This window comes from Prosopis cineraria, unplaced genomic scaffold (assembly GCF_029017545.1).
Source record: "Prosopis cineraria cultivar Desert tree isolate PC_DT_omini unplaced genomic scaffold, ASM2901754v1 PC12, whole genome shotgun sequence".
Taxonomy (NCBI): Eukaryota; Viridiplantae; Streptophyta; class Magnoliopsida; order Fabales; family Fabaceae; genus Prosopis; species Prosopis cineraria.
The window spans coordinates 41,364,554-41,436,396 of NW_026555343.1; the positions used below are offsets into that span (position 1 = coordinate 41,364,554).

General features: G+C 34.5%; 6 protein-coding genes across 7 annotated transcripts; 5 read left to right on the forward strand and 1 right to left on the reverse strand.

Moving 5' to 3' along the window:
- Positions 1–1,619: 1,619 nt before the first annotated feature.
- LOC129288450 (probable inactive purple acid phosphatase 29) lies at positions 1,620–6,026 on the forward strand. Its single transcript, XM_054925032.1, has 4 exons — positions 1,620–2,308; positions 2,913–3,307; positions 3,971–4,421; positions 5,676–6,026. The coding sequence occupies exons 1-4, from the start codon at positions 1,963–1,965 to the stop codon at positions 5,687–5,689; spliced, it is 1,206 nt and encodes a 401-aa protein (XP_054781007.1). The 5' UTR covers positions 1,620–1,962; the 3' UTR covers positions 5,690–6,026.
- Positions 6,027–6,108: 82 nt separating this feature from the next.
- On the reverse strand, positions 6,109–9,067 carry LOC129288449 (pentatricopeptide repeat-containing protein At4g01570-like). Its single transcript, XM_054925030.1, has one exon. The coding sequence runs from the start codon at positions 8,755–8,757 to the stop codon at positions 6,367–6,369; it is 2,391 nt and encodes a 796-aa protein (XP_054781005.1). The 5' UTR covers positions 8,758–9,067; the 3' UTR covers positions 6,109–6,366.
- A 9,253-nt stretch (positions 9,068–18,320) lies between these two features.
- Positions 18,321–22,061, forward strand: LOC129287580 (NAC domain-containing protein 62-like). Of its 2 annotated transcripts, none has more exons than XM_054923786.1 (6): positions 18,321–18,573; positions 18,694–18,962; positions 19,518–19,661; positions 19,802–20,125; positions 20,460–20,798; positions 21,495–22,061. In XM_054923786.1, the coding sequence occupies exons 1-6, from the start codon at positions 18,402–18,404 to the stop codon at positions 21,747–21,749; spliced, it is 1,503 nt and encodes a 500-aa protein (XP_054779761.1). In that variant the 5' UTR covers positions 18,321–18,401; the 3' UTR covers positions 21,750–22,061. The 2 variants fall into 2 exon arrangements, with proteins under 2 accessions (XP_054779761.1, XP_054779760.1); XM_054923785.1 differs by having other exon boundaries at positions 18,322–18,573; positions 19,760–20,125.
- A 4,018-nt stretch (positions 22,062–26,079) lies between these two features.
- On the forward strand, positions 26,080–27,767 carry LOC129287716 (protein NTM1-like 9). The gene is made up of 4 exons (XM_054923942.1): positions 26,080–26,345; positions 26,502–26,770; positions 27,158–27,325; positions 27,413–27,767. The coding sequence occupies exons 1-4, from the start codon at positions 26,171–26,173 to the stop codon at positions 27,554–27,556; spliced, it is 756 nt and encodes a 251-aa protein (XP_054779917.1). The 5' UTR covers positions 26,080–26,170; the 3' UTR covers positions 27,557–27,767.
- Positions 27,768–31,130: 3,363 nt separating this feature from the next.
- On the forward strand, positions 31,131–33,057 carry LOC129288806 (protein NTM1-like 9). The gene is made up of 3 exons (XM_054925557.1): positions 31,131–31,454; positions 31,544–31,827; positions 32,206–33,057. Exons 1-3 carry the CDS (start codon positions 31,280–31,282, stop codon positions 32,320–32,322), a joined length of 576 nt encoding a protein of 191 aa, XP_054781532.1. The 5' UTR covers positions 31,131–31,279; the 3' UTR covers positions 32,323–33,057.
- Positions 33,058–45,019: 11,962 nt separating this feature from the next.
- On the forward strand, positions 45,020–46,634 carry LOC129287695 (protein NTM1-like 9). Its single transcript, XM_054923920.1, has 4 exons — positions 45,020–45,297; positions 45,454–45,719; positions 46,085–46,255; positions 46,357–46,634. Exons 1-4 carry the CDS (start codon positions 45,123–45,125, stop codon positions 46,486–46,488), a joined length of 744 nt encoding a protein of 247 aa, XP_054779895.1. The 5' UTR covers positions 45,020–45,122; the 3' UTR covers positions 46,489–46,634.
- Positions 46,635–71,843: the final 25,209 nt, after the last annotated feature.

Genomic DNA, 71,843 nt, shown 5'->3' on the forward strand with positions numbered 1-71,843 from the left:
GTTTAAGATATTAGATATCCTTGAAGAAAAAGTTTAAAAATAAATTTACACCTTTATCCTTTAAAATTTAAACTGTGAAAAAAATTAAATTTAAAATTTTAATATAGAGATATTTCTAAATAAATATAAAATTTAAAAGTTCAGTTCCGTGAGTTAAATTTATGAGACTTATTGTTCTACGACCATATTTTAAATTTTGATATATTAAAGTATATTTTTAATATTTTAATTTTATATAAGGTTTTATTTTGATCTCTTAATTTTATAAAATATATTTTAAATTATTTAATCTTTATATTGTTAGTTTAATCACAAAATTTTTTTAAACTTTTAAATATTAACAAAATATTTTTAAATGATGACATGTTAATTTTAATTTTTTTTAAAATAATAGTAATTGGTACAAAAAAAATAATTACTTGAAAGTAACAGTATAAGATTAAAGCAGTGTTATCACAACCGGACCGGACCGGTTGGTCCAACCGGTTCAACCGGGAACCAGTCCCAAGTCTGGTTCGGTCATCACAAAAAATTAGAAATTTCAAGAACCGGTCAAGAACCAACATAACCGGCCACAAACCGGTAAAACCGGCCAAAACCAGACAAGAACCGGTTGAACCGATTATATTATTTTTTATTTTTCTTAATTCATATTTTAAAATTATAATTTATAGATATTTATACCTACTAAGTATTATGAAATAAAAAATGTATGAAATATGTATAAATTATGTATATGTGTATATATTTTAAAGTTATAAATTATGAATTATGAAACACTTGTATATGTTTTGGATAAAAATAATGTAATATTGATGGATGTTATATTTTTTATTGTATATTATTTTGTTTGAAATTTAAACATTCATTTTTGTTACTATATATGATTATTTCTTTCTATTTTAAATATATAATATTTAAAATATATCAATTTATTTATGATTAGTTGGACCACAGTTCAAACTGCGGTCTAACCATTGAACCATGAACCAGTATCTTGACCGGTTCAATGGCCGGTCCGGTCTTCATAACATTGGATTAAAGGACTAAAAAATATATTTCATAACATTAAAGAATTAAATTGAAAGCTTACCTAAATTTGATGTGAACGCAAGCTCATCATGGAAATGCATAAATGATCCTTAAAAAGGTTTGACCTCCTCAAGCAAGAGACGGAGACCCCAATTTGCGTCTTTTCTTTTGTTTAAAATTGTCGTATTGTTGTTCCATGGTCTGGTAATGAAGATCGGAGATTCGTGAACATTGTAGGTTATAATAAAGAAAAAGAAAAAAAAAAAGTGGCCATAATGAGAAACCATTAAGAAATGTGTCACATGCATGGATGGGCCTCACTTTCAGACAAAGCACAGCAAAGCAAGGCGAAAATGAAAATGGTTGGATTCATACAAAGTTTATATAAAAAATGAAAATTTCGGCAAATAATAATAATAATAATAATAATAAAATGAGAATGATTCAGTCGCATCGTCGCTTGTTTGGTTGTGATTAGTCTCATCCGCTTCAGCTCTGCCCTTCACTTTCAATCATCAATCAATCCATCTTGGCCAAAAATAATTCATCAATCAACCCATGATATTCAATGTAAACACATAAATAGTTACTATATGATCTTAGAAGAATTCATTACAAGAGTTTTCAGGGGGGGAAAAATCACTTTTTAAAATTTCCCTTTGTTTTTGGTTGTTTAATTGAATTTCTTGATCGTGCTTCACGAGGGTAGTAGAAGGCTGGAAGCTATCGAGGGCTGGTCTCTGATTGTGAGGCGTAAGCAACTCAATCATCTCCGGGAATGTCCTTTCTCATATCTTTTCATTGCTTTCTTTACTTACTTACTTTCCGTACGACATCAGCTAGCTGATAGCTTACCTCCTTCTACGGACTTCAATAAATCTCTCTTACGGTTTTCTGAGCATCATCATTTACTCTCACCACCTAACCAAGATGGTTTCCGATAGTAGAAACGGCTCTGATGTTAAGAGCACCAGGAGGAAGAAGTTGGGTTCTGATTCCATGGCGGTGACACTGATAGTGTACTCTTTTTGTGTGCTCCCGATTTGCGTATTGGCGGCGAAACAAGCGAACCCACGAGAGATGCAGAAGCTGAGGTTCGGTGATAATGGAGAATTCAAGATATTGCAGGTGGCAGATATGCACTATGCAGATGGCAAGAGTACCCTTTGCTTGGATGTGCTTCCTTCTCAGAATGCTTCCTGTTCCGACCTTAATACCACTGCCTTTATTCAGAGAATGATCCTTGCCGAGAAGCCCAATCTCATCGTTTTCACTGGTATTTAGCTCTCATGTTTTGATTTCCCACTTCTGTTCCTACTGAGAAAGTTCGTCATAAACTTCTGATGTCGCTTTTCTCTCTGTCCTGTGAAGCAACATGCTTGGAATTTTTCATGGAAACACTGCATATTTTGCATCTGTCATCCTCGTCTGTACCTGTGCTTCCCAGTCGCATCCTTTTTCTGGTTCTAAGAATAGCCTCCTTCCTTTCATACTTTATAGGGAGAGATGGTATCAGTAACAGTGAAATCCCAATCATTCAATAGTTTGATGGAAGAGATGAATCTTAAAACACGTTCTCGTACTGGGGCAATTTGAAACAACATCCTAGAGAAAGAACAAAATTTAATATATTATCCTTGTGAAAGAATCCACATTTACCCAGTTTAGTAGTTAGTACATGTGGAAAAGTGATATCTATTTATCCCATATGATTTGTTAAATCAGTATATTGATTGTACTTGGTATATAAAAGAAACAAAGTATTTAGGTAAACATGAAACGATTTTTTTTTTTGTTTGCTCCTGTAAAGCCAGTTTGTTATATGTTTGTTTGATGATTGAATATCTGATACAAAGTCCATGTTCATTCTGTTGTCACAGGGGATAACATCTTTGGATTTGATTCCTCGGATTCGGCTAAATCATTGGATGCTGCATTTGCTCCAGCAATTGCATCGAACATTCCTTGGGTAGCTGTTTTGGGTAACCATGATCAGGAAGGATCCCTCTCTAGGGAAGGGGTGATGAAACACATTGTGGGGATGAAGAACACTCTTTCAAAATTCAATCCTTCAGAAGTACACATCATTGATGGTTTTGGGAACTATAACTTGGAGGTTGAAGGAGTTGAGGGCACTGAATTTGCAAACAAATCAGTTCTCAATCTCTACTTTCTTGATAGCGGAGATTACTCCACTTCCCCTTCCATTCCTGGCTATGGTTGGATTAAACCCTCCCAGCAACTATGGTTCCAACGAACATCTGCAAAACTAAGGGTACTGTTTGATCATTTCCCTTGACATGCTGCTGCAGTTACTTTACATTAACACTTGGTGTCCAGAAAAATTATGACTAAACTAGCTACTTGGTCCCTAGATTGTTAAGCCAATCTAGCTTTAGTCCTCCAAAGTTAGCATGTGCATGAGTGTGTTGGTTGTTTTGGATTTGAAGGACTAATATGTATGTAATTTGTTATTTTCATAAAACTAAAGCTGAACTGGTAAAATACTCGAGACAAAATTGTTAGTTTAGTCTCTAAATGTGTTCACCCTGCTTTTCTTGATTGTTGCTTCAACAGCTGCTCATGACTGGAAGTTTCTGTGGATCACTGTATCCTAGCCTAACTGATCTGGAAACAAAGGAAACACAATGAACACTCTAAAAAGAACTCGATAAATAGATTTATTAATATCAATGAACGCTCTAAAAACAACTCAATAATTAGGTTTATTAATATCAATAACTATTAGAAATGCTAAAGTAGCCAATACTCTGAACTGCTTTATTCAAAACCTTTACTGAACTCTGGTGCCGAAGTCAAGAACCTAATTGAAAAGCTTATTATAAAAGTATTTGTATCACTAACTCTTTGCTAATTCTTCAAAACTTAACCTTGGATTGTAATCTTTTGATTAACCATTTTCCTCTTTGTTCCGCAGAGAGCCTACATGGATAAACCAGTGCCTCAGAAAGCACCTGCTCCTGGTCTCGCATACTTCCACATCCCATTACCAGAATATGCTTTTTTTGACTCATCAAACTTTACAGGTGTAAAGCAGGAAGGCATTAGCTCTGCATCTGTGAACTCCGGCTTCTTTACGACGTTAGTTGAAGCCGGAGATGTGAAGGCGGTTTTCACTGGTCATGATCACATCAATGACTTCTGCGGCAAGCTAACAGGTACTCATCTTTGTTATGGTGGGGGATTTGGATATCATGCTTATGGAAAGGCTGGGTGGTCTAGGAGAGCAAGAGTAGTGGTAGCTAGCTTGGAGAAAACAGTGAAGGGAACGTGGCGAGATGTCAAGTCGATTAAAACGTGGAAACGCCTTGATGATGAGCGTCTCACTGGCATCGATGGCCAGGTCCTATGGAGCAAGAGCTTTCATGGTATGCAATAGTGCACTTTCTTCTTGCTCTTAACTTATAGTGAAGGCTGAAAAACAAGGGATCTATCTCTAGAAATATTTATCAAGAAATGCTACTGAATATAAAAGATGTCATTTCTTTCTTCTTCGTTCTTTGCATATTCATTGAAAAATTATGCAGTAGAAAAGTAAGAACTAGAAAAGCTGGTGAATTTGTAAACCACTAAACCTTGATAAGTAGAGCTTTGTTATAAAGTAGAAACGGAAAATGAATAAACATATATGTTTTCAGGGATTGTCGTTAGAATACATGTAAATTAGGGGCAAAGTTTTGTTGAGTATACATGAACCTGATAATATTGGAGAGCAGAAGTACGAAAGAATTTTGGATCAATATGTTAGCTAAAAGCCTCGCAAGAAAACCAGGAAATTGAAATAGATTTTACAATATGGTGTGAATGTAGAGACATGTTACAATGGTATAGCAGATTAAACTTGAACTTAAAGGAATGAGGATTTTCTTAAATTTTAAAATATGAGAAGAACAGTACAGACGAAAATTATTTGTAAAGGTTGTAGAAAGGCAAAAATATAGATAGAATTGTTGTATTTAAGAGAATAATATAGCAACCACCATCGACTTGGAATTTTCTCAGGCAATCTACCTCACAAGTAACTCATAGAAGTAAACTGTGTTGGAAATTTCCAAGAAACTTTACATTAGTGCTTTTCAGAAGAAAAGCCATGTATCAACTCTAATTACAATTTTGTGAGTACTTTTCCGTATAGCTAATCTATATACAAGAGGTAATTGAGTTTAGACAAATACTTCCTCCAATCTTATATATTAGTCACTTTATAGAAACAATTTATGATTCTTTTTATAAGTCATTTTACAGAAAAAATGAATCATTAATTACTTTTTTTAATTTTACTCTTTCACCATTTTCGATGAGTAGAGAGTAATTAGTTGTAGGAGAAAGAAAGTGTTTTTAAAAATACTTTATTTAGTAAGGGTAAATTGAAAAAAATTTCTTTGTTAGACAACATTAATAATTTCACCATCTCTCCTTAGTTTTAATTAGATAGTTAAAAAATGATTTATAAATAATATCAGAGAAAGAATGTGTTAATAGCACGCATAATGAGTGTCCAGACAGTTCTGCGTGTTTGGGCAAGTCTAGTTTTGTCTTCTGTTCCTTGATTTGTTCTTGATTTCCATTATACATTATGTCTTCTGACTCGTTATTTCTTCTGCTAATTGTGATTTTAACAGCTAGGAAAAATTAAAACGTCGATTCTTCAGAGTTCAAAAGTGAAGCAGACTAAAGGGAGCTTGAGGAGGAAGGTGTCGTGAGCTGTTTTGTGATAAATTTGATCCATAGAACCTGTTCGGTATACGTCTTGTGATGCAGCAACGGAGGGTGCTAAAGAATAAACCAAAGTGTTGGTTCATTAGTTTGAAAAAAGGATTTTCACTGTAATTCCATGCAATTCACACCCCATACCTTTTTTTATAGAATATTGTCCGTTAATCCTAGTTTTGACAAAAAAAAAATGCTGTACTGGATTTTGATATATCGATGATAGAGTTGCATAACAATTAACAAATACCCTCATTTAGTCATTTTATAATCTCCCTAAGGAAGCCGAGTTTTATTATGCCACTGGTGCTCAATCTCTGACGCCACCAATCCTTAAAGCTACCATTTCACGGCAATAAAGTATCCTATCTATGATTAGAGGAAATGACACAATACAATTGCAGAGCAAAACTCCACTACAAAAAAACTTTAAAAATCTCTCTCTAAAGTTCTAGTTGAGTAACTCTCAAAAACACATTTAAACTATAGTTAGGATGCACTTTATCAAATCTAATAAATAATTAGACCTTTTAAATAAACATTTGCTAGATGTAAACTAAAAATCAAACATACACGTAGTCAGTTACCCGAGGCTTCATACCCTCAAGAAGGATCATCTTTTTCACTCAAAATTGAGGCCTTTTGGTATCTCAATTTATCAATCTCCTTCCCCAGAAAATCTAAAGTTGTGTCCGTAACGTGGTTGGGCGTGCATCCAGCATCCAGCATCATTCTTAAGAACTTATAAGCATCCTTCAATCGACCTGCCTTGCTGTGAACTTCAATTAATGTATTGTAAGTCACAACGTCAGGATTTATCCCACTATTCTTCATTTGCTCAAAGAGTTTGTTCACTTCATCAATACGGCCTGCTTTCCCCAGCGCATTAATGAGGGTGTTATACATAACAATGTCAAGATAACCACCCTGCTTCAGTAGTCTGTCAAGAACAGAGCTGGCTAGGTCTGCTCTTCCCATTTTTCCTAAACCTTGAATTATCACATTGTAGGTTGCTATGTCAGCCGGGCAAACCTTTTCCCCCATTTCACTGAGAACAGCCCAAGCCTCAGTGAAGTAGCCCTTTTTCACAAATGAGCTCATTATAGAGTTATATGTGTAACTCACAGGATTCACCCCCATGTCAGTGAAAATCTCAAACAGCCTGCAAGCCAAGTTCAATTTCCCCTTAGCCAAAAATATGGACAAGAAAGTATTTACCATATCAATATCAAAGGAATGTGAAATTTTTTCTTGAACTCGTCGTGCTGGAGTAGGGGAAAACAGTTGAGGAGAATGGCCATCAGACTTTACTTGCTTGGCCAATCTATCCATGTATGGTGATGAAGACCACTCATCAGTTTCAAAGGATAAAATCAACCCCTCATCTTTAGTTGTAGCACCGTCTGAATCAAGGTTGATATCATCAGAAGTTATAAGGTTCATCGCCTCCTCAAAATCTCCTTTGGAAGGGAACAATGGAGTATAATCCTTTTTCTTACTCTTATGGCTCTTCATGTAAGCCTCCATTCCCGCTTTCCACTTGAGAACATTGTAGACCAGGTCACCCTCTTTTACATGCTTTAGAAGCCGGTCTGTCCAATCCCAACGGCCATGTTTATGGACGCCAATCAAGAGTGAAGTTATGGTAACTAGGTCAACAATAAAACCTCTGCTTTCCATTTCCTCCACCAGTTGGAGTGCCTCCTCAAGTAGACCCTCCTTGCAAAGTTGCAGCACAATGATGCTGTATGTAATTCGATCAACAAATTGACCTTTCTTTTTCAGGTCACAAAATAAAGTATAAGCAGCCTCTGGCCTTCCATTCTTAAGTAATCCATCTATCAAAATATTATATGTCCAGCATGAGGCTTTTACTCCATCTTCAACCATTTTCTCGAAAAGCTGGCAAGCTTCTGTTACTTTTCTGGCCTTCAAAAGTCCATTTAGAAGAGAATTATAAACAACTGTATCCATTTGAAATCCATTATTCAGCATTTCGTAAAAGATCTTAGCTGCATAATCTATTCTATAAGTCTTGGAACAACCTTGGATAAGGATTCTGTAAGTGAATTCATCAGGTTCATGACCAGATCCTTTAAGGTCCTCCCATACTTTGAGTGCATCATTGACCTTTCCAACTTTGCAGAGCACGCTGATCAAACTATTATAGGTGCACAAATCAGGCCCAACTGAACTCCCAGATGCATCAGATTCTCTTCCCCTCATCTCTTTGAAGAGGCTTAAAGAAGTACTGAGATCACCCCAACATCCAAAAGCATAAATACAAATATTATAACACCAGATATCAAATTTAAACTTTTCCTTTTTCCTCAGTCTTTCAAAAACTTTTTTAAATTCTTCCTTCATGTCTGCTTTTCTAAGAGCAGCTAGCAATTCATTACATGCATTGGAGCTAGGGGCAGAACCAACATCACCACCACCATTGGATTCAGCATCCAGAAGCTTAAAAAATATAAACAGAGCCAAACGCAGCTGGTTATTTCTTACCAAAGCAATAAGAACAGAGTTCAAGATTCGGGGATTCAAGGTAGCCCCTAGTTCTTCCATGCAATCTAAAATTTCCAGCGCCGAATCGAACTTACCCAACCGAATGAAAGAATCAAGGAGAACCTTGAACGCCTGAGAATCAGCAACGACGCCGTCTTCCTTCATCGAGCGGAGAAGAATTGGTACCTCGTTAAGGTAGCCGGCGCGGCAAACGGTGCGGAAGATGTGAGAATAGGCGGCGGCGGAGTGCGCATACACGGGTCGGAGCGAACGACACCAGTGGAAGAAATCAAGTTTCTTTGAAGGGTGAAGTGATGGATTTGAGAGGATTCGGAGGAGAATAGGCTCAGTGAGTTGAGACGTGTGAGCTGGGTCGAGGGCAAGGTTCCGAGTTCCGGACTCGGACAGAGTTTTTGTGATAGAAGCCACCAGGAGCAAGTCTCCGAGTTGTTTAGATATTGTTGTCGGGGATCTTCCATGGCGCATTGCATTGCGAATGGCCGGTAGTTCGACCAGGCGATGTCGGAGACGATTATGGCAGGTATGACCCGCAGACGAAGAAAAGCGACTGAAACAACTAGAGAGAATCACGGTTTGAGATCAAAATATGAACCGGAATTGGGGTAAGGTGGAAATGAGAGATACTTTGGAGGCCCAGTGCAAATGCATTAGAATGGGGTCGCTGAGAAAAGCGACTGAAAGAATGACAGAGAATCACAATTCGAGATCGAAATATGAATTTAATTCCAGGCAGTCCCAACCAGTAAATGACCTTTGCCGTTCTCGTAAGTTCTTGATATTCGATGGAGCAAATGACCATTAAGGGGGGGGGGGGGGGATTCTTCCCTTCTCTTCCCTTATTTGATAAAGTTGAGTAAAGAAAATTTAAAAAAAAAAAATTTTTTCTCTCTCCCCTTTTCTTCTAGGGACACAGAAGGAGAAGGGAGAGAAAATCTTTTAATTTAGGAAGGTTTTGAAAGAAAAAGAGGACAAATTTTAAATCCCTCCACTTTATCAGATAAGGAGAGGGCTCTCTTCTCCTTGCTTGGTAAAGTAGATAAAATTTTTTCTCCCCTTCTCTCTAATCAAACAAGTCTTTAATGATTTACGGAATGATGGGTCGGTAGTTTATTGAGTCATTTTTTCTCTTTACTTCCTATCTATCTTACATATATGAAGCACTCCAAAGCTCTCTTCTTCAAGGGTTTTTTGTTTTTTTGGCAAAGCCTTTTTCAGGCTGAAGCAACACCAATTGCATTTTGTTTGGATAAAAGTACATTTTTGTGCTTGAAGTATTTCTTAAAGAGTCCCGACACACTAATGTTTTTATTAAAACAATTTTACCCTTACCTTCTGTTTGGATAGATAGAAAAGTTGAGAAGAAATAAAATAAAATAAAAAGAAAAAACTAAAAAGAAAATATTATCACTCATCCTGTTTGGATGGATAGGAGAAAATAAGGAAAAAATAAAATGAACATATATCGTAATAACTATAATGTTCTTGTGTCAAAATATATCATATTTTATGTAATTATATTTGTAAAAATAAATTGAAAGCTAAAATCATATTAAAATTAACATAATCAAATTAATTTAAAATCAAATTATTTGTTAAAATGTATTTTTTAAATTATACTTTAAAATCAAATAATTTAATAAAAAAAGTTACTTTCACATTTTAAAATAAAAAATGGGCACTGATAAAATAAAACATGGTACTTATAAAAATAAAATCTCCAACATATTGATAATGAGATATTATAAATACTATGGTCAATTTGTTAATACATCATAAGCATTATGACAGAATATATATGTTTACTAAACAAAAAAGACTAACATGTCTAAAAAGCATGATATAATATATATGTTTTCTAAGCAAAAAAGGCCAACATGTCACCATAAACTAAAAGTACTACTGTCTATAAATAAAAAAAGTCCAACCCCCTGTCTATACTTCTTTCATTGAACTTCAACTCTGGTCATCATATTGAACAATGTTTATAATCACCTATGTCATGAAACCCTAAAGAAAGTTTTCTTGCATTTCTCATCATCACATAAAAAGAAGTAACATTTTTCTTTGTTCTCTTCAAGTACTCCGATCTCCTCAATTACAGCCCACACTTCCTCTTCATTATAATGATGAGGCCTACTCTTTTCAAATATTGAAAGACACTTCTTAACAACTTGAGCTTGCCTCTTAGCAGCTTAAACTTGCCTCTTAGCAACACCATTTCCATCTCGTATGACATCAATTAATTTCATTATTCCTGTTGTCATTTTTTCACACCTTTCTTCAATAGCTTTAACGATTAAAGCCTTACGCTTTATCCTCTACCTAATGTAGTTCCTACCAATGCCCCATATGTTAGGCTGTACTCTAAATTAATTGGTGAATTTGGTGACTTGTGTTGATAATTACAATTAGTTGCATCTATAATAGAGTTATTTAATTAATTGCCCTCTTGCTCCCTTAAGGCAACCCTTTCCTTGACACTTTTAGTATATTTTTCTATTGCCCTATTTGTACTGAATAGCTCATACAACTTGTCATAATGTTGTACAAGTGTATTCTTCCACTTTCTTGCATTTGGCTTTTTCTACAAACACGAAAGAAGATATGGCTTCATAAATAGACTACTTACCTTAATCAAATCATCCAAATATTCATTTCATTAACATAAATAAATTATATGTAATCTAACCTCGATCAAATCATTCTAAATTTGATTATATGCTTCAAACAATTTTGTGAGAAGACTCCATGAGAATCCACTCAATCTGTTAAACAAATCATAAAGATTTGCAAATCGTTGTGATAATGTCTTTTTTCTATTTTTTAAATATTATTTTGTAATGTGAGACCCAAAGAAACTATTAAGAGTCTTCACTATGTTATTACATGTAAATGTTGTTTCTTTCATTGTCTCTTCCAATAAGGCATCAATGGATTTTTCATTCATTTCAGGAATCCAATGCACATTGTCCTTCATTGATTCTTTCCTTTTTTTTTTTGTGCCATTGTTCAATCTACATAAAAATTATGCATACATTATTTAAAAAGCAAGCAATTATTATAATCATGTAGTAAGCAATTGTTCAAATTTTTAATTTATAAAAAAAATATCATTGTACTTCAACTAATGCAAGGCCACATACACTTTAAACTAATACAGTGAAATAGATATTTTCAAATAATACAAGGCAACATCCCAAGCAAATGGTTTAAATCACAATCCATGATTCATATGGGTTAAGTAGTTATGCCACATATGAGCTACCTTGATTAGATGCAAATTGATTATTCATACCATGATTGCCTAACAGTTCATAATCAACTTGAGCTATTAGATTCTCATCAAGGTCAACACCCATCAAATAATTGTGTAATATGCAACAAGCTATCACAATGTCAACCATAGTCTCAAAAGCATAATGTGGCTTAGTGTCACTATCAATTATGGGAAATCTTTTTTAAAAAACATCAAACATTCTTTCAATAACATTTCTTAATGATGCATGTTTATGGTTGAAAATTTCTCTCATAGTTTATGTTGATCTTGTTGAATGTTCCTTCAAGTGATATTGAACTTCTTTACAAGGTGTTATCAGACCACGCTTGAGTAGGAAGCTAGCATCCCTAAGATAAAATTTTCCTAAATAATATAAATTAATCCATAAGCATTTTTAGTCAATAAGAACAAACATGAATTTATAATATATATAATAGCTACTTATTCACCTGGGACAATTATAAGTTTATCCTCTCTTGAAAAAACATTTTTAAGATTCTTAAATCTGAGTTTTCTTTCCCATCCAGCCAATATGTAAGTAACTTTCATATCAAATGACCATGCAATAAAGACATGTTGAGTAGGGTAATCTTTACGTCCTCAAAATTGACCAACTTCTTCTCTAGGTACTTTTGTCCGAACATGAGTTTCATATATAGTTCCAATGCAATCTATTGTAAGAATAATAGTGTCATTTATATATACACAGAAAATTTTTAAAGTATGCACAAATATAAAAACAGACCTTAAAATATGGGTAAAATCTGTTATTAGTTAGAATTTCAAAAGGAACTATTGACCTAGAAGGTTGCACAAGATATTCAACCTCAAGAGAAATAATAGCTTGTAATACATTATGAAAATGATGACTAATAGTCTCCCTGATCAATTAAAGAAAAAAAGCCATTGTTCTATTTTTTACATTATGTCCACTTGCTCTTCAACTGTAGAATTTTGAGAATCTTTAATTATGCTAGCGTTTCGAAGTTTCTCACACAATTGCAAGAATGCTTGTGGTCCCATGCGAAGAACATCACGAAATCATTATGTATCTTGTAATTTTTGCATGAATATTCTCCTCATGCTCTCTCTTTGAACATTACCATCACTTATAGGCTTACTAACTAGTATTGAAATCTCTCGAAACAAATAAATTACATGTACAATCATACAAACAAGTTGTACAATACATATACGCCTACCATGTTCCCGATCTTGTAACACAAGGTTCAAGTCCATAGAACCTCCATTAGTCATTTCAAAATCAATCAACCTTTTAACTTCAAAATAAAAATCTCTAATTTCTTCCTCAATATCCTTGATCGTTCGTTCACTGTTATGGTTACTCATTTATATAACAATTCAAAATCGCACAGCCATACATTGACACAAAGTTGTAATGAGTATGCAAAAAGTAACTTAGAATGTGGGAATCATAAAGTAATTGTTGCTATAATATGAGTTTCCATAACTAAGTAATTTATGATTTCTTTTTTTTCAGTCAAGAGCTTGCACTTTGAATAGGACATTGTTATATTGTTCATTTAATTCGTTTCAAAGATACAATAAATAAAGAATTAAGAATTTAGGCGATCGCTTCATCAAGAATGTACACACACACATGCACATATTGAAGAAGGAAGCATGATCTATATAAAAAAGTAGATCTACTTTCCCATTTCGAACCCTTGACAAAAGGACTACAAGCATTATGCTCTAATCTAGATGAAATATAGAACTTCATTTTACTTGTTGTCTTTAAATTCATCCCATTGAATAGTATGTATCAATGTCTCTTTGAAAAAATTTAAAACCAAGACTTCCCTCTACTTGCAACTTGTTTCAAAACCTACACACACATATATTCAAGAGGGCAAAACACAAGAAAAAAAAATGCATATCCAAATGTTTGTAGGAATGAATTGCAACATCTCAAGACTCAAGCCCTCACTTGTCTAGCATGTTATGTTTATTTATCATTTACCCCTTTACGTTATGATTGTTTGCCTTTAGTTTTTAGAATCTTTCCTAGCTTGTATCAATCAATGATGATCTAATATAAAAGAAAACCTTATATTAGATTAAAATAGTTCTAATATAGAATTTGCAAACCCATGAAAAAACTTCACACTAGTCGAGTATGAAGAAAGAAAAACACACAATCCAACATCATGAAATCAGTCCATCAAAATCATTCATTACTTTTATATTATCCTGAGAAGACAAAAGGACTATATTGAGAAGTAAAAAAATTAGCATCTCCCTATTGTAAATATTGATGAATGGTCTAAACTGGAACGGAAAAAATTACTTCATGGAACTCAAATTGAAAACTATGCAGAATTCCTATCTTGCTTTTTCTTCCATCATTTATCAAATTAAAATTTCAAAAAATGGCCATAATAGATGTGTTAAATGTTAAAGAAATAAGAATGAAAATGATGCTAGGAAATACATTAAAAATACAAGAATATATCGAATTTGACAGGGATGAAGATGATGTTAAAGAAGAGGAAGAACTAACCTTGATGAGTGTAGGAATTGTAGCGAGAGCATGTCGAAGAAGAAGAAGAAGCCATTAATGAAGACAATACTCAGGCTGGGTTGGTCGAAGACGGGAGCCTCCTGAGTTGAGACGTGCACAAATGAAAATAGAGGAGAGTCAAAAAGCGGAATAGATAAGAGGAAGCGAGAGGGCAAATGCTGTAAAAAAAATTTTACTCCTAAAATCTCTCCACTTTTGAAGAGAAAAGTTGAAAGAAAAATAGAATGGATCCCATACTCTACTTTCTTCCTACTTTTTCTTTCTTCTTATTTTTTTCTTTCCTATCCAATCAGGAAAAAAATTATTTTCTCCCCATGTTTTTTTTCCTCCCATATTTTCTTCTCAACCAAACAGAGCATTTAAGTTATTAAAATAGAATATTTTTTTCCTTTCCATCAAATTTTTAAGAGTCAACGTTTGACGTCAATATTAAAATTTTGAAAAGGGCAGAAATGCTCCGTTTTAATAATTTTAATGGCAAAATTGCTCCAACAAAAATATTAAGGTGCTGAGTGCTCATTGAAAAATATTTTTAGGGTAAAATATATCTTAACCCTTTTTCATAGCTAAGACACCAAATGCATGTTTTTCCCCCGGCCCCAAATGCATGTTTAGTATACAGGAAAAGCACCTTCTAAAAGAAATTAAAATATACTTATAAATGAGACGTGTATTTTATATTTTCATTTTGGAAAATACTTTTCTCCTTATCAACTACTCTTTTTGTTCTATTTATAGGTCAAAGAGGGAGAATTAATTTTGATCATATTTATATAACACTTTACTATTTTATTATGTTTACTTTTACTTTTATGCCCTTATTAAATGCTACAAAAATTTATTAAAAATAATTATTTTTATCCTGATTAGATGTTGAGATTAAAATTTATTAAATTTTAATATAGAATAATAAAATTTAAAATTTGTTAATTCCAATAAAATAGAGTGAAAGTAATTAATAAAATAAGACCAAATAAATTTTTTTATCTTGTTTGCTTCCCAGAATTTTTCTTAAAAAAATAATAATATAGGCTTCCGGGTTTTATTTTAGGGTCTGTTTGGTTCGAGGGGAGGGAAGGAGAGGGGAGGGGAGAGGAGGGAGGGAGGGGGAGGGGGAGGGGGAGTAGGGGGAGGGAAGGGGAGGAGAGCTTCCCCCAATTTGGAGGGGAGGCTTTGGAGGGGAGGGGAGGGAAAATTTTCCCCCTCCCCTCCCCTCCAACCAAACAGGGCTTTAGCAATAAAGTAGAAAGTACCTAACATTCGAGGATAAATCAAAATTCAATAGTCACTAATACAAAAACTTGAGACATGCTCCTTTGATATTATTTATAAAACAGAAAGAAAAAATAATTTAATTTTATTAAAAAATACTTGCTAAATGTTAATGCTCTTTTTTACATTTTTTTCTTAATAAATGTTTTGAATAAAAATATTAGTAATGAGATTTAAGAATATTTATTGAAAGTAAAGCTGAAAACTTATTAAATTTTAAGACAAAGTTAATAAGATATAAGATTTTTTTATTTTAATAAAACATACTGAAAGTTATTATTTATAAATAGGATGAAGGGAATATATAAAGGCACAAGAGGCAACGCATGGAAACCTGCTGGTCATTATTCACCTCGTTAAAAAAGTTACTATCTACTTTTTACTTTATTAATAACTCATAATCTTCAAGCCCTTTATCTATTTCACTTTCAAAATGATCCTTTTTTAATACCAAGAATTGATCCTGTTTTTTCAAACAAGTTCTTTAAATAACGTATTCCTATTATAAGTTTTTAGCTTTTTACTAGTATCATATATCACTAATTTTAAATTTTACTCGAAATGATCACAATTTATATTTAACTTCATAAGCATGTGGGTTAAAAAGTATGATAAATATGTCACTATTAATTGAATAGAAGATTTTCTATGTCTATTTTTGTCAATGATACGATATATTCCACATCCAACCGATCTTTTTATTTAACATCAAAATAAAATAAGCTTGGGTTCTATTATTTACACCTCTACCTCGCAGAACAAATATTATGGGAAACTGCTTATTCTCTTTCCCTGACTAAAAATTGACCGGACAAAAAAAATATTCGCATTTTTTATATTACAGAATAAAAAATAAGGTTAATATGCATTTCTTTAAATTAATGATGATTGTGTGATGGTGTCGTAGATTATCCAAAGCAAAATATAAAAGAGTGATGGGGAAACGTCCCATCCAGCGCGAGCATTCCCTCACGCGTCGGCCTTGTTTATTCCAAAAGAAACACGGTTTCAAGAAGGTGATATGTGTTTTCCCTTTATGACCTGAGAATGTCTACGTCACCTCGTCAATTTCCATTTAATATTAATTTAATTAATATTAAAACACAAAGCACAAATTATTTTTGGCCCTGTAACATTATAAAACATTTTCATTTGATTCCTTAATATTATAAAGTACTTTTCAATCCTTTAATTTAATATTATTAATTTTAAATAATTATTTTTTATATCAAACATAATTATTTTTTTTTAAAAAATTAAATTTAATATGTCAATATTTAGTATTATTTTATCAATATTTAAGATTTAATGCGTAATTTTTTGGTGGTGTATGTCATAGTATTAGTATTGAAGAACCCAAAAAAATACTTTATAAAATTATTAAAATTCTAAAGCAGACTTTAGGCTTTTATATATTTAAAAAATCGAATGATATAAAATTTACATCCCATTTTCACTTTTATTATTTTAACGTGTTTTTAGAAATTACAAATATATTACATATTATCAACTCTTATAAGCATAAAAATTCAAACCTATAAAATTATTTGTTGAAACTACTAGCGTGAAATTACACATAGGAGGAAGCTTCTTTGGTTACAATTATTTATCCGGTTCACAATTAAAGATTCTTTTTCAAAAAATGTAATAAATAAAATAAAATATAATTAAAAATAATTATAAAAATTATCAATGCCTTATATTTTAAATTAAGTAAGACTTTTAAAAAATATCTTATATTATAATTCAAAAGAAATATTGTTTAGTGTCAATTTAATATTCACCGCTCATTTTCCCCGTGAATCCCAAACCATCCTTTTTCTATTATAAAATATTTATAATTTATAATTTTTTATTTATTATATAATATTTAAAAAATTACTATACAAAAATAAAATAGGAGGTATGAAACCATCACGATGTTTACAATAGAAGATAGATGTACATAATATACCCAAATTTTAAATTCATTATTTTATAAAAAATGTAAAACATTATTTTTTGAGGAGTTGAATTTAAAAAATATAAGACATTTTTAGTCTTTCAAAATATAATAATTATCTTTTTTTTAAGTATCCCTATTAATGAATAACTTTATATTTATTATAGAGTATTTAATAGAGATAAATATAAAAAGATAAGGTTAGTTTGAAAGTAGGTGAGGGTGGGATTCAATTAAAAATGTTTTATATTTTTAAATAAAAAATATATTTTATGTTAAATTATTAAAATACCCGTATATTACTTTTTTTTTAGTTAACAAAATTTCTCACCACTCGTTACCCTACACGAAAACCAAAGTATTTTTATATGACCTGTCACAATTTTAGTACATGTTTGAGTAATTCTCAAAAGTATATCTAAGCCCTATCTATAATATATTTTTGCCAAATTTAATAAATAATTAGATTATTCAAATGTATTTTTGTTAAATATAAACTAAAATTCAAATAGGGGCTTAGTAAACATGTATATGTAGATGACTCCATGTCTTTCAACCATTTCCATTTACTACAATTTGTAATTTGTCAAACATATCAATGGTATGTAAAATCAGTGCAGGGTATCTATTGAATCTTTATATTTTTTGTTTTTATATAAGGACTTGAATATTGATTTTTATTATACCTCATTGTATTCTTTTCCCCGACGAATTTCTTTTTTGATGAGTTAATTGAATCATGTTAACTTCATGCAAATAACTTTTATTAAGAGACCGGCAACAAATGTCATGTTATTACTATTACATTAATTTTAGGCAATGAAAATATTTTTATTAAGATCAAAAGAAACAATAAATATGAATATATTTTTATCTCGGCAATGATAAATATAAGTTTTTATTATTTTATTATTCATCTTCTATTATTTATTATTTTTTAAAATGTAGCTTCCAGGTTAAGCCACAAATGAAGCAGAGTCAGTCAATGCCTTCTACGCTCGCAACTGCGCGTTACAAATAGCGAAGGCAGAGCTCACGAGTCACGAGCACCCCCCCCCCTCTCTCAAGTTTCAATGGCGAACGCAGTTTCTGTGCAGGAATATATGCCAGTGGGGTATAGATTCCGTCCAACAGATGAAGAACTCGTGGGTCACTACCTGAAGAACAAATTGAACGGTGATAATTCGGCTCTTCAGATTATCCGTGAGATTGACATTTGTAAGCACGAGCCCTGGGATTTACCTGGTATAACCCCTTTCTAAATTGGCATATGTGTTTTTTATTTTAATTTTTGTACTTTAATGATCTTACGCAATGGCGTTTGATTTTGCCTTTTCTTCTCTATGTCTACTTGTGCTGTTTTAGAGTTTTCGATGATCAAGTCGGATGACCCAGAGTGGTTTTTCTTCAGTCCTCGTGATTTCAAGTACTCAAACAGTACTCGGTCTAACAGGGCAACATCGCGTGGCTTCTGGAAAGCCACTGGAAAAGACAGGGACATTAAGGCTCGTGGTACCGACGAGATCATTGGGACCAAGAAGACTCTTGTTTTCCATAGAGGTCGTGTTCCTAATGGCGTCAAGACCAACTGGGTCATTCATGAATATCAGGCTGTAACATTTCCTGTTGACCAGGTAGGCTTTATAGTCTTCATGTTCTGACTGGAGTGAAACTTCTACGATTATGTGTTTAGAAATAGTAAGCACAAGAATTAGTGGGCACATGGAGTGTTTGGATTGGAATGTTTCTCGGCATTATCCATGCCTCCTTGATTTGACATTGTATATCCATTTTGCGCTTACGTTATTAAGACATGGATTTTGTGGGTTTCTTAGAAATATGATTAGTTCTGGTAGTTGTTACAACTTACGACTCTACATACTGGAATACCATGAGCATTTACTTTGTTCTCATTTTATGACTCAATTTTCTTACATCACAGTATTTGATCAGAAATGTTTATCATTGATTGCGTGAAAAAAAAAAAAAAACAGTCAATACTACCTAACGTGGTTGGATTTGATGTTTCTATATTCTATCTAACCGATATTCTTTTCCAGTTCTTGTTGTAATGGAAATTTTTAGGCAACAAGATTCCCGACTTTGAAGGATGAGCTTTGTTTGTCCTGGCTTTTACTGTGCTTTGTTTCAAACAAATGAGTGCCTGGTTATTCTTTCAAATTTTGCAGAGAACCTTTGTTCTATGCAAGTTAATGAAGAAACCTGAGAAAGCAGAAGGGAGAACCGATGCGTTAATCTGTGATGAAGGGGAGCCGAGTCGCTATATGTCTTCTGACCATGAAAATCTAGCTAGTGAGACTACAATTCCAAATGTAAGCAAAAGAATTCTTGGACACATGGAGAAATAGTTCTTAAATTATGCTTTTGTGGGCTAAATGCGCTGAGAGCAATTGCTTGATATATTTTTTAGGTGTACTCTTTGTCTTCAATCAATCTGGATCCATTTTTTCAGACAGAACACCCAGTGGATGAAGTTGACTTAAGCCCATTACATTTTTCTCCAATAGTCAATGAGCAGGAATTTTCTTTCCCATTTTCCCCGAGGCTCAATTCCTATACTGGAAATGATGACAGCAGTATAAACCTGCCTTTTGAAACTACCGAGGAGGAAGAAGAAAATGCTGATGAGTTTGTGAATTCAATCTTAGCTGATGAGGAAATATTCCAGAGTGAGGGAGTGGGACATGCTTTTGTCCATGAGTTCACCCCCTCAGAAGCATTGAGAAAGGTGTACTATGGAAGCAGTGACACAGATGCAGAAGTTGTCTATGCACAGGTAAAGATGCATTCTCCTAATGGTGTTGGAGATTGTATCTCCAATATCTCATAAACAAAACATCTTTCTATAGGTTAAAATCATTGAGGGCATTGTAGTGATGTGCATTTCCTAGCATTACTACAATGTAAAGTGATTTTCTCCTACATGTTCTGAAAAGTGAGTGAAATTTTAGCTTGGAACTAGTGTTGTTGTTCTGCTCTCTGCCGTGACCAATGGTTTACTTATTTCTGGCACATTATACTTCAGTAGTACGCCTCTTTTCATCGGATCTCGTTTTGGGCAACATGAAGGATTAACATAGTCTATATATTCTCTTTGGAAATTGTTACAGTATGGAAATATTGAAACTTCAACCAAATCGTATAAAACTGATGGTCCAAGGGAATGCATGCTAATGGCAAAGGTTAACAGCTCTGAACTTTCTTCCAACCAAGCAAAACGAGGGAAAAAGGGCAGATCCTTTCAAGATGATTTGGACTCTTCCTCTGGTGATTCAACCCTTGCTAGGCCACTTGAGATCAGTCAGATAGAGCTTGTTAGCTCTGCTTCCACTATAAAGGCATGCAAAACCCAATATCAACCAAGATCAGCCAGCTCTGTGTCACTGAGATATGGAGCAAGAAGATCTCAAACACATAGAAAGTCTTCAACCAAAGCAGCATATCATGAGGTGAGAAAACCAAATGTGGATCCCTGAAATACTTCAGGGGGTGAAGTATATAGAGAGATAGGAAGAAAATAGTGGCTCTCACTTATATGGGTTCTGCATGTGCAGAGGTGAGACTCACTATTATGTTCCTATCTCTGCTTCATCACGATGAAGTATTTTAGAGGATCTGAATTTGAGAAAACCCAGCCGTGCTTTACAAGGAAAATGAGCAGAAGCTCGTCTTGACAGAGATGCTTCATTTTAGTAAAGTAAGAATGATAGGAAGACAATAGTGGGTCTGACTTTTATGAGGTCGACATGTGGAGATGAATGACCCACTATTCTGTTCTTATCTTTGTTTACTTTATCGTGATGAAGTATTCGAGTGGATCTAAATTTCGGTAAATCAAACCGAGAAAAAAGCAAAAGCTTGTCTCAACAGAGATGCTTCATCTTGGTGAAGTATAGGGAGATGGAAGAAAATAGTGGGTATCTCTTGCTGGGGTCTACATGCGTAAAGGTGAGACCCACTATTTTGTTCCTATCTTCGTCTGCTTCATCATGATGAAGTGCTTCAGAGGGATCTGAATCTGAGAAAACCAAGTTGTGCTTTACTAGAAAATACAAGTACCTGCCTTGACAGATATGCTTCACTGGAAGACAATCTTGTTTTAACTTCTTGATGATATCCCATGTTCCATATGATGTATTCTGCAGGCTCAGAAAGAAACACCGGAGCATTCAAACAATGATAAGGGAGTAGCTCAGGTTACTGATAAAAGAAACACTTTAAAAGCCCCAAGTAGTCAATCCTCTGGTGTCAATAGGAGGAGTTCTTTCATTCAACTAGAGACACCATTATCAAGCCAAAACCTTAGTCCACCATCCGTATATCTTGGCAATGTTGTTATAGGGCTTTTCCTGTTTGTAGTCATTATTTGGGAAATGCTATCATATGGGAAGTTCTGTTAGTGCCTTACTTGCACAAAGCACATTTCCCCTCATGGAAAAACCGCGTGTTTCAATGGGCATTCAGGACAGTAATTTGAAGATCAAGCAGGCAGCAACAATCAAGCTTGACGTGAAGATTGGTTTGTGGCAATTACTCATAAAAATACTGTCTTATCCTACCTAAATGCTGTTTTTCCAAGTGCAAGTATATGTTATGTAACTTTATGTTTAAGTAATGTGTAAAGCCGGTAAAAGCATCCCTGTGAAGTGCTGTTTGTATCTTGTGTGGAATCAACCTTATGCAGAATCCTAATTCCTAACCAATTTTGGTGATCCCTGGCGAAATTTTTTTGGGCAGTGGGAGGGGAGAATTAATGCCTATGCAAAAACGACAATTCCTATTTCCCTTCTACATTCTATTTTTCAATTTTTCTTCACACAACATAATTCATATACTCCATATATGCAGACTAACTTAAAGAACACAACGTGAGACTTGTAGTCTTTGGAAAACCCAATAGAAGTTGTAGACTCATTTAAATATAACTGGGATAAAAAATAATTATTATTTTAAGTATTTATTATCATTTTTTAAATAAAAACATGACCAGTCTAAACAGTCCACGATTAAAGGTTTTTTTATTTTCCAAAAGTGATGCGCGTGTTATATAAAAATGATTTTTTTTAAATGAAACTAGAAAAATTAAGTTATTCATAACATGTAAATAAATTAAAGTAATTTTCAATAAATTTTATATTAATACACTGTATATATTAGAATGTGTCAAACATTGATATATTAATATTTGGACGCCTAGAATGAACCGATAAAAGATGGTTATTTTTAAATTTTTAAAGAGGTGATGGCTTAATAAAACACCAATCAATGAACTAAATTTGAAAATCAAATTCTTATCCAGGAACGAATGGGATCAAAATCTTTATGAAGGTGGGGAACATAATAACAAACCATGCACCAAAAAGAAAGAAAATATGACAAACTGACTCCAAAGATTGGCTTCCTTATTTTTGAAAGGAGACTGATGGATGGTGGTGTCAACGTTAGCACATAGAAAGAGACTCGGCCACGGCTCTTAAAATGTTCCCAGAAATTAATTCACAATATTCAAATTTTCAAACTTCGACGGCAAGCTTTCCCCTATTTTTCCTTTTAAGGTTATTTTTTTGGGGTGAGATGCCATTCTAGAATCTTCAGCTACATCTTCTGTTCTGAAACATCTCAATACTGAGTCATTCTTGGAGAAATGTCATCATGTGGGAGATTCCATTGATGCCTTCGTTGTTACTTGTTAGTGGGCAAGAGATGTGAAGGGGGTGACACTTTCCTAGTTTCCTTTTAGGCTTTTTCCTGTTTAGTTCTAATGGGCATATCTTTTTAGGACTTTAATTAACTATATCTTTGATAACATGCATAATATTCAACTTATTCAAAAGGGGTCCAAAATGTTGTATTCAAAAAGGGGTCACAAAATGATGAAATCCATCTTTCTCAGCGGAATTAACATTTGTCACGTAGATACTTAATTTTAAGTGTTTGTTGTCATATTTTTTTATCAAATTTTTTATTTTATACAATATACATAAATATTTTTTAAAAAGAAACTTTGCTAACACCTTCATTTGCTTAATGACATCATTACTGCCTTGGCATGTGCCAAATTTGTATTAGTCGATTCTTCTACACGATATTTGATGTTTTGTTTTTAAAAAAAGAAATTGAAAATTGAAAATTTTAATTAATTTTAATTATACCGATCGACTAGATTCTTGAAGATGTGAACAGTGAAACTGAATTTGATAATAAATTTGTTATCCAGAGAAAGGAAGGGAAATTAAATATAATCTGAATGATGGTGGGGAGCATAACAAACCATCAAAAAGAAAGAAACATTAGACACTAACTCAAAAGATTCGTTTTATTTATGAAAGAAAACACGGTTGGCAATGATGATGGGGTTCGCATATAGAAAGGCACCTGGCGAGCGATAGAACCTCTTAAAATGTTTCTACAGATTCACAATAATGCCTAAATTTTTAATCTAAGGCTGCAAGCCTTCTTTGTTTGTTTTTATTTTTTGAGCGAGATTTCATTCTAGAATCTTCGGCTACACGTCCTGCTCTAAAACATTACTAGCATCCGAAATACAGAGTCATTATAAGGGGAATTTTAGAGCATATTTGTTTTCTATTTTTAAAAATTGAAAATTTTAAAAACTTGCTTGGTTAAATGTTATTTATAAAACTGTTTTAATTTTTTGATTTTTAAAAAAATTGAAACAATTTTGTTTTTTTTTTTTTTGCTCTCAAAATATACCATGTTTAATTGTTGAAAATTACAATTATCTTGACTATTTTTTTATCATACCTCACCATCATTAAGCACCTATAATCATTACTATCAATCAATTTTTTAATTTTAAAATTGTTTGTAAATTAACATAATAAAAAATTATTTTATTTTGTTTTAAAAAAAATTTTGAAACTATATTATGAAATAATTTTTAAAATAAAAAAATTAAGAACGGAAACCAAGCAAACCCTTAATCAGGGCGTGGGAGATTCCATTGATGCCTTCGTTCCTAGTTTAAGAATGATGGATGTGCAAGTGATTGTCGAAGTCAAACAAGGCCTTGCAAGGTCAATTGACTTGACGCGTCTCAGAAAAATTGGTTCAACACATCGATGCTGCGTTTTATCTAAAAATGGTGCCTGTGAAGCTTTGGAGGAAAAAGAACAGATGTACGAACAAGGCATGGAAGGCTTCATTGGTTATAATATGTAAGTTTGGTACAGATCAGTGATCACAGATGCCTAAGGTTCATAAAAGAATAAGACTGGTCTTGGCTTTAATTTCAAATTACAGTGTAGAGAAAGGAAGAAAGAAAGGTGATCGAAAGAGGTCGTGGAATGGAATTTGAAAACAAAAAAGAGAAAAAAGTGGTGAGAAGGAACCAAGGGGGAAGCGTCCAGTCTCGAAATCAGAAAACGCGGAGCCTTTTGTACGGACACGCTTTGGATGGTGGGACCCCTCTCCTCATTACGTGTCGCATCGTTACAAGTCCTCCCACTTCATCCATGCATGAAGTTATGCATCCACACACGGCCACACCACTGGTATTACTCCTCTTTCTTGCATAATATTTAATATTTAATTAACTATAATTAAGTAAATTAGTTAACTTTATTATTCATTGTTTAATATTATAAAACACTTTTTCTTAAATATCATGTTAAGAAATATAAATTATTTTGGTCTTTCCACATGTAAGTAATAATTTTTTAAAAAATCATAATTAAATAGTGTAATCCATAAGATTTTTAAATTAAAATATTCTATTAAATAAGTGCAAATGTTAAATAATAATAAATATAAAAAATAAATAATTTTAAATTTCACTAACTAACTTAGTGAAAGTAACCAGGTACAAATTAGATAAAATGTCTTATAGTTTTGATCAAAGAGAATATTTATTATTATTATTATTATTATTATATAAATATGTGCTATGTCATTTTTATTACACTATTTCGTCCCACTTTATAAAACACCTTAATAAAATAAAATTTTATTAATAACTCTTTGATAATAAAAGACAACTTAATTAGAAGATTCATTATTATTCCTTTTTAATATTCTTTCATAAATAAAATATTAAATGAAGAACTAACAAATTTAATCTTCATGATAAATTCTCGAAGATTTAATTTAGAGGTCTTGAGCTCAATACCAAAAAATATTAAATGAAGAGATTTTTGAAAATTTATAATTTTGTGCATATTTAATGAACTTTATTGCATAACTTTATCTAAAATTTTTTATAAATTTAGACAAAGAAAATAATACTTTCTTAATGAAGGTATTAAATGTGAAAAATAGAGTAAAATTGAAAATTAATGAAGGTTGTATGGAAAAAATATTAAATAAGGGAGATAAAAAAAAAAAGATTGATGTCTAACATTGCCACTAAAGTAAAATTTCTCAACTAAATCTTATATTTCAGGTGGAAAAGTGTCAAGTTACACCGTTTTACACCAACCGAAGCTTCCAAAATTATTCCTTACGCCACAAATTGTTCATTAATTTATTATTTCATCTACTATTTATTTAATTTTAAACTTTATGTCCTTGAGAAAAATATGCTGCATGAATACTAACGATGTGTTTGTAATTAATAGAAACAAATGCTAACCTCATTTTAATTTAATTTTCACCACTTATTTATTGCCCTCTCATTAAAGAGAGCTGTGAGTTATGCTTTAAAGTGATCAGCTAAAGCGTGTTGCCTTCCATTTATTATTGCATCCAAAGTTCCAAACACACAACGACGCTGCAAGCAGTGCTCTCTCTCCCTCTCCCTCTCCCTCTCTGAAAGCTTCATCTGCAGCAAGCTTATCTGATTAATCATAGTTGAGAGCCAACCATGGCGGACCCAGCTCCTCTGCTGCAAGACATGCCTAAGGGTTTCAGATTCCTTCCCACCGATGAAGAGCTCGTCCGTCACTGCCTCCACCACAAATTCATGAACGATGATCCTTCCATTCACGACACCATCCCTGAGATCGACGTTTGCAAGCACGAACCCTGGGAATTACCAGGTATCACAATCCAAGCCCCAGATCTCTTCTCCTACTACTACACGCCGATACCTGCAGTTTCTCTTTTAAATTTTTCATGCTCCAATCATCTTATGTCGTGCCGTTTGATTTTGCCTTCTTAAATTTCGGTTCTTCCTCCAACTTCTGCTGTTTCAGAGTTTTCGCTGATCAAGTCGGACGACCCACAATGGTTTTTCTTCAGTCATCTCGATTACAAGTACCCTGGTAGTAGTACTCGATCTAATAGGGCAACGTCGCTGGGCTACTGGAAAGCCACCGGTAAGGAAAGGAAAATTACAGAACGAGGCACTCACAATGTCATTGGGACCAAGAAGACTCTGGTTTTCTACGAAGGTCGTGTTCCTGGCATTAAAACTAATTGGGTTATTCATGAATATCATGATGCTCTCTTTCCTCCAAACCAGGTATGCTTATATCCTATGTTTCCTTGCTAGCATTACATATGGAAAGTGGAAACTTCATCATGTATATGTTTATAGATTTTTTCTTAGAAAGCCAAAGTAAGTTATTAAAAACATGAATTTTCTGATATAAAGCTGTCTTATTACAACTATTATTAGGAGTTTTTTCTATCTAGTTCTGGCTTTACAGTCGACAAAGTTATTGTCTGTGTCACTCTTTTGATTTTGACGCATCACATTGTTTTGGTGACTAATGTCTATCACTAGTTTTTCATGCCGGGAACATAGTTAAGTGTGACTTCATGTTTATATTGCTTCATCATTTCTATCAGAGATCTATGCTCTAATTCTGACAAATGAATAATTCTTGATTATTCTTCCATGTTGCAGAGAACCCATGTTCTATGTAGGTTAATGAAGAAAATCAAGAATGAAACAAAAGGAAAGATGGATGAACTAGTTTGTGATAGAAGGGAGCCAAGTAACCATATGGTTGTTGAGTATGAAAATCAAGCAACTACGCATGTGATTCCAGATGTACGCAGACAAATTCTCGAGGTATTGTTAACTATAATGTTCATATATCTTGCTGTAGGAGGATGTGAAATAGAATGAGAACTAATATCTGACTAATATATGATTTAGATACACAATTTCTCAAACATGGATTCAATGATTCAAACACCACTTGATTTTGATTCAACCGATGAGACGCCCCAGGAGCCAGAAGAAGGATTTGATTTCAGTTCATTCTTGCTGTTGTCTCCAAGATTGGATGAGCAAGAGTAATTGGAAATGATAACAGCATCAGATATGCATTAACACGTGAAGAAAGGAAGACTATATATGTTGAACTAAAGGGTAAAGAATTGAGGTGTATCTTTTAATGATTTAACTCGTTGAACGAGGGTTTTATATAGTGGGGTTGGTCTGTTGTAAGTCGCAACTTACTTCTGATTATATGAAGTTTACATAATACGATTTTGTATATCTAGGTTTATATTTGGTTGATTAACATGTTCATTAGTATAAACTACTACTATGGAAAAAAAATTGTGTTGTACACGGAATATTGTTCGATATGAAAATGTCAAATAATATATATATTCAAATAAAAATAAATATGTGATAATGTTAAATAATATTAACAATTAAGTTAGATATGAAAATCTCACTTTGTGTATTCAAAATGACGTGTTTATCCTCGTGTTAAAAAAATAGATATTATTGTGTTGAGTTATTTAAAATAATCTTTTAATTTATCTTATTTTTATTGAAAGATTTGACAAAAAAAATAATCTGAGAAGTGACAAAAGTATAGATATTGCAGTGCCTACGGCAAGTTTTTTTTTTTTTCATATAAAAACACGAAAGTGCTTAGGCAAATTGATCCTCTCAAATAAACATATTATTAAAAAATCATTTTAAACTATGTGGTACATTAAATAAGGCCTGTAAATTATTTTTGAATGAGAAATAAACATCAACGTCGACAATATATATATATATATATATATGGAAAATGGGGAATAAGTAACCGGTAAAAAGATACTTGTACTCGAAATTGACAATTAATCATACATAGAAATGAGAGAACAAATCCTAGTGGGGAACATAACAAACCATGAAAAAAGGAGGGAATAAGAAACAGATGGTGGGGCCAATACTTCAACAGCTAAAAGCCAGGAAAACTCTTATAACTTGGGCATCAAGTTTCGCCGTTTCATTCATTTCATAACATACAAGATCTCCAAAACCAAAACGCCTTAAGTGATATTTGGAATGGCAAAAGCACAATGGAGGTTTGCAACAAATATTGTCTATACAAACACGATAAGTAATATTTTTATAATTTTATGGCTTAACAATTAAAATTTTATTTACATGCATGCTATATTTTATAATTTTTTTTAATTTATCCTCTAAAATGAATTAAGGTGAAGACATGTCATTTATATTTCCTATGTAGATTTAAACTTTTAATATATTTATATAATTAATAAAAAATATGTTTGATCAACAATTTTACTCGGACAATCTATCACCTCTTTTAAAATAGAAAAAAGAGTCATATTTATTAATAAAATATTTTTTAATCTTATTATATGTCACTTCTATCATATTTATCAAACCTAATTTTTTAAAAATTTTATTAAATTTATCTTAAAATTTAATAAGTTTTCATATCTATTTTTTACTAAAAACAAAAAAATTTATTTTTACAGTAAAATATTATGACCTCCTTTTTAATTTACTAAAATTATAGGGACTTCCCTCCTATTTTCAAAACATATAGTTTAGTCTAATTTTTAACACATTTAGGAATATTCCATTAAATATTCTAAAATACTTAATTTTTTACTTTAAATTGTGATAAAAATTTTATAATTACTAATTTTCCCTCATAATCAAATTGTACACTCTGTCCCAAAAATTAATAAACTTTAAACAAGCAATCATTACAATATATAAATAAATAATTTGATACTATTTTTTGAAATTAATAAAATTTAAAGTAAAATAAACACAAATTATATTAATTAATTTATCACTTATGATATTTAATGCCTGTTCCATTGAGTTTTTCTTTATGTGTTTTCAAAATACTATTTTATCTAACTTATGTATTTATTTTTTAAAATGTTAGTAAATAAATAATTTTACATGAATAAAAATAAAATAGAAGTAAAAAAGTAAAAAGAAAATATATGCATTAATTTTTTGGGCACCTTAAATGATTATTAGATAATATCTATGTTTAACTAAAAGTATTTTAATTCAACATATATGGCTTAATGGTTGACTAAGGGAGTGTTTAGTTGGAAGGGAAAGATGAGGGATTTTGCCCCCTTCCCTTGTTTGGCTTGAAAAATTGGAAGAGAAGGGAGAAAAAATTTTAGGAGAGGAGAATTTTTTTTTAAATTTTTCTCTGTTTCCCTCCAAACTCTCCCCTCCAAACTAAAAGGATTGGAACAGGAGGAGTAAAATTTTATCACACCCTAATCAATATACCTTTTGTGATGAGTTCAAAAGATGTAGGTATACTTTTTCATTATCTCAACATTAATAAAATAAAGGCAAAATTATTCACATATAATTATTTTTCTCCTCTCCACTCTTGAAATTGAGAAAGGTAACATCAAACTCTTCCTCTTTTCTTCCCTTGAATCAAACACATCTTGTTTGGAGGATGGAAATAAATTATTTAAAGTAGAAGATTAATTTGTATTTTGTGATTATTTAATTTTAAGAGAAGTTTGTGCAAGTTTTAAAAATAAAAAAGATATATTTGTAATTAAGGTAAAATAGAGAAAAAATCAATGTATTGTACTCTTATTTTAATAATTTTTTTAAAATATAACTTTAAATTTCTGTACTTTTTTTTCAGTGTTCTAATTTTTTATATTTTTCTTTTTAGGTGTTATAGGTATAACACTGCTCATTGAGGGGCTTAGAACATAAAAACATAAAAGTACATAGACTTAAAATATTAAAAAAAATGTATAAATTTACAGCAAAATTTGAACAAGGTATAGGAACTCAAAAATTATATTTTCTTTTTTTTTTAATATTTAATAAGAGCATAAAAATAAAAATAATAAATAATAAAATATTTTATAAATAAAATTAAAATTAATTATCTCACTAAACTGTTCACCTGCCATGTAAATTGTTTTTATATGTTACATCAACCATCACTCGATTACTTTTGTCTGATATTAAGGATTTGAAAAAAATGCAAATTTTTAAACTTGGCATGTAAGTTTTATTTTCATTTATTGTTTATTTCTTTTGCTAGATACCATTCCAGAATCTTCAGTGACATGTTTCTGCGCTGACGTCATCTTAACAGTGAAACTTCGGATGCAAGTTTTCAACCTATATAATACTCCCTCTTTTTCAAATTACAAATTACTTTTAAAAATGTTTGATATTTTAAAATATAAAATAATTAAAATTAAAATTTTATTAAATAAATTTATTTTAAAATTATCTTTTTGTATAATTGATTTTTATTTATTTTTTAATATATTAAATAATAAGTACTTTTTAAAATTTATATTTTTTTAAAAAATAAAATTATCAAATATATTTAATAAATTTTTTTAATATATAAAATTTTATTTAAAAATATTTTATAATTTAAAACGAATAATGTATAAATTATAGGCTAAGCTTTAATTTTCGTATTACACGGGGTAAGATTTCTGAAAGATCCCTCCTCCTTCTTGTGCGCTTTAGATGGTGTGTCTGGACTCCATACGTGTTCGAATATTACAGGACCGGACCTCTCAAGTCTCACCTCATGTTTTAATTTATCTTAATTTTTACTACTTATTTATGACTCCTTAAATAAGGAGGGATCGGTGTGTAGAAGGCACAGCTTCAGTTGATCGAGTCAGTCCTTGCCCTGTCTCAGTTCTTTCACAAGTGCGATCCCTCTCTCCTGTTCAATCACCTCAAGCATCATCGTCTCCCTCAAATTCTCCCCTTGCCCTTTCCAACGAAACCATGGCTGATCCAGCTCCCAAGCGGAAACGTATGCCGGTGGGATGCGGATTCCGTCCGACCGAACAAGAGCTCATCGCTCACTACCTTCACCACAGATTGAAGGCTGATGATCCATCCATTTACACTACCATCCCTGAGATTGACGTTTGCAAGTACGAGCCCCCCGATTTATTAGGTATCCTACTTTAACTTTCGTTTTAAATTATTTTTTTTAAATACTTCACAATCTTGCTTTGTGGCGTTCGATTTTGCTTTCTTATCCAGCTCTGGCTGCTTCCGCGATTTCGTTGACCGAGTTCGACGACTCAGAATGCTATTTCTTCGCCCCTCGCGATTATAAGTACTCTAACAGTACTCGGTCGAACAGGGCAACATCGCGCGGCTTCTGGAAAGTTACCGGCAGAGACAGAAAAATTAAGGATAGAGACACCAACAAAGTCATTGGAATCCAAAGAATTTTAGTTTTTTATGAAGGACGTTTTCCTCAAGGAATTAAAACAAGTTGGGTCATTCATGAATACCATGATGCTACATTTTCTCTCAACCAGGTTAGTTGCATGTTGAAGGAGTAAACTTTTACCAATTATATGTCTATAGATATTAATCAACAGGAGGATATATGGTGCGCTGATATTCATTTTGTGCTCATGAATTTTCTGAGTTTCAAAACTGTCTTGCGACTGTGGTCAGTGGAGGGGGTATTTTTTTCTCATTTTATTGTTAATATTGTCATTGGTTGTGTGACTAGCTTTATGACTCAATTTTAACAAATCTCAGTGTTTGATGACTACTTTTTATCATTAATTTTCATGCAATGATGCTGTCAATTCTGATGAATTTCTTTTGAATTGATGAGTGGTGTCAATTCTCATTTTATGCTCTAATTATAACAAATGAGCGCTTACTTATTCTTTTAAATGTTGCAGAGAACTCATGTTGTATGCAAGCTAATGAAGAAATATGACAAGAAAACAAGAAAAAAAATCAGTACAGACTTGAAGATTCAAACTCCTTCTCAGTCAAATGAACTACAGAATTTATGATTCAAACACCTTCCCAATCAAATGAAATTATAGCAACGATTCAAACACCTTCCCAATCAAATGAAATTACAGATTTGATTCACATATTTTCTCAAATAAATGAATCTACTGATCTGATGATTCAAACACCTTTTCAATCAAATGAAGTTACAGATTTGATGATTCAAACACCTTTTCAATCAAATGAATCTACAGGTTTGATGATTGAAATACCTTTTCAATCAAATGAAGCTTCAAACTCAATCATTCAAACACCTTCTTGGTCAAGTGAAATTTCAGACTTGATGATTGGAGCATCCTCCCATTCGAATGAAGTTACAGACTTTATAATGCAAACACCTTTTCAATCAAATGAAGCTGCAGACCAAATGATTCAGATATCTCCTGAACTAAATTCAATTATTGAGGCGTCTAATGATTTGGAAGAGCTAATCGCATCTGTCTCCAAGTATATGTATGAGTTGTCTCCAAGGGTGGTTATTGGAAATGACTGTAACACCTAGTATGCATTAGCATGAAGGAAGAAAATCATGTGTTAAAGGAATAGCGATGTAGCGTTGGTGTACGCTATTTTTTTTTCAGTAAGTTTTCTAAATTCTTGTGATTTAGCAAAAAGAATGCCATGTACCTTTTTTAGTTTCAAGTTTTAGTTATTTAACTTGTAGACAAGGGAGTAATTAGGCTAGTAACCGAGTCCGTTTAATTATATTATTTTTAAATTAATGTAAATATGTGTCACCCAAAAATAGTTTTTTTTAGCTCCACGATGACAGATTTTTTAGTATAAATTATTGATTGAATTTTTTTTTGTAATATACAGATTATTAAATACGAAGAGGAAAATAAATAAAATATATACCTTTTATTTTTAAACAATATAAGATTAAAATTGATGATTTGACCTGTAGAGTGAGAATTTTTTTATTGGTGTGAGAATTTTTAAACAAGTTTTTCAATAAGATTATTTTAAAATAATAATTTGATCTCACGATCTTATATATTTATATTTTTTATTGAAAAACTTGTTTGCAAATCATCCCTCAATAACGTATTTTTTTAAATATTTTGAGTTTAGTGGCATATTTTGGTCCTAATGAGACCTCTAGGTTCAACTCATCTAATTTTTTTTATTATAAAAAAGTTACATCTTATGCAATGGTAAAACTTGAGGTGAGCTAGTTTAGCCATTTCAATGACAAAACTTGCATTTTCATTAATAATAATAGTAATTATTACTATATAAAAAAGCGCATCAAATTTTTATTGTAGAACTGTTCATCCGCTGTCTTTTTTTTTAATTTTTGTCTAATGTGGGTCCCACATTCTTCAATAATCAATACTCCTCCAATTCCTTTTAAAGTTATTTTTACTAATATTATCAATATCAATGCAAAAAAAATATATAAAGAATAAATGTGTGAAATTTTAAATATGTCCATATATCATAAATTTAAAAACTGATGTCATATTATATTTTCTCTCTTATAAAGGGTAGTTTTAGAAATATTTTTTAAATATTACTTAAAAAACTACATAGTAATTTATAAATAGAATTAAATATATTTTTTAAAATGTGATTTATAAATGGGATCGTGAGAGAGTAGCTTTCACTATTCAATTTATGGAATTTTCCCGTTCCTTCTTTGGTCCTTTTCCTTCTTCAAGGTCAAGCTCCTAACATCTATGCCTAACCCTTGACAGAACTCAAGAGTTGAATTGCCCCAACGACATCTTCATTTTGGACAAGGCTGAGGATCTCATAATCGACCTTTCCCTTTTTGATTGTTCACCCATTTCATTCATTCCACTAGCATCCCTTACTTTGATTGATTTTTCGGGTGTTCGTGATAGTATAGTTGATCTTTTATATCGAAAGTTATCCACATGTGCCCCTTTAGGGGAATGTTTTGTTCTTCGATTGTCTTGTTGTGGTTCATTTGTATCTAGTTTGTTTTGGGTTCATTTTTTCCTTTCTTAGAGGATTTGTTTGGCTTTGTGAGTTTCAATTCCATTTAGAGTGGAATAACCTTGATGCCCTTGACGTTCCAGGTTTGTTTTGTTCTCCATTCAGTTGTCTAAGCCTTACGCGGGCAATTTAAGGAATGTATATTTTTTAGCTTATCAGATCCATGCTATTGAGAATTTATGCTTCTATGGTCAATTTGAACACAAGTACATTTTTTGGCTTATGTGTGCGCACTTCCTTGACATGTGAGATTTGGTTTCTACCTGATGCTGGGGCTAGGATTGCCTAATTTCTCCCATTCCCTTCATATTGATGGGTTTCTCTGTATTTAAATGAAATTTATAGCTCTTGGTTGGGAATTTTTTATCAGTGAAGTAATGAATGGGCAATAGATAACTTATCAATAAACCTTTTAGGTTGTGTTGTATGTAACATATGAGAAAATTAAACATGACAATCTAGCATAATAAGTGTGATTATATTAGTGAATTAATGAGATGTGTGGTTAGAGAGATCTAATTAGTAGACATGGTTTTGTTTTTAGCCCAACATATGGGTTCAAGTTGAAGTCAGGCCATTCGGGCATAAAAAGAGGAAGAAAAAGTGAAGGAACGCCCTATGTGCCACATACCATGGCATGTGGTCAATTCACGGTGGTGCATAGAGACAGATTTAAATGCAATGGGCCTCACGGTGCATGGCCAAAATCCTAACTTTATCAGTTGCGTTCACATGTGAAATCAAAAAAGAGTAGAGGGAGAAATCGAAGGGCACGTCTAAGGCAATCGTGTCAATTTTGTACTTGACTTTTTTCTTAAGATTATCCCCATGAATTAGATGCTAATGTAATTAACATGATCTTGATATGATTATTTACATGGTTATCTCAATGAATTTATTAGCTACTTGCATTTATGATTAATTATCATGCATTTGTATAACTTAGATATACTTTGGTTATTAAGTAGTTATATCTGCCCCTCTCTTTTAACATATTACAAGAGCTAATTCATCTAAGAAGAATAGAGAAAAAGTGCATTAGGTCAAGCAATAATAATCACTTCTATAGGCTTTCTTTTTTTGTTTTAATATGTGTGTTTAGTTTATAATATTGCCAACTAGGATAATATATTTTTGATCTACTTGCATTATGAGTTTTGTGTTGAGTAGAAGTGTATTTTGGGCCTTTGAGAATCTAGTTTGATGCTTATGTTTATATTAATTGGCCAAAATATTTGTGTAAGTAAAAATAATTATTATATGCATGATTTGAGAATTTGAATATTATTATGGTCTCCCCTTGTGTTTTTAATGTCCAAGGGTGAGAAGTTGATATTAACTATTTATGAATGAAAAGGAAAATTCATGCATGTAATGAATTATTGATAAATAAATGATATATAAAGTATGATGATTAAGTGATAATTATTGTGATAAATGTGATTGAGACTTTGGCCCCCCCGCCAGTTATGGAAGGGTTTGAGTAGTTAAATGCTATATTGGTGAATATATATATTATGTGAAGTAGGGCACAAAAAGAAAATAAGAAGGAAAGTTTTTCTTTAATTTTGAAATGTATTTCTCAATGCTTAATCAATTTTATGCTTCCATATAGGTTTAATTGAATTATGTGAGTTATTGATATATTTTAAAGATTTAAAATCCCTTTGTTTTAAATAATTTGTAAAGATACATGTTAATGATTTATTTAAGTTAGTCTCTTGTAGGAAAATTTTTTTAGGTTAATTCTTGATTAATCATGATTAATATAATAATTTAAGTCTTAATTTAAGGCACCCTCTTACAATTGACCTCCCCCTAAACCCGCATCACGAAAATACAAAACCAGTCAAGCACATATAATAATTTAGGTATAATTTTTTTAGATTTAAAGCAAAATATTAGTCACGATTGGCGGTGGGGGAACACGGAAAAACAGATACCACCAAATAATAATATTATGTTATATCATTTATATTTACAATTTACAGTAAAATTATTATATTATTCAGATTTTTTAGATTTAAAATAAAATATTAGTTACGATTGGGGGAATTTGAAAAAACAGGACCACCAAATAATAATATCATGTTATATCATTTAGACTTACAATTTAGAATAAAATATTAGTTATGGAAGAGAAGGGGGGAGACTCATAGCCGGTAATTCAAGCAAGCTGAGCTTATTCGAATCAGATTTTAAGTATTCTACTCCTTTTAAAAAGTTCATATAGTCAAGTTTAACTCTAATATCTTCGGACTTCAGGCTTATTCAGGCTAGCTTGAATACTCAAAACTTTTAAAAAATATTTTGTTTTGCCTTCTTTGAACTGATTTTAATTTGTAATTTAAAATTTAATTTTTTTCCAAACAATATGAACATAACAACGTATTCTAGATTAGTAAAATATATGTAATAAATCATAAAAAATACATTAATATTAATAACAAAATTTAGAAAGTTAATTTCTTAATTTAACAATAAAAGCATGCTACCAATAAAGCTTAGAAGGGTTCAAACAACTTAAAAGTAAGAGTTTAATATTACATAATTGCATAATTCCTTCACAAAGAAAGATGAAAATTTCACAATACAGTTCATAACAGCATACTGTCATTTTTTTTTCTAATTTTCTATTCCTCTTGACTCTCTTGATTGATATTGTCATTATCATCTAAAGCTACATATGAACTCTCAATAGCAGTCACATCAACATTTCAAATTTATTCAGATTATTTCCTCTCATTTTCAATCACCATTTCATTATATGCAATGAGTGAAAAAATTTTATAACATAATTTAATGAAATTAATTTCTAATCAAGAAAGAAAAATGTATATCAGAATAATCATATATTATCATCATCTTGAAAATCATGCAACTAGTTACGAGTGCAAATAAGAGCTTAAAAATTATCAAAAAGAATAGTACTTCGATATTCTATAAGAACACAAGAATCAATGCTGAATGCTGATTCACTTGCCACTATCGTGATTGGAATATTAAGGATATCAATTGCTATCTTTAAAAGAATTGAAAATCTACCCTTATTAGTATTTCACCAATTAAGTACATCTAATTCTTGATACACATGAGGCTAAAGTATTACTTTCTCCAAATAAAATTCCAGCTCAAACTTGTAACAAACATAAAATTCATGCTTGTATAATTAATCCAATCCTGCATTATGTAAAAATTTGAAGTAGTATATCTCTTAAAAAATTAAAATAAGATTAAAAATATGGGGGAAAAATAAACTTACATCTAAAACCCATTGAATATTACTTGTTCTTGTTGAAACACTAAAAGTAATGGAGGATTAAGCTTGATTTCCATGCGTTACCATTGTTGAACTTGATCCAACTCTAAGATTAGAAGTAGAAGTCATCTCTTTATATTGATTAGAAATATATTTCAATTTGCTTTGGATATTTTCAATCTTCGCATGACAACTTATAAGATCAATCTTGGCATACATATACTGTATCATTTGGATTTTCATTTGTGAATCAAGCATAGTTGCAATTGCAAGGATAGTACTATAATCATTTCAATACTTATTAAACTTTTCTTTCATTCTTTTGGCCATTTCATTGATTACAAGATCACCATTAAACATATTTCCATCTAACAAGAGCTAAATTTTTGACACTTGAGAGAAATACAAATTTGAAGTGGGATAAGATGACCTAGACATCAATCTTGTTATGACATCAATCTTGTTATAACATGGTCTCAAAAAATTCCACATCTCCTTTCCTCTCTTCCACTCTTCATATGTTAGGCAAGATGTGAAACCTATATCATGGCAAGATAAGTTGGTAAAAGCACGGTGATAGTTTAATACACTTTCAAGCATTGTAAAAGTTGAATTACATCTAGTGGGCACGTCCATTCTCAAGCCCATCGAACTATCAATCCCCCCAACCTCTTCAACACATTTCTTGAAAGCAATCATCCTTACCTCTATCCTTCTCGCATACTTAATGCTTTTCCTAATTTTGTTTAAAACAGTACTTGTCACTTGCAAACTTTCTTGAACAATTAGGTTTAAAATATGGGCACAACACTTTATATGAAAAAATTTCCCTTCACAAATCAAGCTTGTACTGTCTTGCAAAGCTAGCCTCTCTTTCAATTTCTCTTGCATATTATTATTTGCAGAGGTATTGTCTTATTGATCCCCCATTCCACTAAAAAATTATATACTTTTCTAGTCAATTTTACTCCAAAATGTGGGGCTTTCATGTGACAAAAAGAAAGTATTTTACTATTTAACATCTAATTTTTATCAATAAAATAAGCAGTCAAACTTAAAACCTTCAGAGGTTACAACAATCCAACAATTAGATGTCAAAGAAAGTCTTTTAATACTATTTAACAATTTATGTTTCAAGGCTTCTTTGTGCCCTTGATAGACTTTTATGACATCACTTACTGCTGTTTTTCTAAAAATGCACTTCACACTAGGATTCAAGACTATAGAATAGTGCCTAAACTATTTATATTCAATAATGGAATAAGGCAAATCATTTTGAATTTTCATCATAGACAAAGAATTCTATGCCTCCTTTTTATCAAGTTTCCTAGATCTTAATTTTCCATCTTTATCCATCAACATTAACCAAACATCATGATACTTAGCTAGTTGTGGACAATTCTTAGCATGCCATGCTAAATGAGATGTGCCATTAGCTTTAAATCCAGCTAAATCTTTATTGCACCCATTACATATAGCCTTTATTTTACCATCAACTATAACTTTTGGAAAATACTTCCACACATTAGATGTACAAGTTTTGACTCTTTTATCTATAGAAAGCTTCCCTTGTTGTTCAGAAGTTGTTCTTTTTCTAAGACAAATAGATTTTTCCATATTCTTTTCAGATGTAGATGCAGACGTAGTACTACCTACCTTACTAACATGCAAATTATCATCCACTTTACTACTATTAGCACCCACATTTTCACTATCAATAGAACACCCAATTTTAATATATTTCTTTTGATTAGAAGACATTTTTTATTGCATATAATTGAGACACACAAAGCAATTAAATAAGATCAATTAGCCACTAGACAATAAAATAAAATCAGACAACAATGGACCATTAGAAAGGCAGAAAAATCAAACAATGGAGTATGATCTTGAATTTTTAGAAAGGCATAAACAAAACAATTAAATTCAGAAAGGCAGAAAATGGAAGACACCAGATATGAAACTATTTATAAACACAAAATGATGTTTAGGAGCTACATTGTTCTATACTGAAACTATATATGAGAGTGACAGGATTTCAAAATTTAGAATATGGTAGGCTCCTGTGACGTTAACTTCTCCATTAGACTGGAAAGTTTTGCGTGCTCACTTGCTGCCTTTTCAAGCATAAGCCATATGTTTCCACAGAATTTCATTGTTTAATTAAATTATATCAAAGTTCTTGGAGTTTGGTGATCTAATAATAAATAATGTCAACTATATATTTAACACAAATGAGTTGCAGTGTTGTGATCTTTTTCTCAGAGATTTTTCATCAATTTCCACGTTAATTCCTATTATCTAATATCTATAGATAACTCTCATAACAACCATATTTGTTATTTCTTTTACACCAAAGCAACGAAATGAAAGTCACAGAATTGGTATAAAAAGGAGACAAGAATCTCATACACAGCTACAATTGTTATTTCTTCAAGTTTAGAGATACAAAATTGAACTTGGAGAGAAGAATGAGAGTCTGGAGGCGAATACGATTGACGGCAAAGACCACAAACTTGAGAATAGAGCTTCAAAGATCAAAGCTTTGCTACTTTGGATTGAAGTTCAGACAAGGATTGAAGAGTGATGCATTTGTCAGGAGAATGAGAAGTGAGAAAGAGAGTGGAGAGATTGAGAATTGATGAAGATTGACTAAGGTTGTGCATTGGCAGCTCGGAAGAACTGAAGAAGTTAGACGAAGATGGAAGAACTGAACTAGGTCCTGTGGGCGACAGCATGTGAGCTATGCGATAGTCGACAGCGTGAGAGTTGAGGACAATGACAACATGAAAGCTGAGGGTTTTTCGTTTTACAAGCAAGTTGGAGGGCTGAGGCGTCTCGACTCTTGCATTTGGATCTTTCCTTTCTCTCTCGTGTGTGAGTCTCCATTCATGACTTCATTGGGCGTGTGCTATGTGCTGTACTGTCGTGGGTTTTGTTTTTCAATTGAAATTGAATTAATCAATTTGCATTTTTTTTATTTTCTGTGGGTATTCGAGCCTCGAGCTTGGCCCAAATTTTGTCGGGTTTATTTGGGAAGCCTAAATAGGCTCAAACATTAAAAAATTATTTTTTTATTTGAGCTTGGTTCTAATTTTTTCAGATAGATTCAGGCTAACCCATCAGGTTAGGTCCAAATTACTAGCTCTTTAGAAACAAAAGACAGGGGCAATGAAATAATGATATGATGTTATATCATTTAAATTTAGCATTTACACTAAAATATTAGTTACTATTAGGAAAAAAGGAAAATGATAAAAAAAACGGAAGACAGGGACGACCAAACAATAATATTATGATATTTCAATCTCCAATATTCTCATATTCTAATTATATTCTAATATTGTTCAAAGACTTGATTGATTGATTTCGTTCACAGGAGCACAATTCATCTACTGTAACGATGGCCATCCCTCGTTGATACAGGTTATAGATAATAGATTATTTTTGAATGAGAAATAAACATCAACATCGACGATATATGAAAAATGGGGAATGAGTAACCGTAAAAAAGACGCTAGTACTCAAAATTGACATACAAGTACAATGAAACGAAATGAAATGAGTGAACAAATCCTTGCGGGGAACATAACAAACCATGAACAAAAGAAGAGTACAATGTCACGGATGATATCTCCGTGATCGTGTAAAGACTAATGTAATGAACGATCCGCTGGTTAGCCTCGCACAATATGGGTAAAGGGGGCGACATTGGCATTGGGGGTGTTCTGCCTCAGTCTTCGAACTGAGTGCACAACTGGTCAGGGGCTAGTGCCGCCTCCCTGATGAGCCCATGACAGGGCGAAACCAGTGTGATTCGTATGTGGTAATGCTTGTCCTGAGGATTATGGGGCCCTCCAGGACGCCGCACGGGCGTCGTGTGCTGCGCCAGACTCTCAGCCCGTGACAACAAGGAGCAAATAGTGGGGTCAATACCTTGAAAGCTAAAAGGCTAAACCTCTAAAACTTGGGCAGCAAGTTTAGCCGTTTTATTCATTTCACTTTAAATAATACAAGGTTGTTTAAGAATTAAAAAATAATCAGAATAGGAAAAAAAATTAGATATCTGATTATTTGGAAAAATTAATCTAAATGGATTTTTGAAATAAGCCTTATGATAAATGAAAAAGAAAATTTAAAAAGACATAGCGATTTTCACGAGAATTGGATGGAATACAAGGTTAACTTTATATTGATGCTGTGATTTGGTATATGACGAAAGCATAGATGGAGGTTCGCAACAATTATTCTCTGTACAAATACCATAACTAATATTTTTATGGCTTAGCAATTAAAATTTTATTTACATGCAAGCTATATTTTAGGAAAAAAAACGGATTTTTTTATTAATTTATCCTCTAAAATGAAGGTGATGATGTGTCATTTATATCTTCTTCTGTAGATTTAAAAACTCCCCCTATTAGATTCATCAGACATTTTTAACATGCTTTATTGAAATTAAAAAAAAATCTTAAAAATTAATAAGTTTTCACATTTATCTTTTAATAAAGATAAAAATGATTATTTTTAATATTTTTTTAACATTTAATAACAATAGGAAGACAAAAATAAATATAAATTTTTTTTGAAATGTTTCATAAATAAAATTAAAATTAATTTTCTTTCATTATCATTTATTTTATTTATATGTGGTATCTATCACCTCTTATCTTTGTTACTTGTCAATCGTCACCGTCCCAAACATAAGGCTGACTTGATGGGCAAGTGTTTTTTTGATTTATTATTATTTTCTTTTTAACATATTCACTCTATTTTTTAAAAGAGTTAAATATTTAAAAATATAAGATATTTTTAATTTTTTGAGATGTAATCATTATTTTTTTTAAAAGTGTTCCTATTGATAATGACTTTATATTTATTATAAGGTGTTTAATATGAAAAGATATAGTTAGTTTAAAAGTAAATAACTACTTTATTGAGGGGTGAGATTCAGTTAAAAATACCTTATATTTTTAAATAAATTATTTTTTATTTTTAAAATAAAAAACAAAAACAACTTCAAATTGTTTTCATTTTATTTTCCTTATTTTAAAATATACTATATTTGATCATTAGAAATTATAGTTACCTTGATCAATTTATATTATTAATCACCACCACTAACTGCTTATAATCATTATTATCAATTCATTTTTTAATTACAAAACTACTTTTTAATTGATATAACCAAGTGAATTTTCATTTCATTTTATTTTAAAAAATAATTTTAAAAATTGTATTATAAAACAATTTTTGAAAATAAAAAATAAAAATAGAAACCAACCAGGCCCTGAAAAACTGACTCAGAAGATTCGTTTTCTTAATGAAAGAAAGCATGGTGGGCTATGACGGTGGGGTTTAGGTATAGAAAGGGACTTGGCTAGCAATAATACCTCTTAAAATGTTTCTACAAATTCACAATATTATCTAAATTTTTAAACTTGGGCTGCAAGTCTTCTTCGTTTATTTTTATTTTTTGGGTGAGATTTCATTCTAGAATCTTCGACCCTGTTCTGAAACATTACCAGCATCTGAATACAGAGTCATTGTAGGGAGAAAGTTAATTAGCGTAGCGCGTGGAAGATTCCGTTGATGCCTTCTTTCCTAGTTTAAGAATGATGGATGTGCAAGTGTGCGTCGAAATGATGGATTTTTGTAGTCAAACAAAGCCTTGCAAGGTCAATTGACGTGACGCGTCTCGGAAAAGTTGGTTCAACGCATCGATGCTACATTTTATCTAAAAATGGTGCTGCTTGCAAAGCTTTGGAGGAAAAAGCACAGATGTACGAACAAGACATGGAAGGCTTCATTGGTTATAATATGTAAGTTTTGTACAGATCAGTGATCACGGATGCTTAAGGTTCATAAAAGAATAAGACTGGTCTTAGCTTTAATTTCAAATTACAGTGCAGAGAAAGAAAGAAAGAAAGAAAGAAAGGTGATCGAGAGTGGTCATGGAATGGAATTAGAAAAAAAGAAAAGAGAAAAAGTGGCGAGGCGGAACCAAGGAGGATGCGTCCAGTCTCCAAATCAGAAAACGCGGAGCCTTTTGTACGGACAAGCTGTGAGTGGTGGGACCCCTCTCTTCATTACGTGTCGCGTCATTACAAGTCCTCCCACTTCATCCATGCATGACGTTATATATCCCCACACCACTGGTATTACTCTTTCTTGTATAATATTTAATATTTAATTAACTATAATTAAGTAAATTAGTTAACTTTATTATTCCTTGTTTAATATTTTTTTTCGATAACAAAATTTCCTTGTTTAATATTGTAAAACACTTTTCTCTAAAATATCATGTTAAAAAATATAAATTACTTTGGTCTTTCCACATGCAATTAATATTTTTTTAAAAAAATCATAATTAAATAGTGTAATCCATAAGATTTTTGAATTAAAATATTCCATTAAATAAGTGCAAATAATAAATAATGAAAAATATAAAAAATGAATAATTTTAAATGTTACTAACTAAGTTATTGAAAGTAATGAAGCATAAATCAGTTAAAGTGTCTTATAATTTTGAACAAAGAAAATATTTATTAATATTATATAAATATGTGCAGTCATTTTTATTGTACTATTTCATCTCACTTTGAGAATTTTTGGAAAAGATTCATTGTGCCAAAATAAGGCACCTAAATAAAAATAAAATTTTATTGACAATGCTTTTCTAATATTACCCTTTTCATTATTATCTCTTTTTAACATTCTTTCATAAATAGAATATTAAATGAAGATATTTTTAAAATTTTAAAATTTTATTTTAAAAATATAAAATTATTAAGTATATTTAATGAATTTTATTGATATGCATAACTTTATTTAAATATGTGTTATAAATTTAGACAAAGAAAATGATACTTTCTTAACAAAGGTATTAAATGTCAAAAATAAAGAAAAAAAATTGAAAATTAATGAAAGTGGTGTGAAAAAAATATTAAATAAGAGAGATAAAAAAAGCTTGATGTCTAAGAATTCTACTAAAGTAAAATTTCTCAACTAAATCTTATATTTCAGGTAGAAAAGAAGTGTTGATACTTGATACTCAATAATTTTTATACTTTTGATTACTCCACACCTTTTCAACAAGAAGTGGTGGATGATAAAAGTTCTTATTTTGTGAACCCAACTAATTATAATCATTATTAAGGCTTGAATGTAATTATTTTAGTCAAAAGAAGAAGAAGAAGAAGTGTTAAGTTACACCGTTACACCAACCTGGCAGCTTCCAACATTATTCATTACGCCACAAATTGTTCATTAATTTATTATTTCATCTACTATTTGTTTAATTTTAAACTTTATATCTTTGACAAAACTATGCTACGTGAAATTGGGTGGTACCTTTTTCAAAATTGCTCACCATTTTAATTTAATTCTACAACTTATTTATTGCCTTCTTTAAAGAGGGCTGTGAGTTATGCTCATCAAGTAAAGAGTGTTACCTTCCATATATTGTTGCATCGAAACACACGACAACGCTGCAAGCAGTGCTCTCTCTTCCTCTCTCTCTGAAAGCTTCTTCTCCATCAAGCTTATCTGATTAATCATAGTTGAGAGCCAACCATGGCGGACCCAGCTCCTCTGCTGCAAGATATGCCTAAGGGGTTCAGATTCCTTCCCACCGATGAAGAGCTCATCCGTCATTTTCTCCACCACAAATTCATGAACGATGATCCTTCTATTCACGACACCATCCCCGAGATTGATATTTGCAAGCACGAACCCTGGGAATTACCAGGTATCAGAATCCAAGCCCCAGATCTCTTCTTCTTCTACTACACGCCGATATCTGCAGTTTCTCTTTTAAATTTTTCATGCTCCAATCATCTTATGTCGTGCCGTTTGATTTTGCCTGTTTAAATTTCGGCTGCTCCTCCAACTTCTGCTGGTTCAGAGTTTTCGCTGATCAAGTCGGACGACCCACAATGGTTTTTCTTCAGTCGTCTCGATTACAAGTACCCTAGTAGTACTCGATCTAATAGGGCAACGTCGCGGGGCTACTGGAAAGCCACCAGTAAGGAAAGGAAAATTACAGAACGAGACACTCACAATGTCATTGGGACCAAGAAGACTCTGGTTTTCCACGAAGGTCGTGTTACAGGCATTAATACTAATTGGGTTATTCATGAATATCATGATGCTCTCTTTCCTTCAGACCAGGTATGCTTCTATTCTTTGTTTCCTTGCTAGCAAGTGGAAACTTTATCATTTATGTGTTTATAGATTTGTTCTTATAAAGCCAAAGTAAGCTATTAAAACGTGAATTTTCTGGTTTAAAACTGTCTTATTACAACTATGATTAGGAGTTCTTTCTAGCTAGTTCTGGCTTTACAGTCCATGAAGTTATGTATTGGCTGAGTCACTTTTTCGATTTTGACGCATCACATCGTTTTGGTGACTAATGTCTATCACTAGTTTTTCATGCGGGGAAGACTTCATGTTTATATTGCTTCATCATTCCTATCAGAGGTCTACGCTCTAATTCTGACAAATGAATAATTCTTGATTATTCTTCCATGTTGCAGAGAACGCATGTTCTATGTAGGTTAATGAAGAAACCCAAGAATGAAACAAAAGGAAAGATGGGTGAACAAATTTATGATAGAAGGGAGCCAAGTAACCATATGGTTGTTGAGTATGAAAATCAAGCAACTGCACATATGATTCCAGAAGTGCGCAGACAAATTCTTGATCAGGTATTGTTAAGTATAATGTTCATATATCATGCTGTAGGAAGATGTGGAATAGAATGAGAACTAATATTCGACTGATATATATATATATATATATGATTTAGGTACAAAATTTCTCAAACATGGATTCAATGATTCAATCACCTTCGACGGCTGAGATGCCCTGGGAGTCGGAAGGAGAATTTGATTGCAATTCATTCTTGCTGTCATCTCCAAGAATGGATGAGCAAGAGTAATTGGAAACGATAACAGCATCAGACATGCATTGACATGTGAAGAAAGGACAACTATTCATGTTACACTAAAGGATAAAGAATTGAAGTGTATTTCCTTGAAGTGTTATCTAATGATTTAGCCCGTTGAACAAGGGTTTTGTTTTACATAGTGGGGTTGGTCTGTTGTAAGTCGCAACTTACTTCTGATTATATTAAGTTTACATAATACAATTTCGTATATCTAGGTTTATATTTGGTTGATTAACATGTTCATTAGTATAAGCTACTAAGAAGAAAAAAAATTATGGTGTATACGGAATATTGTTAGATATGAAAATGTCAAATAACACACACACACACACACACTCAAATAAAAATAAATATGTGATAATGTTAAATAATATTAATAATTAAGTTAGATATGAAAATCTCACTTTGTGTTTTCAAAATGAAGTATTTCTCCTGGTGCTGAAAAAATAGATATTATGGCGTTGAGTTATTTAAAAGAATCTTTTATCTTATTTTTATTGAAAGATTTGACAAAAAATAATCTGAGAAGCGGCAAAAGTATAGAAATTGCAGGGCCAGCAGCAAGTTTTTTCATTTAATTTTTTCCCTATAAAAACACGGGAGTGCTTAAGTAAATTGATCCTCTCAAATAAACATATTATTAAAAAATCATTTTAAACTATATGGTATATTAAATAAGGCCTGTAAATTATTTTTGAATCAGAAATAAGCATCAAGGTCGACAGTATATGGAAAATGGGAATAAGTAACGGTAAAGAGATACTTGTACTCGAAATTGATAATTAATCATACATAGAAATGAGAGAACAAATCCTAGCGGGGAACATAACAAACCATGAAAAAAGAAGAGAATAAGAAACAGATAGTGGGGCCAATACTTCGAAAGCTAAAAGCCAGGGAAACTTTGAAACTTGGGCATCAAGTTTCGCCGTTTCATTCATTTCATAATATTTGGAATTACAGTATCTCCATAACCAAAACACCATAAGTAATATTCGGAATGACAAAAGCATAATGGAGGTTTGCAACAAATATTCTCTACACGATAAGTAATATTTTTATAATTCTATGGCTGAACAATTAAAATTTTATTTACATGCAAGCTATATTTTATAAAAAAAATATTTTTTATTAATTTATCCTCTAAAATGAAGGTGAAGACATGTCATTTATAACTCCTATGTAGATTTAAACTTTTAACTTATTTATATAATTAATAAAAAATATGTTTGATCAGCAATTTTATTCGGACAATCTATCATCTCTTTTAAGATAGAAAAAGGAGTCATATTTATTAATAAAATATTCTTTCTGATCTTATTCATGTGTTACTTCTATCACATTTATCAAAGCTAATTTTTTAAAAATTTTATTAAATTTATCTTAAAATTTAATAAGTTTTTATATCTGCCCTTTACTAAAAACAAAAATAATTATTTTCAGAGTAAGATATTATAACCTCTTTTTTAATTTGCTAAAATTACAGGGACCTCTGTGGAAGATAAGTTTGTGTTTTGTAATTATTGATTTTATGAAAAGTTTGTATAGGTTTTTAAAATGAAAAAAAGATATACCTATAATTAAGATATAATAGAGGGAATGTCAATATATTTTACTCTTATTTTTAACAATTTTATTAATATTTAATAAAAACATAAAGATAAAGATAAAGATTAAAAATAATAAAATGTTTCATAAATAAAATAAAATTAATTTTATTTATGAAATATTTTATTATTTTATGATAAGTTTGTACAAGTGTTTAAAATAAAAAAAGATGTATCTGTAATTAAGATATAATAAAGGAAATATCAATGTATTTTTATTTTTTAATAATTTTATTAATATTTAATAAAAACATAAAGATTAAGATTAAGATTAAAAATAATAAAATGTTTTATAAATAAAATTAAATTAATTTTCTCAACAAAATTAACCTTTTCACCTGCCACATAGATTGTTTTCATATGTGACATCTATCATCCACCAATTACTTTGGTCTGATATCAAGGATTTGAAAAACATTACAAATTTTTAAACTTGGCAAGTAAGTTATATTTTTATTTATTATTTATTTCTCTGATTAGAAAATTCACTAGTCTTTTTTATAATTTATTTCTAACAACTTTATCAATATCAATATAACAAAATATGAGAAATAAAAGTGTGTGTAAATTATAAAATTTTAAATATGTCTGTACATAACAAATCTAAAAAATAATGTCATGTTAATTTTTTTTTCTCGTAAAGGTAATTTTTAATTTTTTTAAATATTATTTAAAAAGTCACACCATAACTTAAAAATAAAATTAAATAAATTTTTTAAAATATACTTTTATTATTAAAAAATATAAGATATTTTTAATCGCATCTCACCCTTAATAAAGTGATTACCTACTTTTAAACTAACACTATTTTTCTATATTTATCTATATTAAATACCCTATAATAAATATAAAGTTATTCATTTTCACTTTTAGAAAAAAAATAATGATTACATCTCAAAAGATTAAAATTATCTCATATTTTTTAACATTTAATCTTTTAAAAAATATATTATATTTTTAAATAAAGAAAGTAACTTATAAATGAAACAAAGGAATTCCAGAATTTTTAGTGACATCTTTTTCCGCTAAAGTCTTAACAATAAAACTTTGGGAGCAAGTTTCCGACCCACATGATATAAATTATAGGCTTAGCTTTAATTTTGCACTATCCTGAGCAAAATTCCTGAAAGATCCCTCCTCCTTCTTCCATCCTCCTTCCCCTTCACCTTTTCCGTTTTGTTTTTGTTTTTATTTTGTTTTTTCTAATACAAAGGGACACAAGGACAAAGCTTGAAAGAAAAAAATTCCCTCCCCCCCCCCCTTACGCGCTTTAGATGGCGCGTCGCAACTCCATACGTGTTCGAACACCACAAGACCTCCCACATCATCTTTTAATTTATCTTAATTTTCAATAATTATTTATGGCTCCTTATAAAAGGAGAGGTGGTTGTGCCAGAATGTAAAGCTTCAAGGGATCGAGTCAGTCCTTGCCCTGTCTCTGCTCTTTCACAAGTGCGGCCCCTCTCTCTTGTTCAATCACCTCAAGCATCATCGTCTCCCTCAAATTCTCCCCTTGCCCTTTCCAACGCAACCATGGCGGATCCAGCTCCCGAGCGGAAACTTATGCCGGTGGGATACAGATTCCGTCCGACCGAACAAGAGCTCATCGCTCACTACCTTCACCACAGATTGAAGTCTGATGATCCATCCATTAACACCACCATCCCTGAGATTCGATTTATTAGGTATCCTACTTTAACTTTTCGTTTTATTTTTTTTTTAATACTTCATAATCTTACTCTGTGGCGTTCGATTTTGCTTTCTTCTCCAGCTCTGGCTGCTTCCGCGATTTCGGCGACCGAGTTCGACGACTCTGAATGCTATTTCTTCACCCCTTGCGATTACAAGTATGAGGTGTTCATATGTAGGGTTTGATTTTATTTTGATAAAAATCACATCGAATCGAACCAATCAGTTTTAACATTAATAAAACTTGATGGTTTCAATTAAAATTAATTTGATTTAATTTTTATTTTAATTTAATTTGATTTGATTAAAGTTTGAATCTAAAATTTAATGAATTTTTTTTATCTTTATAATGGTTAAATTTTTTTATTTTAAATTAATTTATATATTATTAGCTCTTTTATTGTATGAAATGTTTTTACTTATTTTGTATTTTATTTCAATCACAATCGTAATATATTTATGGAAATTAAAAAGATTTTGAACTTTAATTAATTATATATTATATACATACATGTTTATCTTTTTTTTTTGCTTGATCTCAAATGTGTCAAAAATAAAAAAAATGTTTATATCATATTAATTTTATTCATCTCTTCATTTCATCGAAATTGAATGTACTATATCTTCTTGATCTCATTAATATTCTTCCATCGTCCAATATACATATATATATATATATATATAATGTAAATTAATTTTATAATTATAAGCAGCAAAAAATTAAAATAATGATGATCAACTAATCATCTTTATAATTATATTAGATACATTATTTGAATTTTCATAGAGAAAATTCATCACCTAATAACAAGTAGCAAACATACAAATATCTAAAGACTAAATATTCAAAATTGTAAATATCACACTATTTAATATTAATACTTACACCTATATTTTCATAAGTATATATGTTCAAAACACAATATTCAATATCCATCTCTTAATATTATAATATCCACTTAAATTATATCAACTACCTATTATCCAAAAAAGAATTTATATATTTAATTAGATACATATTATATAAATAAATATTATTTTCAATCTTACTTCATCAGCTTTTACATCCAGCTTTTCAACATCACGAGCTAGATGTTCCTCCAAGAGGTCCTGATACCTCTTTTCCGATTCCTCAAGTTGCTTCTTTAATCTGGCTATTTCCTTATCAGCCCAGATGATGTAGTCTGCCTGTTGTTGTAGCAACTTCTTCTTCATATTTGGAGTTGGAGGTTCTTTTGGTCGTTCTTCTGCAACGGGTACCCAGAAGCCAATGTAATTATTTGAGCAAACATTGCAAGAAATTAGCTGGCATTTTGGGCAATAGGCTCGTGCTCTTTTCAACGCCTTTATCTTGCAGAAGGTGCACTTATGGTTGTCATGATCACCGATATCCTTATTAATTTCCCACTCATGTTTGCAGTGGTACTGATGAGCAGTGACCTTTACCATCGGTTGGTATCCTCCAGATTTTCCCATCCAGTGAGTGTTGTCATATTCCCGAATCATGAATACTTGTTCTAATTCATGATCAAGGTCTTGAGGGTCTTCATTCTCAGATAAACTGAAAATGTCATCACTCTCCGGATCTCCTTCATCAACCGAAACGACCTCGTAATCTTCAGGAAGCTTTAACCCTTCAAAGAGCATTACTCTTCGGGTACTCTTTTTGTCATTTGGGCATTCACGTGCAAAGTGGCCTTCTTCTCCACAGACAAAACACTTGCATTTCCTAGTCTTCAAGTGCTTGTGTTTTTCAATGCGAACGTGAGTGCTATGCGGCTTCCCTTTATACGTTTTGCTCTTCCGATACCCATACTTTGGCTTATCCTGATAATAACCAGGAATGGGTATTTCTTTACAAAAGTCCAGAGATTTCAGACTTCTCTGGAATGCTGCTGCCTTGCATTGCTCCTTCAAGTAGTTGTAGGCGAAGAAAACTCTGGGGGCGACTCCAATATCATTTCCAGGGTACTTCTTCTGGAATTGTTCACGAATTATCTTTCCAAGGTCACCTGGAAGTTTGAACCACAATTTTTCAGATAGTTCATTATTAATGAACATCCTCCCAGATTTAGCAGCAAGTCTCAGATAATCCCTTAAGAATGGGACTACATTTTTGATGTCAGGGCAAGTTAGTCTTTCAATGTCATGGTATGCCTGTTCCTGTTCCGCAGTAGATCCTGAAACAGGGTCCTCAAGAGTAAATACTCTCCTGACTTGTGATAGTATGTTCTGCGTTCCGTCGGGTCCTTCAGAGTTTCGAATCAAGGTATCATATTCTCCTTGATAAGCCATTCGCCATGTTACCCAAACGGTCTTCTCCTTTTCACCAAGCAAGTTTTCTATATACTCACATTTTTCCTTAGCGGAGTCGAATTGCAGATGACTAAGGAAATTTTTGGTATTAGATTCCCATCGCGTAAATGCATCTCCAACTAATGAGTAATCCTGTGGAAGGACGAACATAGATCCAGTGGTTGCATGTGCAGTAGGGAAATTCCACCATTCAGAGGGATCTTCCCTCTTGAATTTTGTTTTCCTCCTTGGATATCCATCAAAAATCGGAGTATCCATGGATGTAGAAGGTCTGTCAGGGGCAGGCGGGTAGCCTGGTGGTGTCATAGCAGTATCCTCGGGCGGTCTGTAGTGGGAGATAGCAGTTGATCCAGAAGTTGCTCCAGAGGCGATTACATGCTTCTGAAGTCGTGCAAGAGCGGGGTAGTCTTCTATAGCAGCCGCTATAATTTCAACTTGCTTTTCTTTTCGTTTTTGTCGTGCCCATTGCATATATACTTCCTCGTCTTCAGAATTTTGCGAAGAAGTTTCACCACTTATCCCATCACCTTCCTCAACAGCAAACGGGTTTAGCTGTTGTAACTGCTGCGCGTTCATAATCATAGTGAGCTCGAACGGGTCAAGCTCAGAGTCTTCATCATCAGCAACAGTTTCTTGTGGTGGTTCAGATGGCGGATCATCAGGCTCAGTACCATCTGGATGGTCATCAAATTCATCACCCCAACCAGTAACAAGTACTGTTTCGATCGGGATATTAGCAGAGGGTGGCGCACTATATTGCACCATATAGTCGTAGCGACCAGAGGGCTCTCCGAGAGTATCCCATACTCCTTCGGGTTCCTCGTAGTTTTCCAGGTTGTTGGTGTTGACAGCATTTCCATAAATTTCTTCATCTGGGTCAACTCCTTCAGGCAATTCTTAGTTTCTACTAATTATGTTATAATTATTGTTATAATACTAATTTTGTTATAATTTTAACTAATTATGTTATGATTATTGTTATAATCCAGCGATGGCCATGATAAAATAATTAGTAATTTATTTTGTCTATTTATACCAGGCAATTCTTACTAATCTGATACCAGGCGCGGAATTTTACGAACTTTGATGTTAACAAGGCATAAACAAAAACACAGAAAAGTAACTGAATAGTACTTTTATTGCATGAAGAGAACTTACAACAGGATCGGTGGGCAAAGACTCGAGAGACCTAAGGGAGATTTTCAAGTGGCTCGAATGTTAGGAAGAAGTAACACTCGCTTGAATGTGTTTCCATAGCTCAGAATGAGCTCCTTATATAGACCTAAACTGGGGGTAGTGGAGGAATTCGAATAATGCATCGGGTGCTCATTGGGCCCCATCGGCACGCATTATTGATCCCTTTACAGACTCACGGGGTTCACGGGGTACACACATTACAAAGCCGAAGGACAGTCGGCATAACACGACAACACAAAACGACAAACCAAAGTGAATAAAAGGACAAGGTGGCCGACAAGCATCACATGGCCTTATTGATGGGTCCAGTACGCTCCGCTGACAATCAGTCCTTTTTCGGTGGGTAGATCAGGCTTTTGTACAGTGCCTCGATCTCAGCCAAGCGTTGTGCAAGTTGAGTCCACGTATGCTCGAGATTCGAATTCTCGGGGCAAGCTTCCAGAAAGGCTTGGAGCTCCGAGAGGTGCATTCCATAGCGGGCTTGGGCTTCAGTCTGACTGATGAGTGTGGGCTGGACGTCCGAGTGATAGTTGTCCTTGGTGCAGAAATGGTGGTTCCATTCTGCCTTTTGGGTCCATATGGTTTGACACTCCAAATGGGCCTGCTTAAGTTTTTCCAGTGCCTCGGCTTCAATGTTGGCGGCGGCTTTCCTAAGCTCCGTTTCTTTGGCGTAGGTAAGTGAACCACTGTGCAGCAAGTTCCGGTGGTCTTCAAGTTGTTGACGGTGTAACTCAGAAAGCGAGAGAGCAGGTCGGCTAGTTCCTCCTTGCATGGTGATGAGAGACCTTCTTCTATGGCTTCCTGCAAGAGAACTGTCTCAGGCTTGACAATAGCACCTACAAAAATTAAATTAATAATTCTTGATAAAGAATCAGCAATTCTATTGTCATCCCCAGCAACATGCTCAAATTTGACCTCGCAACCAATTCCTGTAATGAAATCTACTAAACCAATCCAGCGAATCCTAGACGGTTTATTTTGAGCTGACTTATTGAAGAACGAGATTATCGCATGACAATCTGTTCTGATGGTGATCTTGGGCTTGTCCAAGTAATACAACTTGAACTTATGCAGACTGTTCATCACCGCATAAATTTCAGCATCAATAGTAGATTTTATAGGTTTGAATTTCCTGCTGGCATAGGCGCAAATTTTCTCAGTCTTCTTTGAATCGAATTCCGAGAGTTTCCATTTACATACGCCTCCCCATCCCGTCATGCATCCATCAGTTTCAAGGATTATGTAGCAATCCTTGGGGGGAATTTCTAAATCAGGAAGGGCCTGAATCTCCTTCTTAATATCTCGAACCAGCAAGAAATCCTGTTTGTTGAACCGCATTTCTCCAGTTGGGCTGACCTTAGCGTAGAGAGGACTAAGCTTTGTACCAATCCCCTTCATGTATGGTCTTGCATAATTAAGCAAGCCAAGCCATGCCCTTAAACCTTTCTTGGTTTGAAGAGTATCTTCATCAAAATCTGCGATACTCTTGATGATGTGCGGTTGCAGGCTAATCTTTCCTTGGTCTATGGTTGTTCCTAAGAAGTCAACCTTCTTCTGAGCAATCTTCATTTTACTTGGGCTCAGAACTAGACCATGTTCCTTTGCAATTTGAAGCATTTTCTTTAAATGCCTCTCATGATCCTCCAGTGTTTCCGAGAAGATAAGAATGTCATCAATGTAGACGGCGATAAAGTCCTCAGTACCCTTAAAGCACTGATCCATCTTCCTTTGGAAAACTGAGGGTGCGTTTTTGAGTCCGAATGGCATTACAAGCCACTCATACAATCCATCAGGGACCCAAAAAGCTGTCCAGGGGATAGACTCCGGATGCATTGCTACTTGGTGAAATCCACTCTTTAAGTCGAACTTAGAGTAGACTTTTGATCTTCCAACGCGAGCAATGATGTTTTGAATACCCGGAAGGCTGTATTGATCTTTGTGGGTAAGATCATTAAGGCGTTTGTAGTTGAATACCAGCCTTTCTTTCCCCTTCTTTTCTTCTCCAGTAATAGGGTCAACCGTAGTACCTGAGTTAACCAGGAAGGCATTAGTGCGATGCCTACTTGTGCTAGGACGGATGACGCCAATTTCAAGGAGACTTTTGATGTGCTTTCTATAGCTCTCCACCTGTTTCTCTGGAATTCCGGTCAGAGGCTTGTCCTCAATGGTGAGATCAGGATTCTTTATATCAAGGTAGCACAGAACCTTGTTTTTCTCCCACAGTTTCATCGGGTTTTCCCCAATGACTCCTTGCTCCTTAAGCTGCTCAATGATGCCTCCAAATTTCCTTTTAAAATCTGGATAAGGCTCAGAAAGTTCCACAGCATTAATAAGTTCCTGGTGTTGTAGAAGGACTTGATCCTCTTCATCGTCTTCAACCAGGGGAGCAATCAGATTGGTGTGGACGCTCGTCAGATATTTATAGAAGGTTAATGTATCACCTTCTATCCGAACTCCACCTTGCATTCCTCGGATAAAATTGCAGCCAATAATAACTTGAATATCAGCTACTGCAATTGGAAAGGCAATAGTATAGGGAATCCTGAAGATGTTATTCCCTATTTTTATCCTCCCATTCTTCAGCTTCTTATTTACAGGAATCCTAGAGTTAGCACTGTAGAATTCACTGGCAAATGTGTTTGGTTCCAGGAGGTTACTGGGCACAGTTCGTTCATCAACACAGCAACAGGTTGCACCAGTATCTAGTATTGCCTTTAGGGTTACTTCCTTTTCTCCATCAATCATTAGTATAACCTCGAGATTAAAGAGGTTATTCTTTCTTCTTGGTAACCCATCTCCAAGGTTGATGTAATTAGGGTCTCCAGCGATGGCCATGATAAAATCTTCAGAGGGTTCTTCAATCACTATTCCCTCACGAAAATTTTGTTTTCGTTGTTTTTCCTCAGGTTGCCATGCTTGTTTCCCTTCTCGTTGTGTAATTACTTCATCAGCTTTTACATCCAGCTTTTCAACATCACGAGCTAGATGTTCCTCCAAGAGGTCCTGATACCTCTTTTCCGATTCCTCAAGTTGCTTCTTTAATCTGGCTATTTCCTTATCAGCCCAGATGATGTAGTCTGCCTGTTGTTGTAGCAACTTCTTCTTCATATTTGGAGTTGGAGGTTCTTTTGGTCGTTCTTCTGCAACGGGTACCCAGAAGCCAATGTAATTATTTGAGCAAACATTGCAAGAAATTAGCTGGCATTTTGGGCAATAGGCTCGTGCTCTTTTCAACGCCTTTATCTTGCAGAAGGTGCACTTATGGTTGTCATGATCACCGATATCCTTATTAATTTCCCACTCATGTTTGCAGTGGTACTGATGAGCAGTGACCTTTACCATCGGTTGGTATCCTCCAGATTTTCCCATCCAGTGAGTGTTGTCATATTCCCGAATCATGAATACTTGTTCTAATTCATGATCAAGGTCTTGAGGGTCTTCATTCTCAGATAAACTGAAAATGTCATCACTCTCCGGATCTCCTTCATCAACCGAAACGACCTCGTAATCTTCAGGAAGCTTTAACCCTTCAAAGAGCATTACTCTTCGGGTACTCTTTTTGTCATTTGGGCATTCACGTGCAAAGTGGCCTTCTTCTCCACAGACAAAACACTTGCATTTCCTAGTCTTCAAGTGCTTGTGTTTTTCAATGCGAACGTGAGTGCTATGCGGCTTCCCTTTATACGTTTTGCTCTTCCGATACCCATACTTTGGCTTATCCTGATAATAACCAGGAATGGGTATTTCTTTACAAAAGTCCAGAGATTTCAGACTTCTCTGGAATGCTGCTGCCTTGCATTGCTCCTTCAAGTAGTTGTAGGCGAAGAAAACTCTGGGGGCGACTCCAATATCATTTCCAGGGTACTTCTTCTGGAATTGTTCACGAATTATCTTTCCAAGGTCACCTGGAAGCTTGAACCACAATTTTTCAGATAGTTCATTATTAATGAACATCCTCCCAGACTTAGCAGCAAGTCTCAGATAATCCCTTAAGAATGGGACTACATTTTTGATGTCAGGGAAAGTTAGTCTTTCAATGTCACGGTATGCCTGTTCCTGTTCCGCAGTAGATCCTGAAACAGGGTCCTCAAGAGTAAATACTCTCCTGACTTGTGATAGTATGTTCTGCGTTCCGTCGGGTCCTTCAGAGTTTCGAATCAAGGTATCATATTCTCCTTGATAAGCCATTCGCCATGTTACCCAAACGGTCTTCTCCTTTTCACCAAGCAAGTTTTCTATATACTCGCATTTTTCCTTAGCGGAGTCAAATTGCAGATGACTAAGGAAATTTTTGGTGTTAGATTCCCATCGCGTAAATGCATCTCCAACTAATGAGTAATCCTGTGGAAGGACGAACATTGATCCAGTGGTTGCATGTGCAGTAGGGAAATTCCACCATTCAGAGGGATCTTCCCTCTTGAATTTTGTTTTCCTCCTTGGATATCCATCAAAAACCGGAGTATCCATGGATGTTGAAGGTCTATCAGGGGCAGGCGGGTAGCCTGGTGGTGTCATAGCAGTATCCTCGGGCGGTCTGTAGTGGGAGATAGCAGTTGATCCAGAAGTTGCTCCAGAGGCGATTACATGCTTCTGAAGTCGTGCAAGAGCGGGGTAGTCTTCTATAGCAGCCGCTATAATTTCAACTTGCTTTTCTTTTCGTTTTTGTCGTGCCCATTGCATATATACTTCCTCGTCTTCAGAATTTTGCGAAGAAGTTTCACCACTTATCCCATCACCTTCCTCAACAGCAAACGGGTTTAGCTGTTGTAACTGCTGCGCGTTCATAATCATAGTGAGCTCGAACGGGTCAAGCTCAGAGTCTTCATCATCAGCAACAGTTTCTTGTGGTGGTTCAGATGGCGGATCATCAGGCTCAGTACCATCTGGATGGTCATCAAATTCATCACCCCAGCCAGTAACAAGTACTGTCTTGATCGGGATGTTAGCAGAGGGTGGCGCACTATATTGCACCATATAGTCGTAGCGACCAGAGGGCTCTCCGAGAGTATCCCATACTCCTTCGGGTTCCTCGTAGTTTTCCAGGTTGTTGGTGTTGACAGCATTTCCATAAATTTCTTCATCTGGGTCAACTCCTTCAGGCAATTCCATCCAAATTGCAGCAACAACCTCCCTTTGTATGGCTTCTTCGTCAGAATCAGCCTGTACTTCTTCATCATCCTGGTTATATGATGGCTCACCAGGGTCTTCAGCTGCTTTATAATCTCCAAAGGCTAACACAACGGCTCCTCCTAGAAGATTCCTTGTAGATACGGACTGAGGCTGTAAGGGTATAGGATCCCTTATTTGTGGTGGCCTCATTATCCAATTTCCTTGTCGAGCAGCTTCACGTCCTTGAACTGGTAGTGCTCTAACTCCATGGCTTGTGAGGTAATCAGTTACTCCAGAAATAGAGTATTCAAATCCAACATTGGAAGTATTAGAGAGTCTTATTTACAGGAATCCTACAGGTCCGCATACAAATACTTCACCGGCGTGAACAAGGAACGACTGCTCTGGTGATTTTCAGAGATAATCGCTGGGAAGGTGATCAGGCTATCTTCTCAACTATGGAGATAGACTTGACAATTGGTCGACAACTGGTCTATGCGATCCCTGACACCATGATGTCTATTAGAGATTTCTGCAGGAATGTGATAATCTCTATCCAAACTCGGGGATATAGTAATTGGCGAAATAGTGAAGCCAATCTGCTCATTACTCGTGGTATGGTTGGAAGACTCTCTAATACTTCCAATGTTGGATTTGAATACTCTATTTCTGGAGTAACTGATTACCTCACAAGCCATGGAGTTAGAGCACTACCAGTTCAAGGACGTGAAGCTGCTCGACAAGGAAACTGGATAATGAGGCCACCTCAAATAAGGGATCCTATACCCTTACAGCCTCAGTCCGTATCTACAAGGAATCTTCTAGGAGGAGCCGTTGTGTTAGCCTTTGGAGATTATAAAGCAGCTGAAGACCCTGGTGAGCCATCATATAACCAGGATGATGAAGAAGTACAGGCTGATTCTGACGAAGAAGCCATACAAAGGGAGGTTGTTGCTGCAATTTGGATGGAATTGCCTGAAGGAGTTGACCCAGATGAAGAAATTTATGGAAATGCTGTCAACACCAACAACCTGGAAAACTACGAGGAACCCGAAGGAGTATGGGATACTCTCGGAGAGCCTTCTGGTCGCTACGACTATATGGTGCAATATAGTGCGCCACCCTCTGCTAACATCCCGATCGAGACAGTACTTGTTACTGGTTGGGGTGATGAATTTGATGACCATCCAGATGGTACTGAGCCTGATGATCCGCCATCTGAACCACCACAAGAAACTGTTGCTGATGAAAATGAAGACTCTGAGCTTGACCCGTTCGAGCTCACTATGATTATGAACGCGCAGCAGTTACAACAGCTAAACCCGTTTGCTGTTGAGGAAGGTGATGGGATAAGTGGTGAAACTTCTTCGCAAAATTCTGAAGACGAGGAAGTATATATGCAATGGGCACGACAAAAACAAAAAGAAAAGCAAGTTGAAATTATAGCGGCTGCTATAGAAGACTACCCCGCTCTTGCACGACTTCAGAAGCATGTAATCGCCTCTGGAGCAACTTCTGGATCAACTGCTATCTCACACTACAGACCGCCCGAGGATACTGCTATGACACCACCAGGCTACCCACCTGCCCCTGATAGACCTTCAACATCCATGGATACTCCGGTTTTTGATGGATATCCAAGGAGGAAAACAAAGTTTAAGAGGGAAGATCCCTCTGAATGGTGGAATTTCCCTACTGCACATGCAACCACTGGATCTATGTTCGTCCTTCCACAGGATTACTCATTAGTTGGAGATGCATTTACGCGATGGGAATCTAACACTAAAAATTTCCTTAGTCATCTGCAATTTGACTCCGCTAAGGAAAAATGCGTGTATATAGAAAACTTGCTTGGTGAAAAGGAGAAGACCGTTTGGGTAACATAGCGAATGGCTTATCAAGGAGAATATGATACCTTGATTCGAAACTCTGAAGGACCCGACGGAACGCAAAATATACTATCACAAGTCAGGAGAGTGTTCACTCTTGAGGACCCTGTTTCAGGATCTACTGCGGAACAGGAACAGGCATACCGTGACATCGAAAGATTAACTTGCCCTGACATCAAAAATGTAGTCCCATTCTTAAGGGATTATCTGAGACTTGCTGCTAAATCTGGGAGGATGTTCATTAATAATGAACTATCTGAGAAGTTGTGGTTCAAGCTTCCAGGTGACCTTGGAAAGATAATTCATGAACAATTCCAGAAAAAGTACCCTGGAAATGATATTGGAGTCGCCCCCAGAATCTTCTTCGCCTACAACTATTTGAAGGAGCAATGCAAGGCAGCAGCATTCCAGAGAAGTCTGAAATCTCTGGACTTTTGTAAAGAAATACCCATTCCTGGTTATTATCAGGATAAGCCAAAGTATGGGTATCGGAAGAGCAAAACGTATAAAGGGAAGCCGCATAGCACTCACGTTCGCATTGAAAAACACAAGCACTTGAAGACTAGGAAATGCAAGTGTTTTGTCTGTGGAGAAGAAGGCCACTTTGCACGTGACTGTCCAAATGACAAAAAGAGTACCCGAAGAGTAATGCTCTTTGAAGGGTTAAAGCTTCCTGAAGATTACGAGGTCGTTTCGGTTGATGAAGGAGATCCGGAGAGTGATGACATTTTCAGTTTGTCTGAGAATGAAGAACCTCAAGACTTGAATCATGACTTGGAACAAATATTCATGATTCGAGAATATGATAACACTCACTGGATGGGAAAATCTGGAGGATACCAACCGATGGTAAAGGTCACTGCTCATCAGTACCACTGCAAACATGAGTGGGAAATTAATAAGGATATCGGTGATCATGACAACCATAAGTGCACCTTCTGCGAGATAAAGGCGTTGAAAAGAGCACGAGCCTATTGCCCAAAATGCCAGCTAATTTCTTGCAATGTTTGCTCAAATAATTACATTGGCTTCTGGGTACCCGTTGCAGAAGAACGACCTAAAGAACCTCCAACTCCAAACATGAAAAAGAAGCTGCTACAACAACAGGCAGACTATATAATCTGGGCTGATAAGGAAATAGCCAGATTAAAGAAGCAACTTGAGGAATCGGAAAAGAGGTATCAGGACCTCTTGGAGGAACATCTAGCTCGTGATGTTGAAAAGCTGGATGTAAAAGCTGATGAAGTAATTACACAACGAGAAGGGAAACAAGCATGGCAACCTGAGGAAAAACAACGAAAACAAAATTTTCGTGAGGGAATTGTGATTGAAGAACCCTCTGAAGATTTTATCATGGCCATCGCTGGAGATCCTAACTACATCAACCTCGGAGATGGATTACCTAGAAGAAAGAACAACCTCTTTAATCTAGAGGTTATACTGATGATTGATGGAGAAAAAGAGGTGACCCTAAAGGCAATATTAGATACTGGTGCAACTTGTTGCTGTGTTGATGAACGAACTGTGCCCAGTAACCTCCTGGAACCAAACACATTTGCCAGTGAATTCTACAGTGCTAACTCTAGGATTCCTGTAAATAAGAAGCTGAAGAATGGGAGGATAAAAATAGGGAATAACATCTTCAGGATTCCCTATACTATTGCCTTTCCAATTGCAGTAGCTGATATTCAAGTTATTATTGGCTGCAATTTTATCCGAGGAATGCAAGGTGGAGTTCGGATAGAAGGTGATACATTAACCTTCTATAAATATCTGACGAGCGTCCACACCAATCTGATTGCTCCCCTGGTTGAAGACGATGAAGAGGATCAAGTCCTTCTACAACACCAGGAACTTATTAATGCTGTGGAACTTTCTGAGCCTTATCCAGATTTTAAAAGGAAATTTGGAGGCATCATTGAACAGCTTAAGGAGCAAGGAGTCATTGGGGAAAACCCGATGAAACTGTGGGAGAAAAACAAGGTTCTGTGCTACCTTGATATAAAGAATCCTGATCTCACCATTGAGGACAAGCCTCTGACCGGAATTCCAGAGAAACAGGTGGAGAGCTATAGAAAGCACATCAAAAGTCTCCTTGAAATCGGCGTCATCCGTCCAAGTACAAGTAGGCATCGGACTAATGCCTTCCTGGTTAATTCAGGAACCACGGTTGACCCTATCACTGGAGAAGAGAAGAAGGGGAAAGAAAGGCTGGTATTCAACTACAAATGCCTTAATGATCTTACCCACAAAGATCAATACAGCCTTCCGGGTATTCAAAACATCATTGCTCGCGTTGGAAGATCAAAAGTCTACTCTAAGTTCGACTTAAAGAGTGGATTTCACCAGGTAGCAATGCATCCGGAGTCTATCCCTTGGACAGCTTTTTGGGTCCCTGATGGATTGTATGAGTGGCTTGTAATGCCATTCGGACTCAAAAACGCACCCTCAGTTTTCCAAAGGAAGATGGGTCAGTGCTTTAAGGGTACTGAGGACTTATCGCCGTCTACATTGATGACATTCTTGTCTTCTCGGAAACACTGGAGGATCATGAGAGGCATTTAAAGAAAATGCTTCAAATTGCAAAGGAACATGGTCTAGTTCTGAGCCCAAGTAAAATGAAGATTGCTCAGAAGAAGGTTGACTTCTTAGGAACAACCATAGACCAAGGAAAGATTAGCCTGCAACCGCACATCATCAAGAGTATCGCAGATTTTGATGAAGATACTCTTCAAACCAAGAAAGGTTTAAGGGCATGGCTTTGCTTGCTTAATTATGCAAGACCATACATGAAAGGGATTGGTACAAAGCTTAGTCCTCTCTACGCTAAGGTCAGCCCAACTGGAGAAATGCGGTTCAACAAACAGGATTTCTTGCTGGTTCGAGATATTAAGAAGGAGGTTCAGGCCCTTCCTGATTTAGAAATTCCCCCCAAGGATTGCTACATAATCCTTGAAACTGATGGATGCATGACAGGATGGGGAGGCGTGTGTAAATGGAAACTCTCGGAATTCGATCCAAAGAAGTCTGAGAAAATTTGCGCCTATGCCAGCGGGAAATTCAAACCTATAAAATCTACTATTGATGCTGAAATTTATGCGGTGATGAACAGTCTGCATAAGTTCAAGTTGTATTACTTGGACAAGCCCAAGATCACCATCAGAACAGATTGTCATGCGATAATCTTGTTCTTCAATAAATCAGCTCAAAATAAACCGTCTAGGATTCGCTGGATTGGTTTAGTAGATTTCATTATAGGAATTGGTTGCGAGGTCAAATTTGAGCATGTTGCTGGGGATGACAATAGAATTGCTGATTCTTTATCAAGAATTATTAATTTAATTTTGTAGGTGCTATTGTCAAGCCTGAGACAGTTCTCTTGCAGGAAGCCATAGAAGAAGGTCTCTCATCACCATGCAAGGAGGAACTAGCCGACCTGCTCTCTCGCTTTCTGAGTTACACCGTCAACAACTTGAAGACCACCGGAACTTGCTGCACAGTGGTTCACTTACCTACGCCAAAGAGACGGAGCTTAGGAAGCCGCCGCCAACATTGAAGCTGAGGCATTGGAAAAACTCAAACAAGCCCATTTGGAGTGCCAAACCATTTGGAAGCGAAGGCAGAATGGAACCACCATTTCCACCATTTCTGCACCAAGGACAACTATCACTCGGACGTCCAGCCCACACTCATCAGTCAGACTGAAGCCCAAGCCCGCTATGGAATGCACCTCTCGGAGAAGCTTGCCCCGAGAATTCGAATCTCGAGCATACGTGGACTCAACTTGCACAACGCTTGGCTGAGATCGAGGCACTGTACAAAAGCCTGATCTACCCACCGAAAAAGGACTGATTGTCAGCGGAGCGTACTGGACCCATCAATAAGGCCATGTGATGCTTGTCGGCCACCTTGTCCTTTTATTCACTTTGGTTGTCCGTTTTGTGTTGTCGTGTTATGCCGACTGTCCTTCGGCTTTGTAATGTGTGTACCCCGTGAACCCCGTGAGTCTGTAAAGGGATCAATAATGCGTGCCGATGGGTGCCGAGGGGCCCAATGAGCACCCGATGCATTATTCGAATTCCTCCACTACCCCCGGTTTAGGTCTATATAAGGAGCTCATTCTGAGCTATGGAGACACATTCAAGCGAGTGTTACTTCCTAACATTCGAGCCACTTGAAAATCTCCCTTAGATCTCTCGAGTCTTTGCCCACCGATCCTGTTGTAAGTTCTCTTCATGCAATAAAAGTACTATTCAGTTACTTTTCTGTGTTTTTGTTTATGCCTTGTTAACATCAAAGTTCGTTAAAATTCCGCCCCTCGTAACTACAGAAGGATGCAGCGTACAAGGCACAATGCTGCAGGACCTTACGGCGAGCCCGTAGTGCTATCATCTCTCGGCCTTATGTTCACTCTCTTGAACAGGAGGTGATCCGCAAGCTGATCTGAGCCAATCAATGAGTGAGGGAAAGAGCAAGAATAGTACCAGCTGAGGTACTATACCACTCAAGACGTGATGATCCCAACCATCGTGTCTACTCTCATCGCTCGGAGGAAGCAATTTCTCAAAATCAAAACCAAACCGAACCAATCGGTTTGTGTGTCATAAAAATCAAAACAGACTTGATAATGGTCAATTTTGATCAGTTTATTTGATTTGGCTCAGTTTGATTTTGATCTGTTCGATTTGGATTGATTTTGAACACTCCCAATTCTAACATTACTCGGTTGAACAGGGCAACCTTGTGTGGCTTCTGGAAAGTCACGGCAGAGACAGGAAAATTATGGATAGAGACACCCAATGGACAAAAAGAATTTTAATTTTGTATGGAAGACATCGTCCTAAAAAAAATAAAGAAATTGATTCATTCATGGATTTGTGATGCTATATTTCAATCCAATCAGGTTAGTTGCAAGTTGGAGCGTTGATTTTTTATGTTATTAATTTAATTTTCTGAGCTTTAAAACTGCCAGCTGGCCTATGGCACTATGGTTAGCATAGGATTTTTTTTCCTAATTCTGACTTTACTGTCTCTCTCCTATTATTATTGGTTATTTGTGAGGATTATAACTCAATTCCACCACCAATCTTAATGTTTGCCCTTTTTGGTGACTAATGTTTATCATTAATCTTCAGTGGTGATACTGTCATTTTTGTGAATTTCTTTTGAATTAATGACTGCTGTCAATTCTTTTTGTCTTTTTTCCTTATTTTAACAAATAAATGCTTATTTATTGTTTCAATTGTTTCAGAGAACTCATGTGCTATGTAATTGTCCCCATAATATGGTATAATCCTCTATTAATGGGTTATATTTTACTTTTGACTGTTGATAACTTTAATATTGTGCATTTTGAACTCAGTGATTTTAAAAATTATTTTCATTGGGATCCTTTTTTCAAAGAGTTTCCTTTTGCCTTTATTTCCTCGCAACCATACACCCTACTATTACTATTTGACTTGTTTGACAATTATCTTTGAAATTTTAACTATTTTATTTCTTAATGGCTATCGTAAGGGAGTACATGTAAGTGATGTAACTATTTTTTTTTTCAATTCTTTTTCTTCTTCCTTCCATACTTTTTAGAGTCACTTGAATCCTATAGTCATCCATCTTTCTCAGATCAATCACAAATTCATGGAAACCCAAACTATATCCAGATCAAACTCATATTCTAAGCAAACAAATAAGCACTTAACATTAAACTTAGATCCAGATCAAACTCTTAAAAGCAAAAATCAATAAAAATTGAAAACCACATCTAGATAAATCATATAGTATCGATTTGAAATCAAATTTAGATTTAGATTCATATTTTTGAAATCAATCTTGCAGTCAAATTTTTGAAACCAATTCCTTCTTCTTCTTCTACACTAGAGCCAAATTTGTCAAGACAGTGACTGGGATGAAGAAGATTCATCTTGTTTTCATTGTCACAAGCATGAAGGAAGTTCTCTCATTCTCATCATTGATGCCAAAGAAGAAGGAAGCATCTTGTTCTCATCATCAATGTTAAGGAAGGAGGAATTCGTTCTCATCATTAGCATTGGAGAGGAGGAGGAACTTGTTCACATTGTTAGTGTAGTCATGAAATTCAAATCCATTCCAGTGTTCTCATTTCCTCCATAGCTATGCATGAAAAGATGAGGAAAATGGAGATGGGGAAAAGAGCAGTACGATGAAGATGGAGAAAGGGGAAGGGTTTGAAGTAATGGATTAAGAAGGGTAAGGAGAAAGTGAAAAATAGAAATGATGAAGGGAAGGAGAATTGATTTCAAATATCCTCATGGAACTTTCCTTTTTTTTTTTGGCAGACATGCATGGAACATGAGGTAGTAGTTCAAGATGGTAAAAAAATGGTCAAAATTTCAAAGATAACGATCAAACCAATCAAAGGATAATGGTGGGGCAACAAAATGAGGCTAACTTTGCCAAAAAATACTTTAAAATACTTTAAAATACTTCAAAATTCTTTCAGCTCTGATACCAGGGGTGAGGTTCTGACGTTTTTGCCGTTAATATAGCATGTAAGAGAAATAATCAACAGAGATACTGAATAGTGCGGAAATATTATTCAAAACATAAGAACAATACAGGAGTAGTACCTAGAACAACTTAGAGAGAAGGCTCGCTTCTGAGAACAAGAGGAGAGAGTGTTTGTGTAGTGTGATCGTTTTTTTCGTGTGTTCTCAAGCTCTAAGGAAGTTCCTACTTATAGAACTCCTGAGGGGTAGTGGAGGAATAAGAATTATGAACCGGGTACTCTTTGGGCCCCATCGTCGTTCATAATTGAATTCCTTTACAGACTCACGGGTATCACGCAACAGTAAACACAAGGACAGTCGGCATAACACGACAAAACCAAAAGGCATAAAATAGTATAAACGTGGCCGACAAACACTAATGGCCTTATTTATGGGTCCAGCACGCTCCGCTACACGACAGATTTTACTTCGGTGGATAGATCAGGCTCTTGTACAGGGTCTCGATTTCTGCCAGCTTTTGCGATAATTGAGACCACGTGTGCTCCATATTTTGATTCTCGGGGCAAAGATCCAAGAAGACCTGAAGTTCCACGAGTTTGGCTCCATATTGGGCTTGGGCTTCCTGAGTTGAGAGGAGAGTGGGTTGGATATCACTGTGGTAGTTATCCTTAGTGCAGAACCTGTGATTCCACTGGGCTTTGAGCTTCCATATCTCCTGCATCTCCAAGTGGGCTTTCTTGAGGTTCTCCAAAGCTTCGGCTTCCAAGGGGCCTTGTTTTTCTGAATTTCGAGCTCCTTGGCATAGGTGAGACCAGAGTGCAGCAAACTTCCTTCGTGTTCCAGCTGCTGAGAGTATTTGTTGAGGAAGAGAGAGAGAAGGTTTGCTAGTTGATCCCTGCATGGTGATGTCCATCCTTCTTCCAAGGCTTCCTGCAATAAAACAGTCTCTGTTTGACAATAGCACCTAAAAATATTAGATTGATAATCCTGGAAAGACTATCAGCAATTTTATTGTCACTGCCATCAATGTGCTCGAATTTAACTTCGCATCCAATGCCAGTAATGAAATCCACTAAGCCAATCCAACGAATTCTAGATGGCTTATTCTGAGATGACTTATTGAAGAAAGAAATGATTGCATGGCAATCAGTTCGGATAGTGATTTTAGGTTTGTCCAAGTAATATAACTTGAACTTCTGCAAACTATTCATCACTGCAAAGATCTCAGCATCAATGGTGGACTTAATTGGTTTGAACTTTCCACTGGCATAGGCGCAGATTTTCTCTGAACTTTTTGGATCAAATTCAGAGGGCTTCCATTTGCAAATTCCTCCCCATCCTGTCATACAACCATCAGTTTCTAAGATTATATAACAATCCTTAGGAGGGACTTCAAGGTCTGGGAGATTTTGAATTTCTTGTTTAATCTCCTTTACCAGTTGACAAGTTGAAACTTGCCTATTGAAACGCATTTCTCCAGTAGGGCTAACTTTGGCATAAAGGGGGCTAAGCTTGGTACCAATCCCTTTCATATATGGTCTTGCATAATTCAAGGGGCCAAGCCATGCCCGTACCCTTTCTTTGTGTTTGAAGGGTACCTTCATCAAAATCAGCGATACTCTTATTATATGAGGCTGCAGTTGAATTCTTCCCTGATCTAGAGTTGTACCTAAAAAGTCAACCCTTTTCTGAGCAATCTTCATTTTACTGGGGCTCAGAATTAGACCATGTTCTTTTGCGATACTGAGCATTTTTTGCAGGTGCCTCTCATGTTCTTCTGGTGTTTCTGAAAAGACCAGGATATCATCAATATAGACAGCGATAAAATCTTCTGTCCCTTTAAAGCATTGATCCATCTTTCGTTGAAACACAGAAGGTGCATTCTTGAGTCCAAATGGCATAACCAACCATTCATACAATCCATCAGGAACCCAAAATGCAGTCCATGGAATGGACTCAGGATGCATTGCCACTTGATGAAATCCACCCTTTAAGTCAAACTTTGAGTAGATTTTTGCCCTTCCAACCTTGGCAATGATGTTTTGTATTCCAGGAAGGCTGTATTGATCTTTATGAGTAAGATCATTCAGGCGCTTGTAGTTGAAAACAAGGCGTTCCTTCCCCTTCTTTCTTCCCCCTGTGATTGGATCCACTGTTGTTCCTGAATTCACCCAAGAAGGCATTCGTTCGATGCCTACTCTTACTTGGGCGAATAACTCCAATCTCCAGAAGGCTTTTGATGTGCTTTCTGTATGATTCAGCCTGCTTCTCGGGAATTCCTGTCAAGGGCTTATCCTCTATTGTGAGATCAGGACTTTTGATGTCAAGGTAGCACAAAACCTTGTTCTTCTCCCAAAGCTTCATGGGGTTTTCTCCAATTTGGTCAAGGGTCGTTCCCAGAAAGTCAACCCTTTTCTGAGCAATCTTCATTTTACTTGGGCTCAGAACAAGACCATGCTCCTTAGCTGTTCAATAATCCCTCCAATTTTCTTTTTAAAATCTGGATAAGGCTCAGAACATCAACAGCATTTATGAATTCCTGGTGCTGGAGTAGGACTTGGTCCTCATCATCATCTTCAACCAGGGGAGCAATTAAATTGGTGTGGACGCTCGTTAGATACTTATAGAAGGTTAAAGTGTCACCTTCTATTCGAACTCCACCCTGCATATTTCTGATGAAATTGCAGCCAATAATCACCTGTATATCCGCGATTGCAATGGGAAAGGCAATTGTATAGGGAATTCTGAAAACATTGTTCCCTATCTTGATTCTCCCGTTCCGAAGCTTTTTGTTGACAGGAATTCTAGAGTTAGCACTCCAAAATTCACTAGCGAATGTATTAGGCTCCAGAAGTCTACTGGATACAGACTTTTCATCAATACAACAGCAGGTTGCACCAGTATCGAGGATTGCCTTGAGAGTCACTTCTTGTTCTCCATCTATCATCAGTGTGACTTCATATTGAAGAGATTATTTCTCCTCTTTGGTAATCTTCCATCATCACCAAGGTTGATCACATCAGGGTTATCAGCAATGGCCATTATGAAATCTTCAGAGGGTTCCTCAATCACAATACCCTCTCGAAAATTTGTTTTTCGTTGCTTTTCTTCAGGTTGCCATTCTTGCTTTCCTTCTCTTCGTGTGATTACCTCTTCTGTCTTTAGGTCTAGCTTTTCAACATCACGAGCTAGATGTTCCTCTAAGAGGTCTTGATACCTCTTTTCTGACTCTTCCAATTGCTTCTTTAATCTGGCAATCTCCTTATCTGCCCAGATAATAAATCAGCTTGTTGTTGAAGCAATTTCCTTTTCATGTGTGAGGCCGGAGGCTCCTTTGGACGTTCTTCTGCAACAGGTACCCAAAATCCAATGTAATTGTTTGAGCACACATTACATGAGATTAGTTGACATTTGGGCAGTAGGCTCGAGCTCTTTTTAGTGCTTTTGCCTTGCAGAATGTACATTTATGGTTGTCATGCTCTCCAATGTCTCTGTTAATTTCCCACTCATGTTTACAGTGGTACTGGTGAGCAGTGACTTTGACCATAGGTTGATATCCTCCTGACTTTCCCATCCAGTGCGTATTATCATATTCCCTAATCATGAATATTTGTTCCAAATCATGATCAAGGTCTTGAGGTTCCTCATTTTCAGATAAACTGAAAATATCATCGCTATCTGGATCTCCTTCATCAACCGATACGACCTTATAGTCCTCAGGGAGCTTTAGTCCTTCGAAGAGCATTACTCTTCTTGAACTCTTCTTGTCATTAGGACATTCACGCGCAAAATGCCCTTCTTCTCCACAAACAAAGCACTTACATTTTCTTGTCTTCAGATGCTTGTGCTTTTCTATCCGGACATGCGTGCTGTGTGGCTTCCCTTTATGTTTTACTCTTCCGATACCCATATTTAGGCTTATCCTGATAATAACCAGGAATGGGTATTTCCTTACAAAAGTCCGAGATTTCAAGCTCCTCTGGAATGCCTGCTGCCTTGCATTGCTCCTTCAAGTAGTTGTAAGCAAAGAAAACTCTGGGGGCGACTCCAATATCATTTCCAGGGTACTTTTTATGGAAAAGCTCTCGAATGACCTTCCCAATATCTCCTGGCAGTTTAAACCACAACTTTTCAGATAGTTCATTATTAATGAACATCCTCCCAGATTTTGCAGCCAGCCTTAAATAATCCCGTAAGAAAGGGACTATATTCTTCACATCAGGGCAAATTAATCTTTCAATATCCCTATATGCCTGTTCCTGCTCCAATGTTGATCCAGAGACAGGGTCCTCAAGAGTGAATACTCTCCTGATTTGTGAAAGAATATTCTGCGATCCATCGGGTCCTTCAGAGTTGCGAATCAGAGTATCATACTCCGTCTGGTAAGCCATTCGCCATGTTACCCAGATGGTCTTCTCCTTTTCTCCAAGCAGATTTTCAATATATTCACATTTTTCCTTAGCGGAGTCGAATTGCAGATGACTAAGGAAATTCTTTGTATTGGATTCCCATCGAGTGAATGCATCACCAATTAAAGAGTAGTCCTGTGGAAGGACAAACATCGATCCAGTGGTGGCATGTGCACTTGGGAAATTCCACCATTCAGAAGGATCTTCTCTTCTGAATTTTGTTTTCCTTCTAGGATACCCTTCAAAGACTGGAGTATCCATTGATGTAGAAGGTCTGTCGGGGGCAGGTGGATAACCTGGTGGTGTCATAGCAGTATCTTCAGGTGGGTGGTAGTGAGAGATTGCTGTAGAAGAGGTTGTTCCAGAGAGGCAATAACATGCTTTTGTAATCGAGCAAGAGCCGGATAATCTTCTATAGCTGCAGCAACGATCTCGACTTGTTTTTCCTTTTGTTTTGCCCACTGCATATATACTTCCTCTTCCTCATTTTGTGAAGAAGAAGATTCACCATTTACCCCATCACCTTCCTTAGCAGCGAATGGATTAAGCTGCTGTAACTGCTGCGCATTCATAATCATGACCATATCAAATGGGTCAAGATCAGAATCTTCAGTGTCCTGTTCATGTGGTGGTTCAGATGGCGGT

Excerpts from the sequence above, each read along its gene's own strand:
- LOC129287580 (XM_054923785.1), top strand. The coding sequence starts at position 18,402 with ATGGCGAACGCAGTTTCTGTGCAGGAATATATGCCAGTGGGGTATAGA. Across the intron at positions 18,963-19,517 it reads TAACATTTCCTGTTGACCAG|AGAACCTTTGTTCTATGCAA; the intron begins GTAGGCTTTATA and ends CAAATTTTGCAG. Across the intron at positions 20,126-20,459 it reads CAGAAGTTGTCTATGCACAG|TATGGAAATATTGAAACTTC; the intron begins GTAAAGATGCAT and ends AAATTGTTACAG.
- LOC129288806 (XM_054925557.1), top strand. The coding sequence starts at position 31,280 with ATGGCTGATCCAGCTCCCAAGCGGAAACGTATGCCGGTGGGATGCGGA. Across the intron at positions 31,455-31,543 it reads CGAGCCCCCCGATTTATTAG|CTCTGGCTGCTTCCGCGATT; the intron begins GTATCCTACTTT and ends TTTCTTATCCAG. Across the intron at positions 31,828-32,205 it reads CTACATTTTCTCTCAACCAG|AGAACTCATGTTGTATGCAA; the intron begins GTTAGTTGCATG and ends TAAATGTTGCAG.
- LOC129288449 (XM_054925030.1), bottom strand. The coding sequence starts at position 8,757 with ATGCGCCATGGAAGATCCCCGACAACAATATCTAAACAACTCGGAGAC.
- LOC129288450 (XM_054925032.1), top strand. The coding sequence starts at position 1,963 with ATGGTTTCCGATAGTAGAAACGGCTCTGATGTTAAGAGCACCAGGAGG. Across the intron at positions 2,309-2,912 it reads CAATCTCATCGTTTTCACTG|GGGATAACATCTTTGGATTT; the intron begins GTATTTAGCTCT and ends CTGTTGTCACAG. Across the intron at positions 3,308-3,970 it reads GAACATCTGCAAAACTAAGG|AGAGCCTACATGGATAAACC; the intron begins GTACTGTTTGAT and ends TTTGTTCCGCAG.
- LOC129287716 (XM_054923942.1), top strand. The coding sequence starts at position 26,171 with ATGGCGGACCCAGCTCCTCTGCTGCAAGACATGCCTAAGGGTTTCAGA. Across the intron at positions 26,346-26,501 it reads CGAACCCTGGGAATTACCAG|AGTTTTCGCTGATCAAGTCG; the intron begins GTATCACAATCC and ends CTGCTGTTTCAG. Across the intron at positions 27,326-27,412 it reads TACGCAGACAAATTCTCGAG|ATACACAATTTCTCAAACAT; the intron begins GTATTGTTAACT and ends TATATGATTTAG.
- LOC129287695 (XM_054923920.1), top strand. The coding sequence starts at position 45,123 with ATGGCGGACCCAGCTCCTCTGCTGCAAGATATGCCTAAGGGGTTCAGA. Across the intron at positions 45,298-45,453 it reads CGAACCCTGGGAATTACCAG|AGTTTTCGCTGATCAAGTCG; the intron begins GTATCAGAATCC and ends CTGCTGGTTCAG. Across the intron at positions 46,256-46,356 it reads GCAGACAAATTCTTGATCAG|GTACAAAATTTCTCAAACAT; the intron begins GTATTGTTAAGT and ends TATATGATTTAG.